This window comes from Erithacus rubecula (genome assembly GCF_903797595.1).
Source record: "Erithacus rubecula genome assembly, chromosome: 21".
Lineage (NCBI taxonomy): Eukaryota > Metazoa > Chordata > Aves > Passeriformes > Muscicapidae > Erithacus > Erithacus rubecula.
Genome location: NC_136673.1, coordinates 2,301,006 through 2,370,658, shown reverse-complemented (window position 1 = coordinate 2,370,658; position 69,653 = coordinate 2,301,006). Strand labels below are relative to the sequence as shown.

Here is a 69,653-nt window from a genome sequence, read left to right as displayed (position 1 = left end):
TGTTATAAATGAGAAACAAAAGTATCGATATTCAGCAAAATATAGATTGGTTTGTTTTATATAGACAGAGCAAGCAGCGCTGGGGAAAGTGAGGGGTCACCGCCCGCTCCACGCTTCCACCCAGCCTGGTTTGCAGCTCCCTTTTTATAGTATAGTTTTCCTTGTAATAATCAATAATTGCTATTTTTTCGTTGTTGTAATTCTGCAAGGTAAGCAGTGGTGGTCAAAGAAACTTCCAAAGTTCCGTGGGACAGCTCTTGGGACAATTGGTCATGGAGCCATCTGGTCTTGGGACATAAAAAACAGAAGAATTGGACAGATAGTTTGTGATTGATCACACAAAGGCAGGAAATCTGATTCTGCAAAAAATCCTTTCAGACTATGGAAAACTGCTTTTTTTAAAAATCTTTTACAAACTGTTATCCACAATATTCATAAGAGGGGGATTTAAACAGAGTGGGTTTAATCATATATTTCCCTTTATCTAGGTCCACGTTCTTTTCTTATTTTAAGTATTCTGGTTTATACAAACTCCAAAACTTCTCTGATTAACATGAATCCACCTCCCTCCCAGGGCAGGATCTGCTATTCCATACTCAGTTTGGAAAGTCTGTGCTCCCTTCATCGTGTTTCATGTGCCCCAGAACAGTCTGTGGCAGGAGAAGGTGACCAGCACCAGCTGCTTGTGATTTTCTGTCCGGGCACTGAACAGCAGCTCACTGATTTTCCCAGCTGGAATCCATGTATTGCTGAGTGTTGGATTCTTTTTAGAGTCTTCATGGGCTTAAAGATTCATTCTTGAGGATAATTGTGAGCATTTTCATGCACAAAATCAGCTAATGGAAAATTACTGTGTCATTTTGTCTTTTAGGTCAGCTGCTGTGCAGAGAGCTGTGAGTTTATGAAGCACCTCAGCAGTTTCTGTTGCTCTTCCTAGAAGGTGTCACAGGAAAACTTCACTCTTTGTTCCAAGAATTCACAACAGCAGCGGAGCCCCGACCTGCTGAGTGGACAGCAGCACCCCTAAAATGTAATAATTCAGAGTTTATTTTCTCCTCCCCACATTCCAGTCTTGATATTTCAGTTCATCCAAAAAATCATGAACCCACCAGAGGCTGTTTGTTCCCGTGGTAGGCACAGTTACTGTGCAAGAGTTTGCTGGAAAACTTTGTATCCTGATAAAGGAAGTTGCAGGGAGAGGCTGCCTTGTCAGGAGTTGAATGCTCTGAATCCCCAGCATGTGATTTTTGACCTGTCTTGCTTTAGTCCTCCAAAAATATCTCTGGGAGCAAATGCTGAGCAGTTCATACCCATCATGTGGGAAGTGTGTGGGGTCACATGCTCCAGGCACAGAACTGGGTTGGGTTTAGGCACTGCTGGTTCAGTGTCTGAGCAATTCCTGTGCCTTGCAAAAGCCACACCACATTTCTGATTGGCATTTCCTGGCTCCAGACAGGAAACAGGGCAAGGGGCACCTAAAATTATGAGTGTGTGTGTGATGATTGAGGAGAGCCTTTGGTTTCCTAAATTCTTCAAATCATAATTTAGCCCCTACTCCTTTTTTGGTAGTCCCTGATCCATATAGAGCTAATACTGCCTCACATTTCTGTGAGGAATTACAGAATCCCAAAAGGAATTGGAACGTGGGGCTGAGCAGAAATGGAGTTTCCATTTCCATGGAATTTTGAGGCAGGAAGTAGGGCAGAGACTTCCCCACTCATATACATTATATCAGAGAAGGATTTTGATATCAAAAGTACAATTTCCTGCAGCTTTATAATTTGCTCTGTGGTTAGTTCTGTTAGTAATGAAACAAAAGGATTATTATTGAAGTAACTCTTGAATTAGTTTTAAGAGCAGTCAGATTTTTGGTTCAACAAAGGAAAGATCAGCCTGGATCTGAACACTTGGGTGTGCAAGGAGTCTGGGGAAGTCCCTGTTGTTTCCCAGCATTATCTGATGAGATCATTGTCATTTCATAATTCCCGGAATTTGGCACATCAGGAGCCTGGGGTGAAGCAGAGAGCAGCTCAGAGGCTCCTGCTCATCACTCACACCACAACAATGGCTCTGTGGAAGGATGTTAAGATTATAAATCCTAAACACTGCAGAAGATCAAGATAATTTCACTTATCTCTGCAGGTCCCCAAGGGGAGAAATAAACTGGTGGGTGCCTTTGAAAGGCTGCCTGGCCTTGCCTTGCAGTGACAGTGAGAGCACAAGGCTGGCCTGAGCCAGGGGAGGTACATCCTGTGGAGTGTGAAAAACATGATTGCCTCATTGTTCTTCCAAGACCTTCCATTATTTTCAGTTTGTTTATTTGGTGAAGCTTTGCCAAGTTTGGAAATGAGCACAGATCTGGAATCCACTTGTGAAAGTACTCTGAGAACTCTTTTTTTTTTTTTCCTTTTAAAGGAAATATGACCCAGTGCAAACACATACATTAGTATTACTGCTCTCACATGAATATTGTTGCTCAGGTGGGTGGGGTCTTGCAGGGTGCCTTAGATTAGGAAAGATTTATGAATTAGGATGATTTCAGACCAAACCTCTTTATCCAATGTTAACACAGCAAACTTTTTAATGGGCTGGAGAATTTATTTGGAATGTGGCGTGGAAGTTGTTTGTTTGTGTGGGGAATAGGAAGCAAAGAGGAAGAAAAGGGAAGAAGGGAAGGTTTAAGGGAAGAAGGGGAGGTTTAAGGGAAGGTTTAATGGAAGAAGGGGAGGTTTAAGGGAAGAAGGGGAGGTTTAATGGAAGAAGGGGAGGTTTAATGGATGAAGTTGAGGTTTAAGGGAAGGTTTAAGGGAAGAAGGGAATGTTTAAGGGAAGAAGGGGAGGTTTAATGGAAGAAGGGGAGGTTTAAGGGAAGAAGGGGAGGTTTAAGGGAAGAAGGGGAGGTTTAAGGGAAGAAGGGGAGGTTTAATGGATGAAGTTGAGGTTTAAGGGAAGGTTTAAGGGAAGAAGGGAATGTTTAAGGGAATAAGGGGATGTTTAAGGGAAGGTTTAAGGGAAGAAGGGAAGGTTTAACGGAAGAAGGGAATGTTTAAGGGAAGAAGGGGAGGTTTAACGGAAGAAGGGAATGTTTAAGGGAAGAAGGGGAGGTTTAAGGGAAGAAGGGAATGTTTAAGGGAAGAAGGGGAGGTTTAACGGAAGAAGGGAATGTTTAAGGGAAGAAGAGGAGGTTTAAGGGAAGAAGGGAATGTTTAACGGAAGAAGGGAAGGTTTAAGGGAAGAAGTTGAGGTTGAAGTAAACGCTGATACTGAAATTGGCCAAGTCCCTCTATTCAGCAGAACTGAAACTTTCCATTGGCTGTGTTATTTAGAGAAAATGTTTGTTGCCCGTGTTATTTAGCAGCAGCAAACCCGAGTCTGCTCCCTGTGCCTCCCTGCAGGTGTCTCCCCGCGCCGCCATCCCGCCCAGCCGCAGCCGCTCTCCGGCCGCGCGTCGCTGCCGCCGCCTGATATGCGCGGTGCTGGTGGGCTGGGGCGGGCTGCGCGGGGCGGGGCCCGATGCCGGTGATCCCCATCCCGCGGCGGGTGCGCTCGTTCCACGGCCCGCACACCACCTGCCTGCACTCCGCCTGCGGCCCCGTGCGCAGCGCGCACCTGGTGCGCACCAAGTACAACAACTTCGACATCTATCTGAAATCGCGCTGGATGTACGGCTTCATCCGCTTCCTGCTCTACTTCAGCTGCAGCCTCTTCACCTCCATCCTCTGGGTGGCTCTGTCGATCTTGTTTTGCCTTCAGTACCTCGGCATCCGCATCTTCCTGCGTTTCCAGTACAAACTGTCCATCATCCTGCTGCTGCTGGGGCGGCGGCGGGTGGACTTCAGCCTGATGAATGAACTGCTCATCTACGGGATCCATGTCACCATGCTGCTGGTGGGGGGGCTGGGCTGGTGTTTCATGGTTTTTGTGGATATGTAAATAAAACCAAGAGCATGTGGGATCAGCAGGTGATTTTTCTTCTACCCCCCCCTCCTCTGAAATGTGTCAATATCCTCTTTTTTTTTTTTTTTTTTTTTCTAATATAAATTAATTTATTTCACAGTGCTAAATTTTTGTGGATAAATGAACGTGCTTGTCTCTGGAATTTGTATCTCTTTGAAGGTCAAGGTGCTGTTTTGATTAGCAAAGTAAAACACTGGATTGGGTGGTTTATTCTTTGCACAGTGCTGGTTAGTATAAGTTAGTTATAGTTATTCTTTTAATCCATAAGGGCCTATTTTGCTGCTGTTCCTGTATTCCTGTGGTCATGAAAAAGACAGTGATTTATCTGGAGGACAGAAGCCACATAATTTTGCATTCCACACTCCTAATCCACCTTCACCATTTTCCTAAAAATGTTCCTTAATGTCTCAGGCACGTGAAAAGTATCTTTCTTGTAGGTTTTCATTTTGTATATTGCCAATAAGAATCTGGGCCTAAAATTCCACTAACTGTAGGGCTTTGGGGTTTTTTTTCCCCCCTCTTTTATTTTTAGATTTATACAAGACATACATTTCCCCCACTCTCCTGTTTCATCCACTTTAAGGTGATTATGTAGCTTTCAGTGGCTTTGTCCTTTCCAGGCATTTAGTGCTGAGTAATTGAGTCTTTGCCTTATAGCACAAATCCACAGGAGGGATGGGAGCAGAGCTTGCCATCATGTGCTCCTGAAATTCCCAGTCATGGCAAATATGTTCTCATTTTGCAGTGATTAAGGGGGACCCATTGCAATGATCCTCAGTGTTCATTTGGTTCTACTTTTCCCTCAATTGATTCATTCCAGCTTTCTCACAGAGATGCTTCTGTCTCACAGAGCACAGTGAGGTGAGACTGGCTTACCTAGGAGAGATTAGAAGCTGAGTGCAGTCTGAGCTGGCAATAATTGTGAAATGACACAAATTGTTTTACCTCTGCAGCAGGGATGGGGGGGGTCACTGCAGAGCCTCACCAACAGCTCAAAAAGGCAGCTGAATTTTAAGCTCAGTTCTACTGGTCTTAATCTAAGATGTCACTGTACAGTCAGTCAAGTAACTATTTATGGAGCCCAGAAACTGCCCTAAAGTTTATTTTTATTCTGCTTTTGTTTGTTTGTTTTGCCTTATGATGGAATATTGCCTTTTTCCCTGCATTCTTTAAGGAGCTCTTTGAAAACAAGTCGGTAAAAATTATGCAGAACTTTTTCCCTCTCTGCACAAAATCTTTGGGGTCAATCTTAGGGAAATAAGCAAGAGTGAAATTATGTGACTGGTTTTTTATCATCTCCTTAGTCAGAGCTGTGAGTTCCAAAGATCCTTCCCATTTCATCTTGTGAGTGGTGCAGTCTTTTTCTCTCACACCTTGATTTGGAGGCTTGTGGATAGAAAATAGAGAAGCTTCTGTGTGGAGCCCAAAGCTGAAGCACCCCTCGAAATTCTCTCATTATGGAGTGTTACAAATAATGCAGCTGAACAGCAGAGCTGAATAAATAATGACCACGGTGGTGTGAACTTTAGATTAGCCCCGAGAGAGCCAGAGGCTCTTTCTGCAGCAAAGATGTCGCATCAGCATCACATCTGTCACTGGTGTCTGGAACTTTCCTCCCGACAGAGAGCTCCCCAGAGCCTTTTCTGGGATTGTTCTGTGGACCCCATGTCCTGTAGGTCTGAGCTGCAGCTTGCTCTGTGTGCAGAGAGCTCCCAGTAATCCCCAGCCCCCAGCACAGTAATCCCCAGTACAGCTGCCAGCCCGGAGCAGTGCAGGCTGGGGAGGCTCAGAATTCCTCCAGAATTCCTGAAAACCTGTCACAGCTCACAGCAAACAGCCCTGCTGTGGCTGGGACAGCAGCCGGGATCCTCCTTGGGCAGTGGGACCTTGTTTCACCCGGCAGTGTCTGAACTTCTGCATTTCTTGGGTGAAAAAAGGTGATTTATGGTGATTTATGGTCTGCGTGTCCTCTCTGATGGACAACTCACCTGCTTGGCCAAACCTGCGGTGGTTTGGTTCTGGTTCCAGAGGAAATAAAGGTCTGGGCTGTGGGCAGGTCGTGAACTTCTCCGGTTTCACGGTGTTCTTTGAAACCCCCAGGAACAGGGTGACACCGGCGGCTTTGATGTGTGCAGCCTGTGAGGCAGAGCAGCGATCATGCGATTAACACATGAATAGCAGGTGGTTCTTCCAGCGCTAATTTGGTCAAGGAACAAAGGAGCTCGTGGGTACAAGGAGTCTCACAACCTTTTTCATCACTTGTAATTTGACTGCGAGCCAAGTGCTTTATTCCATAAATATGACAGCCTCCAGTGAGCCTTTTTTGAGCTGTCCCTGCTGAGCAGCTGCTGGGATGGGGGATCTGCCCTGGAGTTGGAGCCTCACAAGGTCACTGCTGGAGGCTGAGCCCCCTTTGCCAAGTGCAGATGTGGAGAAGTGACTGATGTTGAGCAGAACCTCATTAAAATCTCATCTTGGGAGCCTTGGGTCATTATCACGTCCTTGGTGCAGGGAGAAGGAGATTGAGCCTCACTTTTACACCTTCAGCAAACTCACGTTGTGTTCTGAGGGAGAAGGACGTGTCCTTGTTAAATAACAAAAAATAACCTTTGCCAAATGCCCAGATGTTCCCCCAGAGAGACCCTGGGGCTGAGCTGCTTTAGCTCAGAGACTCACCAGCATCTTCTGCAGAGGTGGCCAAGTACCTGCACTGAGAATTCCCTGAGTATCAGGGCTCCTGTGGAAAAGTGAGTCAGGCAATCCCAAAATTAAGTAATTCAAGTGGCCTCAAAGGCACCATGATGCTCAAAAATCTCTGATCACCAGCACTTGGACAATTTGGTGGTGTGATCCTACCAGCACATTGGGGAAGTGAATTCCCTGTGAAGTCATGCTGGCAAGGAAGAGGAGTTAATTTTCAAATTATTTGTTTTATGATGTAATAATTTAGACATTTTAGCTCTACCTGAGTGGAGCAATATTTGGCACTTTTCCTCTTCAAAGCGTTTTCCAACTGGAGCTAATTAAACCTCACAACATCCCCGGGAGGTTGCACAGTGAGTAAGGTCTTGGGAATGGTTCAGAATGTAAAATTATTGGTTTTAATTTTTAAAAAAAAGCTTTTAGGATTATTTTGCCAAAGTATTTTTTTCTTGCAGAATTTAGATATCTAAACTTTCTTAGAAGCTGTAAGGGAGCCAAGCCACAACTGAGAGAGGGAGAAAGAGGCAGGCTAAATGTTGTATTACATTTATCCAAAGATTAAGTTGAGCTTTCTCCCCCTTTAATTTAATTGGAAAACCTGACATTTTTAATAAAGGGACACACAAAACGTTGTAAAATACAAGTAAGGAAACAGGGGAAGTTGAACTTTCTGCTTTTCAGGAGTGGTTTGTAATGATATTTGCCAGAAATATTTCATGGTGAGCAGGTTCTTGCAAACTGCCTCACTGGGAAGTTTTATGTTCTTTTTGGTATTTCACTCTTCCCAAATTCAGTGTTGGGAGGAATGGATTAGACTCCAAAATATATAAAGTCTATTAAAGATATAAATGGCTTTAACTCTAAAATTACTGCAATTTCATTTCAGCATTCCTTCATGCAGATTCCATCTTGAACAGCAAGAGCAGATGGTTTGTTTGGATTTTTCCTCTTTCCACGTTTGCTCTTTAAACATTGCTATCCTACATCGCGGGTTAAACAAGCCTTTAATTAATTCAGATAAATATTAGAAATATTGATCTGGGGGAGTGTGTCCATTGCAGAGCTACTCCAAACCCTCTGGAGAATGAGTCCTGCTGGCTCCAGGGATTTCCAGGGGTTTGGGTGACAGGGGGATCCCTGAGGAGCCACGCCTGTTGTTCAGCCTGGCAGTGCTGGAAGGAGACTGAAATGTTGGATTTCACCTCGTTAGCTCCTCAGAACATGGCACCAGCTGGTGTTTTGGGTGCCTGTAAGATTCTGTATGAAACATGCCACCTACATTAAACTTGGCTTGTTAACATGTTGGTGGATGGGCTGGGAAGGAAGGGAAGGATTTCCTCCTCTCACTCAGCGTGGGGATGTCCTGCTGGTTGGGTGGCAGGGTGACAGCACAGTTTAGGCTGAAGGCTGGACTTGATCTTGGAGGTCTTTTCCAAAATTGATGGTTTTGTGATTCTCTAAGCCAGGGAAGTGCAGGGTAGAGGGGAAGGAAGGAGCTGTCACTTCCCACTGAGGGGGAAAACAATGAATTCCTGGCAGGTGCTGTCTTTCCTCTTTCCCTGTGCAGAGCTGAAGTTTCAGGACACATTTGTGATGCTTCCTATGGAATAGAAGAATATTCCTGCTATGGTGGACTCTGTCATTCCTATTATTCTTGTGTGGAAAATACTACAGTGATATTCAACAGCATGAAACCCTAAAATAGATGCAGGGCAGGACTTTTCTCCAGTGTCTGGTGAAGCTGGAGTCCATGGAGCACAGGTTTTTGGAGAATCAGCAGGGACAGGACCATTACAGACCAAAGTGGAGACATTTGTGTGGACAGAGCAGCCCACCACCCCATGTGTGTAGGAGATGCTCCTTTCTGCTCTCCAAGAGCTGAAGAGTCACAGGGGAGAACTGGAAGGGCAAGGAGGTTTCTGAGAGAGAGGAGGGTTTGGACAAGTGGGTGTAATTTCACCTTCAGTAATATGTGGATTTTTTTTGACAGCTCCTGAGGAAGAACTTGTTTGCCCAGTTCCTGGAGGGAGCTTCAGGGCCAAGTTTTGTCCCAGTTTGTAGCTACAAGTCTCAAAAAGTCACTGGGGACAGACTGGAGAAGAAACCAGCCCCTCACCTGCCTCACTGCAATTCCTCCCAGGGTTCTCCTACATCACTGACTCGATTCCCCTCCCTCCTGGGGAGGTAGGAGACAGAATTTACTGCCAGCTGTGGAGAACAGCACAGCACATTTCCCTTCAGGAACAGCTTTGGCTGTTCTGGAGCCTCCAGCACACACAGATAGAACGCTGTTCCAGCGAGCACGTTCCTGGAAAATATGAAGCCTTGTTATCTTTCTGCGTTTTTATTTAGCCAAACAAGGTTTCCATAGCTCCTGGACAGCTCTGCTGCTGGGGGAAAATAAGAAAAAAACCACCCTGTCATTTCTTCACCTGCCAACTCTCTGCACTAATTTTGTCTCCCTGCTTCAAAGCGCTCGTCGTGCCCAGAAAATGTCAGTTCAAAGCGAAGTTTTGTCCAGTAATGAGGCAGTGAAAATTGTTTGGTGTAAGATCTCCTTGTGCAGCTCTCAGAGCTGTGCTGAGCTGGGAGCAGAGTGGGGTCTTGCTCAGAGCTGATGTTCCACAGGAGCAGCTGTAAGGGAGCAGATGAAAGGAGCATCCCTGCTCTTCCTGCATCTTCCCAAGTGATAAATTCATCAGCTGAGGGAAAAAAACCACCCCTGGCTGTAGGAACAGGAGATTTCTCTGTGCCTGTTGGGCTCTTGAGCCTCTTCCCCTGCTGACCTCCACCCCACAGCCTGCTCCCAAAATGTGGGATGTTCCCTGGGCTGGGGAAGTGTGTGAAAGGGAACTGCTGCTGCCAGGGCTCAGCCTTGTGACATTGCCTGCAAGGGCCACATCCTGACCTTGGATGCTCAGAGCTGTAGTAAATCAGAGCCTCCAGTGCAGCCAAAAGCTAACTATTCCCTGCAAGGAAAACACTCTATGTAACACCAAGAGACAAATACCAAAGTCCTTAGCTGATTCTTGAAAAAAAAAAAAAAAAATCTCCCATTGGCCCTGGTAAGAGTTTTGCCTGAGTAAGGACATCCAGATTATGCATGCTAATTAAGTGAACGACCCATCCCTTCAGAGTCTGCTCTCTGCTGGGAATTCCCCTCTGAGTAACTTGCTCCCAGTGAGGAAAGGAGTTGCATGAAAATTTCCCAGATGGTGAATCTGTTAGAGAAAATCACAATCTGTTTGTGGCTTTTTTCAAACAAAAAAAGAGCACAGGAGCCGCTGCGGAATAAATTTGTTGTTGCAAACCATTTGCTTGGTAATGGGGAGAATTTAGATGGGCAAAGAGATTTTTTTTTTTTTTTTTTTTTTAAGGAATCTTATCTCCCTGCCTCAAAAAACGAGCAGTGGTTTAAAGAATAAATCCCAGAGTTGTATATTTGAAAAGCCCAACGTGGTTACTTTAATGCTGCCTGCTCGTTCTTTGTGACATCAAGGGGGTCTGAAGGGACAGCAGCTCGTCCATGCAAAGCTCCCGAGGAACAATTGCTGCTGTGTGCAGCACAAAGGGGCTGTTTCACAGCACTGTGTCCTGCTGGGTGCCCTGCCAGCATCCCTGGGCACAGGCAGCCACACAGCTCCAGCCCTGCTGGCTCCAGCCCAGCCCTGGGCAGTGCCAGGGGAGCTGGGCAGGATCAGCACAGGGCAGCTGTGGGGTGCCCCAAGGGGTCACTGCCTTTCCTGGGGAGCAGGGGATAACACCCAGGGAAAGGCTGGCACAGGGAGGACTCAGATCTGTCTGTGCTGCCCCACTGCTGCTGCCTGGCCACGTTTCGCTTCGAATCTGAATTTCATAAAAAGCTCCGAGCCAAGAAAAATCATTCCAAGTTTGTCTTTTTTTTTTTTTTTTTTTTTTTTTTTTTTTTTGGTTTAAACTTCAAATGAGCACTGCTTAATAGTTTCTTGGAAAGGCGTTTGCTTGCAGTTCTGTGCAATGTAGGCACTGTTACTTCCTTCTTTTCCATGTGAGGCTGACTGCAAACTGTCTGGTGGCAAACATGAAACCAGCGTTGTGCAACGGGGATGGGGATGAAGGGAGGGAGGAGGGGAGCAGCACAGGCAGTGAAAAGGGCCAGAATTTTCAATGTGGAGCTTTCCCAGAGAAATTGATGGGGAATTCTTGTGCATGCAGTGCTTTAATCAGCCCTTTTAATAACATCAGAAGTGCTGGGAATTACATAACCGTGCTCTGTCTGGGTTTTTGCTGGGTTGTTGAGGAGAGATTTATGTGCCTTCAGGACTTGCTGAGCCTCAAGGACTGAGGGTCCAGCACGAGGCACGACAGGGACTTGCCCAGAGTTCTGTGCTCCAGCCTTTCCTTATAAACCAAGCTGGTAGTGCTGATTTGCCAACAAATTTCCTATTTACTGCTCACCAGAGCATCAGTTGTGACAAATAGACAGAAGAAGGCAGCATTTCACTGAAAGCATTTTATGTACTGATTAAGACACTGTACAAAGAGCTCCTCTGGGTACACGGAGAGTCTGGGTTGCAAAGTCGCTATTGCAGCATTTGGGAGGGGGTCAAAAATCACCCAAAATTGATGCATTTCTGCACTCTGGCTGCCCAGAGCCAGGGGAGTGCACTGAGTGCTCCTTGCAAGAGCAGGGGGTGGTTTCCACAGAGATTGATTGTTCGAGTTGTGCCCGTGCTCACACATTGTGAACGCCCTCGGAAAGGGGCTGGATGCAGAGAAAACACAGGAGGATTTTTCTCATCATGATAGCCATGTGCTACAGTAAGGACAGGAAAATTTCATATTTCAAGGGCTGTAACTGCTTCCAGAGAGGGCAAATTGTGGGCATGCAGGGAAGGGCTGGAGGATTTTTGGTCTCTTCCTTTAAAGGATCAAGCACCAAAGCAGCAAGAGCTGAACCCCTGGTTATAACTCTCTGTAAATGTCTAATTCTGCTGCAATCAATGGCAAACTCTCAGTGCTTTCAGCAAGGTCAGGGTTTCACCTTGTTTCCTCTCAAACAAACCTGCCTCTTCTTGGGGAAATAAATAAACCAGTTGAAAGCAAAGCCCAGAAGGTCAGGTTGCAACACCCAAACCTACAGAAGATGTACATTGTTTGTGTCCTGTGTCACACAAGAAATATGAGGCCAAACCCTGAATTTCAGGCTGCTGCAGTGGGATTTTTCCCAGGCTGACTCTGCTGTAATTCCTGGGTTGCTGCTCCTTTCTGGCTGGTGCAAGGGAGCAGCCCATGGATGGGAGGAAGGGGAATTTGCTTTTCCAATGTGTAGGGCAGGCTCAGAGGGGTTGAATTCAGCCCAGGTGTACAAGCTGCACCTCCCTGGGAGTCCTAAAGCCCCCAGCATGATAAGAGAGTAGCTTGGAGAAGCCACCCCTCTCCTGCAGGTCCTGCTGGGCCAAGGTCCCCAACACCCATGGCTTGAGCTCCACGTTGGTGACAGAGTGCAGTGAGACCACCGAGGACAGAGATGAGCAAGGAACAGGTTTGTCCAGCAAGAATTTCTTCACAGAAAGGGTGGTGAGACCTTGGAAGGGTTGTCCCACCCCTGGAGGTGTCCAGGGGAGGGGTGGAAGTGGTGACAAGACAGGGATCAGTCACAGGCTGGGCTCGACGGTCTGGGAGGGCTTTCCCAGCCTCGGTGCTTCTGGGGTTCTGCCATTCTGTTCCACAGCACGCCCATGACCTTGAGCATCTTTTCCATCCTTCCAGCACATGATTCGGGGGAGAAAGCAGGGGCGGGGGCGGCGGCACAAGTATCGAAACGTTTGTTCAGCAATTGCTGCAGAAAGAAAAACTCGCTTCAATCCGCAGAGATGCCAAGTGAATTTTTTGTTTTGTTTTGGTGCTTTGGAGGCGAGCCAGAAGCGGGATGTTGTGAAGTCTTGGGCAGCTACTGCCTGCTTGTTCCATACCAAGCATAACTCCGGCTGTATTTTTATCGGCAAACTCAGTCCCACGCGCGGGGATGTGCGAACGGGAGCCGCGGCTGCGCTCCGGGCTCTGGAAATGCCCCCGAAGGTTAAAACCTCTTCCCCTGCCAGCTCCAGCACGGGCAGAGGGTGGTTGGAAGGGAGAAGGGGAGAAAAAGCAGCTCTGTGCTTATTAAAGTCCGCAATCTCCGGTGTCTTGCAGCTCCGCGGGCTTGCGGGAATTTCGGGGATTGCTTTTTGGCGTTTGTGCTGTGTCAGCGCAAGGGCCCCGCTCTCTCCCGCACGATGGATCGCCGCTGGGTATAAATAGCCTCTCGTGCCTGTCACCTCGGGGAATTTAATGACGATGCCCTGATTTATTTATCCCTGTTCCAGAGGATGCTTCAGGTGCGCGCTCTCCCCCCGGCACCGAAGCCGAATTTAAATAAATGCTTTTTAAGAGGCTCTAAGCCGGGGGTTTCAGTGTTCCCAAAGCTGGGATGGCACGAGGGGGAGAACCGAGGCTGCTGTCGCTGTTTAAGCATTACGAGTGTTGCCTTCACAAAGGATCAGTGCTCGGAACGAGGAGACATCTTAAGAATGTCTGACAAATAGATGTACATTCCACAAATAGATGTACATTGGACAAATATATGTACATTCGGGGACCACCAGCCTGGCAGCCGTGCTCAGATGAAGGGAATTGAACATGACAGAGCTCCACGGGGGGATGGAGCCGGGGCTTCACCTGCCTCCAGCCAGCCCCCCGGCATCTCTGGGCGGGACACGGGCACAGGAGAACGGGGCTCTCTCCTGTCCCTCCTGCCTCTTTGTCCAGCTCCACATCTCGCTCTCGTCGCTGTTTTCCACCCCACAGCCCCAGCATGGCCTGGGATCAGCCGGTGTTATCAATATATGATTTATTTCAGAGCATTGCAGAATCCCAGTGAGAGTGACAGGAGATCCGTGGTGAGATGTGACCGGTCCATCCCTTACCCCTTTGCCTTGCCTGCACCCTGTTTGCCCCTTTGTTCCCAAAAAAAGCCCCCGAGGTGACTATGGATGCCTTTTTAAATGCTCATTGTCACATTATCCATCAGATACATATTTACAATCATTCATTAAATTAGGATGTACGTTTCATTCTTCTTTCTTAGAATATTAATGCCTACTCCTGGCTGAAATGCCATATGAATATTCATTAAAAAATCAATCAATTCCTTTGCCAGGAATGATGTCATTCGAGCAATAACTGAAGCAGTAATCGAGCATGCTATGAAAAAAACGATGAATGCCATCAGATCTAATGTTTATTGAACTCTGTGTGGGTAAATCACAGCAGGTTTTTTCCCAGGCTTTTGTGTGAAGTCACTGGTGCTCCAGTTCCTTCTCCTGCCTGGTGCCAGGAGCCCAGCCCAGCCCCAGCAGGAGCAGGAGCACCTTGGAACAGGTGGAAACATCCCACAGGGATGGATGGGTCTGGACATCACATCCCTGCCCAGCTCCTCCTGAAGAGTGGCTTGGAAATTTGTCTTATAACAATGGGAAACAAAAGCTCCAAAAATAGTTGTGGGAAACCTGGAAAATTCATCAGCTGAAGGTTTCTTTCCAACAGATCTTTGGCTGGCAAAGCTCTCTCCCCTCTCTTGGAGTGTTGTCCTGGGTGGGCTGACGCAGTGACTTTTCTTGGAGTGTCCTCTCTGCTTTGAAGGTGCAGCTACCAGGGCAAACATAGAATAAAGAATAACAATACGCTTCAGGAGGGATCATTATTACCCTAAATTTTCTCAGACCAAGACTTTCTCAACAATAGCAAAAGAGCTGTGCCAATGCACAGGCCCTACTGCAGCTCCTGTGATAAGATCACACCCGAGTTCTGTGGGAAACATGAAAAGATTTGGCTTCACTTCAGCACCAAGAGTCACTCAATCCCTCACAACAAAACCCAGACCATCTCGTGTCCAGCAGCAACATTTCAGGAGACATCTGGGCTGCTCTATGCCCCTGCCTGGCCCCTTGTCAGTGGCCAAGAGCCCAGCTTTGCTGGTTTTGCTGTCCCCATGCTGTCATGGGCAGGGAAATCCCTCCCTGTGGGTGTCAGCCCATCTCCAGCAGGGACAGAGCAGCTCCTGGCAGCACCTGCAGGTGACACTGGCTCCCAGCAGAGGAGGAGGAGGAGGAGCAGGAGCCAAGGTTACCTGCTCCCACCCCCAGCACTGCAGCACCAACTCGTGAATCAGGCTCTGACAGAGCTGACTTGCTGCATCAGTCACATCACAGACACTTCAACCCAAAATATTCCTCTACAGAAAGGAAGGGGAAACACAGACCGATTATGCCAGGCTCATTTACATGCTTAGCTTAGAGAAATCAGATGCCTGACTCTGTCTCTGGCACTTTCAGGCTCTCATCCAGGGTATCATCATCTCCTGCACAGCAGACACGTGGCCACCTCCTCCCCTTTTCACCAGGCCACAGTTATTTGCCCTCCAAGGGTGACCTGAGCATCTTGATTTAAAGGCATCTTGATTGTGTTTCTGAGCACCCACATCAGAAACAGTGAGAGGTGTGAGAGGATCTGTAAGGAGAGCCTGAACACCATTTATTTGGCTCAGTGGTCAGCTTTAAATGAATTAAAATTATGAACCAAGAAAGACTTGGTTGTATTAAAGAAATGAGCCACACTCTGTGAGAGGCCTGAGAGAGTCTGCAGGGAGTTTGGGTTGAGACACATCATGAAACTTGGTGTCCCCAAATCCCCCAGGCTGGTCACAGACACCCAGACATCTCAGGGGTGCCCAGGGAGCAGCTTCACCTCCTCTGCCAGACCCAGAAGAGAAGCTCCTTCCCAACTTTCCAAACTCCCTAAAGCCAGCCCTGCCTCCAGTGCAGAGCTGCAGGTGCCAGATGGTTCATGTGGGGAGCAGAAACCATGGGCAGAGCTCAGGGAGGCAGCACAACAAGGCTGGGGGTGTCCTGTGAATTGCACCAGCTCGACTTAAATGCCATTTCTGAGCTTTAGAGGCAATTAAATATCAACATTGTTTACTGGACAAGCTTCCATCCACCAGCATGTGGAATCTTTAATGAAAGCAGATGATTTTATGGAAGTTTATTTTAATGCTGCTCCTGGGAAAACAGTGTCCAGGGAGGTCAGGGGCTCCCAGGCTGGCAGCCTCAGCTGAGCCAGGCTGTGAGTACCTGCCACGAATTAGCACAGCCAGAAAATGCCTCCCAGGGCTGGGCTTTCCCTTCTCCCACTTGCACAGCATTATATAATAAATAATTACTCAAAACAGGCCAATGGTACATGGTTTTCTGTTGTTGTCCTGCTCTCACCTCGGGGGACCCAGCTGGAAACAAGCAGTGCCTTGAGCTTCTGGAGCAATTCTCCCTGCAGGATCTGAAGGATTTCTCTATTTACTAACAAGCAAAGCCTTTTTACACACAGCCTTGTGCCAGTTTGGTCAGGACAAAGCAGCTGCCTTGGAGACATCTCATTTCTGTTTGTTTTAACTTATTCCTAATCATTTTAATGTAAATCAAATAAGCCTGGCTGGAGTCAAAGTAATCCACATCTGCACCGTGTCAGCTGTGTGGCACAGGGAGATGCTGGAGCTTCATGTAAAGAACTCAGAGGTTTATTTATGTTATTCATAAAATATAACAACTTTAACTTCACCCCATCCCTGGAAGTGTCCAAGGCCAGGTTGGGAAGGGCTTGGAGCAAACTGGGATAGTGGAAGATGGAGGGCTGGGACAGCTGGAGCCACCACACCCCTGGAAAAGCTGGGAAGGAGAAAAACCCCACGGAGAAAAAATGACAGAGCTGAAAAGGCACCAAAGACAACAAACAAAAAGCTTTATTAGGTAAGGAATCATCTCCCTGGGTGCTGTGGCTTTGGCTGAGCAAAGATTTCAGGGGATTGTCCCAAAATGTGGTGTTAACACCCCATGCCTCCCACTGTCTGGCACTGGAGGTGGGGGATGTTCCTGTCCCAGCTGCAGTGGCTCTTGTCACTGAGACTGAGACCTTGCAGGGTCATGGCCAGGCTCAGAGAGCTCCAGTGCCATCAAAATGCCAATTCTGAGCCCCAGGGGAGCTCTGGGGGCTGACAGGAAAACACTGCTGGGCTGGAATGAGACCCCCTGACCCAGGAGAGAGTTAGTGCAGCAGGGTTAGAGCTTTCCCAGTGAAATCCCAGCCAGCAGAGAGAAACCCTGGAGCAGGGATATGGAGACACCACAACAGGAGAGGCAGGGCCAGCAGATGGAGACCAGGATGGTCACACATTGTTACCAAACCCCTTTATCCCATTTTCCAGGAGGAGGGGCGGTGTCAGAGCTGCTTCAGCCCCGATCTGAGCCCTGTGGCTGAGAGGGCTCAGCCTGGAGAGTCGCTGCTCCCCATGGCCACAGCCTTGCCCTGCTGCTTGCCACAAATCCCCTGCCCCGGCTCTGCCCTCACTCACAATACTCTCATTTTGTTTTAAAGATTGTCTCTATTCCTGCGGGAGGGAGCACAACAAGCTGAACCCATCACCTGGCAAAGTTCACTGTGAACAGGAGAGGAGAAGGAAGATCTCAAAAACAGAGGGTCTGATACATTTTGTTTTGTTATTTGACACCGTTCACAGTGTTATGCTAATCCAAATGAATTTTGCTCGGCTGTGTCCTCTCCTCCCTCCAAGAATATCAATTGTGCTGCAGTGGTGGCATCAAAGGGGAAATTTCTGGAGATTTTTTCCACCAATCACAAATCCTTGTAGTTCACAGCCCAGCACAAATATTGGGGAGATAAAACTTATTCTACCTACAAAACAAACTACAAAAAATTCTTCCTAACGTGACAACTGATGTGCTTTACAAAGTATTGCTGCAGGATAAGGAGTTTCCCAGCAGATTCCTGAATTTTTGGAATTTTTCCAGCATCCCTTCCAGCCTGATGATTCAGGGTGATCCCCACCAACACAAAGATCACTCCCAGCCATGTCCAGGGACAATCCCACTGCAGCATCTCTGAGGGCAGCAAGATTAGGAACACCTTGAAGGTCTTGATCATTGCCAAGTTTGTTGGAAAGTCACAAAATAAATCAGACATTGGTGCAGCAATTGATGCTTTGCCATGGGTTGGTCCCCAGCCAGACATCCAAAAATACACCTGGAAATCAAGATGCAAACTTCATTTTAGCCACCTTCAGTGGCCTTAAAGCCCAGAATTTGGAGGAGGAACAAAATCCCCAAAGCTTTGCAGGGAACAGCAAAAGTTCAGCTGCAGCCAGAAAGGGTTAAAGGGATGTGGGGATGCTGCAGGATTGTTTCTTCTGCTTCACTAAACCACTGTTCAGATGGAAAAAAAATAAAAAAAGTTAGCTTTTCTCCTGCAAGAATGTAAATGTTGGGTATTTTATCAAGTGATTTCTTCAGCCCTCAAGCCATTCTTCAATTTGAAATGCTAGATTGAAAAAAAAAAAAACGCAGGCAGGAGAGAGAGAGAGAGAGAGAAAGAAAGAAACTATTTCCGCAGCCCAAGAACACTTTGCAGACATTATGGAAAATGTTGCCTGGTTTGTTTCCTCTACTCACTGAACCAATCTTTCGCATTAAAATCAGCAGAGTAGTAAATAAACATGTTTTCTCCAGCCCTGGAGCCATTCTGAGACATCAAATGGTACTTAAGAAATGTTTCTTTCTCCATCACAGAAGGTTTTTAAAAGGTCCATGGCTGAAGGGAGGGAGGGATGCTCCTGGGCTGGAGCTTTACCAGGCTCTGCTGCCTCTCAAAGCTGGGGAGGCCCTGGGTGAGTCACAGAGCTCAGATTTTCTCTCCTGCTGGAGTTTCCTAGCTCTTGTCTGGATTTTCTGAGGTGCTCAAGGAGGTTTCCAGACCCCAAATCCCTGCGTGGAGCTGCTCAGGGAGGTTTCCAAACCCCAAATCCCTGCGTGGAGCTGCTCAGGGAGGTTTCCAGACCCCAAATCCCTGCGTGGAGCTGCTCAGGGAACCCCCCATGGGACATCAGGGGGTCCCTGAGTGGTGTCCCCAGGTGTCTGTGACACAGGGGTGGGCTCTGTGCTCAGGGGGACACTGCTGGTCACCCCACAGGGGTGTTTGTCCCAAGGAGAGGGTTTGGGACATCTCCTGTGCCAGGGGAGTTCTTGCAGGATGTATTTTTCACATTTCACCTTTCCCTATCCCAGCTGGCTCCAAGCCCCATCCTGGGATATTTCCAGGGATGGAGCAGACACAGATTCTCTGGGCACCCTGTACCAGGGCATTCTCATCCTCACAGGGAAAGATTTCTTCCCAAAATCCCTTCCAGCCCTGCCCTCTCTCCACTGGAAATCATTCCTTCTTTTCCTATCACTTCAGGGTGTTGAGAAGCTTCAATGAAAACCAAGAAAAGGGAGCTGGGATTGTCACACTGGAAGGATTTGGGCTGCTCTGCCTCAGAATAGGGACAGATTTCTCATACATCATTTCTAAAAAAAAAAAAACCCTAAAAAACCCACGAATTTATCTTGAGCAGAAAAGCAAATGTGTTTGTCCTGACCTGACACTGTTTTTTTAAAGTGTCAAGTGCTAATGAAATTCCTCAGCCTTGAGCAGTTCTAGGCATTGGATGCTGATTTTTAAAATATGGGGATATTTTGCTGCAGATTTTAAGGCAGCCTCGAAATGATGAATGTTTGTGAGTGTGAGAGGAAAGAAACTTCCAGATTCACAGAAGTTCTGACACAATCTCGCATGCAAAGCAGACAGCAAGAGGCTCCTGCTTTCAAGAGGTTTTTTGTTACTCCTTTGAAATTCCTTTAGCAGACGTAGGGCCAACGCTGCACACTTTCATCATGCAAATTTGCTGATTTTAATATTTTGGGCTTAGGGATGCAACAAAGCAAAAGGAGGATTTTTAATTTTTTTCAGGCTATAGGATGAAATTTGGAATGGAAATGTGCCCACAAGGCTCGAGCGGTCTCAACTCAGATTATTCTGCTTTTTGTGATGCTTGAAAGGATTTTTGTGCAGAAGGGAATGGAAGAGCTGTGGGTCAGCACAGGGCATCTGAGATATGACAGTGGAAAAAGACCAAAACTCCAGTGGGTTTTTCTGGGTGGAAGTTCATTATATAAAAATAAATTATTTTTAAATAATTAAAAGAAAAAAAAAAAGAAATGAAAAGGAAAATTGGAAGGAAAGAATGAAATTAAATGAAAACAAAAATATATAAACAGGCAAAAGAAATGGAATTTAAAAACTGAAAGAGCAAAAGGGAATTCAAAATATAAACAGCAAAAAAGAAATGAAATAAAAGAAAAGTATAAAATGAGATGGAATATTAAGTGACAATAAAAGGAAATAAAAATAAAATAGACTAAACAAATAGACAAAAGTAAAATAAAACTATAATATTTTTTTCAAATAGAAAAAATAAAATAAAATATTGAATAAATAGAATAGTTTCAAATATAATAATGTTTAAAATAAATAAATAATATTTAAAAAATAAAATAAGAAAGAAATATAATTAAATAAATGACATAATATTTAAAGTAAAAAATAATCTAAAAAATTAAATTAAATTAAATTAACTAGAATTAAAGTAAATAAAAGAAAATAATAAATAGAATAGAATAGAATAGAATAGAATGGAATAGAATGGAATAGAATAATATAAGTAAAATAAAATAAAATAATAAATTAGAATAGAATAGACTAGAATAGAATAGAATAGAATAGAATAGAATAGAAAAGAATAGAATAGAATAGAATAGAATAGAATAGAATAGAATAGAATAGAATAGAATAGAATAGAATAGAATAGAATAGAATAGAATAGAATAGAATAGAATAGAATAGAATAGAATAGAATAGAATAGAATAGAATAGAATAGAATAGAACAGATAAAATGCAAGGAGCAGAGCGCGTCGGGAGCCGCAGGAGCAGCCCCAGCCCGCGGTGCCCGCCCCGCTCGGGGCCGTGCCCGCCCCCCGGGCCCGGGGCTGCGGGAGCGGGCCCGGGGCGGTTCGGGCTGTCGGGGCCGGTGCCGCCCCCGCTCCTCCCGCGGGTCCCCCCGGCCGGTGCCGCCCCCGCGGCCGCCCCCGCCCCGGGCGGCCCTGGCGCGGAGCCGCTGCCGGTGCCGGTCCCGCCGGGCCGGTCTGAGCGGCGGCTGCCGGCGCTGCTGGGCGAGGTCAGGGAAAGTCCATGTGAGGAGCGGCTGGAATCACTTCCTGCCGCCGCCCGGCCCCCGCCGCGCCAGGCCCAGGGCAGCCTCGGGGGCCGGCGCCCCTCAGGTGAGCGCGGCCCCGCGACCCCCGCCCGGCCCCGAGCCGCGGCCCGGCCCCGCAGCGCCGGGACAGCGCCGGGACAGCGCCGGGACAGCGCCGAGCCCGCATCGCCCCCGGCCGGGCCGAGCCGCGCCGGGCCGGGCCGGGCTGGCTTTGGGGGACACGCACATCGCGCCCTTCACCCTCAGCGCGGGGGGAAAGGGGGGACCCGGCGGGGCCGTGCCCCCGGTACCGCCGCGGGGAGCGGGTTCGGGCGGTTCGGGCGGTTCGGCGGTTCGGGGGGTTCGGGAGCCGCTGCGGCTCCGGCGGGGAGCGGGGCGGTGTGACCGGGTCGCGCTGGAGGGATAAATGCAAACGCAGCCTCGGACTTTTCGCTGCCGGCGCTGCGGAAAGGGAGAGATTGAAATCCAAACCGCGGCCGAACCCCGAAATCGGGGTTTGGGGATGGAGCCCCGAGCCGCGTGTGCCCCGGGATGCGCCCCCATCCCGGTGGGATGTGCGGGGGGCTCCGGCAGCCCCAGCGCTGCAGAAATGCGGGGTTTAGGAGTTGGGCTGGGCTGGGGGAGCGCTGCCTGCCCGCCGCAGCCCTGCTGTAGTTACAGCGCTCAAGGACTTCTCCAAACATCTTCCCTGCCCTAGGAAAATCCAGCGCCAGCGGTACATCGCGTGCTGCTCCGCCGGCGAAGTGCAGGATCGCTTCCAGCCAAGTCTCCATTACCCGCCGGCTCATTAATTTGAATATTTTTTTTTTTCTCTCTCTCTCTCCCCCTTCTTCCTTTCCGGAGGCATTTGCGAGGCTTGCGGGCAGCTTGATGTGCTCGCTGCCTGCCAAGTGTTTGCCTCTCGCCCTGCGTAATTGAGGGGCTGGCGTGCCGGCTCACCTTCTCCAGCTGAAATATTAAACAGCAGGAGAAGCCGGGATCGGTAAACAAACCGGGATGTTTGCTGCTGCTGCTCCGTGGGGACACTGCCCAGTGGGGTCCTCGGGAGGACTCCAAAGTGCAGCATCCCAGCACGCCTCACCCTAAATTTTCCCTGCCAGTTTCACAGCCTGCTCTGAAATTCAGAAAGCTTTTAAGTAAAAAGAGCAAAGCTGAGCTGTTCCTTCTGAGCTGGCTTGCTGTGGTTTGCCCAGCTGAGGACAGGAGGTCTGTGACCCCAAGGTGAGGATGATGGAGGTGGCAATGCTTGGATTTGAATTAAGTGGCAAGTAGAAAGAAATTAGGGGTGTCATCCTCTCCCTCTGAGAGCAAATGTCCTTCTGTGGCTGTAACTGCTGCGTTTTGGGGTTTTTCCTCCTGCAGAGGCCTTTTAATTAAGGCTTCACTGGGTGAAGCTGTCGTCTTGGGACACTGGAGGGTGGGGATGGATTTCTGAAACTTAACATTTGTCAGAAAATCCTCCCGAGGCGGCTGGAATTACAGAGAGCTGGGTAAAGCCAGGCATCAGGGCAGGAGCAGGGGGTCTCACTGGGGCCAGAGGTGGGGTTTGTGCGTTGGTTGGGCTGTGGCTCTGCAGGACAGTGTTCCCAAAACCTTGTCCAGGGCTCCCCAAGCTTTTCCCAGAGCCCCCCTTTGTTCTGAGAGATGGATGCCATTAGCGTTGATGCCGGATCACTTTGGAAGTGATATTTTTGGAGCCCTCTGGCAATATAAAAGCCTTTTAGCTCCCCCCAGCCATGACTATGCTTTCCTGAGGGAGCCTGCTGGAATTGGAGGCAGATTTTTCAGCTGGTGCTTGTGACAGGGCAGCATCCCCACGCTCGGGGGGACCTGGAGCATCCTCACTGCTTGTAAGTCCAGGAAGGAAAAATCCCTTCTCCTTGAACTTGGGCCTGGCTGGAGCATGCAGGTGAGTCCCTCTGGACTGGACTTTGGCTCAGATCCCAGTTGGAGGTGTCAGGAGGAGCCAGGCCACTTTGCAGCATTGCTGGCCAGGGAAGGAACACCAACAGAGCTCCTGCCAGAGCCTGATCCACCCAGGGAGCTCTGGGCTGGCTTGGGAGAAACCTCCAGACTGTGCTTTCTCAGCTGGGGACACAACCCAGCTCACCTTGGAATGGAAATATTTATTTCAGGCTGTCTTGTTGCACATCCCCTGGTCCCTGCCGGGCTGTGGGATGGGCAGGGATGGGAGCAGAGCTGGCACAGCAGCACTGGGGTGACAAGGATTGGGGACAAACATCGTGGAACAGCCTGGGAAAGAGTGCTGAGACTCAGCTCCTGCTTTGCTCGGTGTTTAAAAATACTCCAGCCTGACAAAATGGGGTTAGAAGGAGGATACAGCCATGGCTTTGAATTTTTCCAGGGTTTCTGAGCCAGCAGCTTTTCAGGTGGGGAAATAGGGTGGGATGTGCTGGGCTGAAGGGAACTGCTCCAAGACAGCTCCAGGGATGCTGAGGAGCAGGGGGGCTGCACTTTTCCCCCTTTTCTAACCTGTCTCAGAGTTTACTTGAATGTAATGAAAGAAATAAACCCCAGGCATTCAGCTGGAGGAAATTAAAGGGAATTGTGAGTTCCCTGCCATACCTAATGGCCAGAGCAAGCATCATATCTTGCTGCAATTAGGCTTCAAATCGAGCTGAGCCTGTGTTTGGCATCCAAAGAGCATCTTCCCATCCCATTTATTCCTCATCCAGGGAAGTGGCAGCGGATCCCAAAGCCCTCAGCAGCCCCTGGGATGGGCACACCTACAGGAGGGCGTGTGGGGCTTTTTTTATTTTATTAAATCAAGCCTGTAAAGCAATTGAGAAATAGGTGAAGCGTGCTTAAAAGAGGGTGAGGCTGTTGGTTTTCTCTACCTGACTTTATTTGCGGAGTGACAGGAATTTTGACAGGCTTTGTGTCTTTTTTAGCAAATCAAGTGTCATGCCAGGTTTGCCTGTGGATGAGATCATTTGCAAAATATGTTTCCCAGCTTGCTTCAGGCATAATTCATTGTGTCAACTGCAATTGCTCATTTGCTAGGAACTGTGATTCATTAGCGGTTTATTTTTTGTTGGGGTTTTTGTTTTTTTGTTGGTTTTTTTTTTTTTTTAAGTTCAACTTGTTTTTAAGCAAATGTTTGGAGGCAGAACAGGAATCTGGAAAAAAAAAAAAAAGAAAAGAAATCTTAACATTCTTTGTAGTCACAAATTCTGCTGTGAAGGGAAAACTTGCTAAAATGCTGTGTTCCAGGGGAGGGAGAGGCAATCCCAGGCGAGCTCCCCGGGCAGGATTGCACTCGGGTTTGTCATGTGCTTACTCCTAAATGGGGACGGAGGTAATAAAAATCGGACTGCTGGGACAGAGGATGGAGCAGCAGCTTCCTCCTGCTCCCTGCTGGGGGGTTCAGCCTGTTGGAGGATCCAGGAGGGATGGGGGATGCTGTTGGGACAGCGGTGATGAGAGCAGTTCTTTGGTACAGTGACCAAGACCCCCTGAAAGCTGCTGGCTCAATGGGATAAAATGAAGATAAATAGCCCTTGGCACAGGTTTTGTGCTGTGTGTGTTCCCTGGGCTGCTCACAGCCAGCACAGTTTGGCCTCAGGCTTTTCAGAGGTCCTCACGTCAGACTTTTCACAGAGTTTTGCGTGTCAAGTACATTTTTTGGTGTTGCGTTTCCTATGAATTCAAATATTTCAGTGCATTTTTTTTTTCCCCTAGGTGGGTGGATGGAGGAGAAGGGGGGGGGGACAGGAATCACAACCACAAACTACCCTGCACTAAAAAACCAGCCTGTGTGGGCTGAATAAATTGATACACTTTCCACCAAAAAAATAGATTTTATTTTTCCCCCTAAAACTTCTAAGTGATTATGAAATGTACATTTAACCATAAGCAACTTGACAGGTTGTTGTTTTTTTTTTATTTTCCCCCCGGTGCAACAATCCTCTATAAAACACTCTTAAAATGTTTTAGGCTTTTTTTTTTTTTTTAAACTTGAGTTTTTGCTCGTTCTCTCTGGTTTTTTAACTGATAAAAAAAAATTGTGAAAGGGGTAGGGAGAGCAGAGGAACGTGGGGAGTCTGCTGACTTGTGGCGCGCCGGCGCCGTGCCCGGGCGCTGCCAGTTTGCAGTGCCAGGAGCCAAGGGCAGCAGAGCGTGAGCAGAGGGAGGTGGCTCCATCCCAGTGACCATATATAGGCACTGGGACCAGATTAAACACTTCACCTCCCCAGTGTCATCCCCAGGGCCATAAAGCCACCAGCAGGATCTGTTCATCGTTCGTTGAAACAGCAGGAGAAAATTCCTCTTTTTTTTTTTTTTTTTTTTTTCCCCCCACCCTGCAGTATCTCCATCAGGGCTGCTCCAGGGGAGAGCAGCCAGGTGTTTTTCATCCCTGGGGGTGGATTTGTCAGCACAGCCTGGGCAAGGAGCTGGGAGTTCAGTGGGGCTGGGATTGAGGTGGAGAAGGGGTCTTTGATATGGGTGCCAGCACTGGCTGCACCCCTGCAGTGCTATCCACTGGGAAGCATATGGCAGCCTGGCATATAGATATTTATATATATATATTTATATATATTTTGTGTGGGGGGACATGTTTTACATGCCAGTTCTCCCTGTCATAGGACAAACATTTACTCTGGGATTATGTGAAGCATTAGGGAAGCAGGAGAGAACATCAATCCTTGCAGGGAGGCTGGGCAGTGGTGACAGCACAAGGGTGATGATGTTTTGGCCCTCCTGAGCTTTATGGGGTTATGCTCCACATAAGACATAAATAAAGGGTTGGTGTTTCGTGCTGTGCCATGCAGAAGGCAATGGCCAGGTGCCCAAAGGAGATGGGGAGTGAGGATTTCTGCATTTGAAGGTGGATAAAAGGATTTGATTTCCAAGGGAAGAGGCAGATGGGGCTTGCTGGGAGACTTCCAGTGGGATGCATGAGCCTGGCTGCCCTGTGGGAATACAGACCCCTCCTGGCACAGGCACTGCTCCATGGCTGAGATCCTGTGGGATGGAATTCCCACAAACAGGAGTAACCTCTCTCCATAGGTGCCCCTTCACTGGAAACCTCCCTCTGCACCAGCTGCAGCAACCTTAAAGGACTAAAGCTGAGCAGGGTAATTGCATTTTGGTTATTCTCTTGTGGCTGGAATCATCACATCCTCATGGCAAACTGAGGGGTTATGGTTTCCTGATGGGCATAAAGAGGCTTTGAATCCCTCTAACTGGATCTTCTCCCTTTTAAGAAGTTCTGATGGGCTGGGAAGGAAAACTCTGTGGTTTTTGCATCACCCTTGCAGCTGCAGCTTGGCCTCAGGGCAGGTGGCAGAAGCATCTCTCTCTCATTTCTACAAACCAGAGTTGAGGCTTCATCTGTCTGCTCCCCAATTATCTGCTCCTTCTGTGCCTCCGTTTATCCATGCTAACATCATCAATACATGCCCATGCTTAATGAAACATTATTGCTTAGGTTTAATTGTCTTCTAATTAAGTAAAATAAAATTTTGCACAGCGGTTGCAACAGCATCTTTCCTGTCTGGGAGTTCTGCTGTGCTTGAAGTACCTGAGCCCAGGGAGTGGTGACAACCACAGCAGTGCCATTCCTGAACCTGCTGCTCCTCTCTGTCACCCTGCTTAAATTAGATTAATTGTGGCAACAGCTTTTTTTTATTTGTTTTTATTTTTATTAACCTCTGCATTTGGTAAATCTGCTGGGCTTGTTGCTTCAGCACATTCCCCCTCTAAGACAACCTGGGAAAAGGTGCCATGCAAGTGTAGTGCTGAATTTTGACTCTTGTCTGAGCACAGTTTCTACTCTTAATGCATCATTAACATGGTTTTCTGCATTTCATTCAGTTCCCATTACAGCACTCAGTTCCGTCTGTTAATTTTGGTATGTTGATATTTTTGTTGTCAGCATTTTTTTTTTTTTTTGCCTTTTTTTTGAAGCATATAAAAACCATTAGTGTGAAAGAAGATGAAAAAGATACATTACAATTAAAATGTTAATGAAATCGGCATCATACAACTTTTGAAACCATTTAGGCATTAATCTTTCTTGGTCTCATGTCCATTAACTCGGGCGATTCTTATTCCACACTGACCCCTGCTGAGAGAGTCGTGCTATAATTGGATTTTAAGAACTGGGGGGAAGAAAAGGAGGGAGAGAGAAAAGCCTTGGAAAAAAGGGGAAGTTGGGATGGTCGCCTTCATTTTCTGTGTGCTGTCCATGGAAATGAAGCCAACAAAACCTAGCCCTGCTCTTCCATCACTCCCCAGCCGTGTGTCCCCCCAGGTGACCCCTGGGAATTTGGGAATGCCGGGGTCAGAGGTGGGGCAGAGCCCTGGGGAGCTCCAGGCTGGGCTCTGGCTGTCCCTGTGACCTTGGGCAGGACATGAGCACCAGGCTCAGCTTTGGTTGATCCCAGTGTAACGTGAGCAGGGCCAGAGCAGGATGGTGAGAAGCCTTTTTAGGGCTCTGGGAGGAAGGGAATGGGAGAGCAGCAAGGAATCGTTTGTCATTATTGCTCCAGCTTTCCCCAGTTCCTTCAAAATAGCATTTCTGTGTTTTATCTGTTTGGGTTTGTTTTTTTGTTTGTTTTATTAAGAGGCTCTTTTTCAGCTTACACAATATTTGAATTGGGACCAGCCGCCCTCCCCAGGCAAGAGAGGAGGATTGACTAATTCCCAGGCTGTGCAGTGAATCCAGCATCAGGGTTTCCTGAGTCACCCTCAGCTGCAGGATCCGTGCCATGGCTGCATCAGGGCCGTGCCTGTGCTCAGCCCATCCACAACACTGCCAGCCTGCCTCACTCCTGGACACCTTCTCCACAGCTTTGCCTGTGCTGCCCAAAGGCTTTACACCTCCTGTGGGATGCTGGATCAGTGGGGAAGGGCAGGGAACAATCAGTTTAGGGAAAAGCACTGTCCTTGCCAGCATGGGGATGGAGTTTGGGATTTTTGGGCGTGCTGCTGTCCAGGCAGTGATGCACCTCAGGACTGGCTGAGCTGGAAGTCAAGGGATGAGCACATCCCTCTGAGGGAGGAGTGAAGTACCAGCCCAGCTTGTGTTTATGCTGCAAGCATGAATTTTTATTTATATATATATATATTTCATTTTTTTTTAACAAAGCAAAAAGCCGAACAGATCCGTGAAAGCCACAGAGCTGCTGCCTCCCAACCCCTCCACTCTCCCTGCTCAAGGCAGGCAGGAGAGGAGGGATGGGTGGTGCTGGGCTGGCCAGGGAGCCCAGTGGAGCTGAAACATCTGCAGGGCTCTGGAGAACACGCTGGCAGTTTCCTGGGGCTGGGCTCATGCCGTGGGAAGTGAGGCGTGAAGCACAGAGCGTGCTGCTGGCACTGCATCACAGGGACCTGGGAGCTGGGCAGCCCAGCCCTGCAAGGGCTTCCTTGCAGCTCTGGAGTGTCTCTGCACACACAGCAGAGCCTGGGGTTTAATTGTTTTACTCCCTTTTAATGTGGGGGGAAAAAAAATATAATAATTTATAGTGATGTTGTTTTGTGTCGAGGCACGACGTGAATTTATAACCTGGGAGAATTGGGGATTGGGATCCAAAATTTGTCAAAAATGGCAGGAATGGGGGAGGCCTTGCCAGAGTGTGACCCATTCTTGTCCCAGCCCAGCTGGTCAGATAAACTGGAGGTGTGTTCTGGCACAGGGGGATGGTTTGTGCCTTTGGGTGAAGCCCAAAGCTTTTGTGCCAGTCAAGTTAAATGTGCTTAGGGGAAGGGAAAGTTCTAGGCCCAGGAAGAGGGAGCAAGGAAAAGCAACTCTGGACATTCCCAGTGAATTTTCCCAGCACACAGGTGGGATTTGTGGCAGGGTGAATTTCTGTGCTGCAGGCTGAGAGAAAGGCACAGCAGAATCAATATCTCAGTAGTCCAGTAAAACCTGTGGGAATTTCATTTCAACTCGTTTTCAGCTGGCCTTTCAGATGACTGCTGGGTGTTTGGTTTCTTTGTGCAACTGTAAAAATGTAGATTGAGCCCGGGGTACTTGCAGTGCTCTGGTTTGGCAGTGGGAGCCTCCATCCCAAGGTTTGCTCTGGGTCAGGCAGTGAGGGCTGTGGCACCAAATTGAGGGTTTGGCTCTGGCTGCTTTTCACATCCACTGGTGAGTTCTAATTCCAGCTTGCAGCACTGATTTAGTGTCCATCACATCTCTGCATTCCCTTGGGAGTCAGGGGAGGCTTCAGCAGAGCAGCTGGAGGTACCTGAGCCACAGGGTACCTTCATGAATATTTTTGCAATCAAATTTAGGAAGTTTCCTCATTTACTTTGCCTTTAAGATCCCAAACTGGCTGTTGCTTTGTTTGTGAGTGCCTTAGGAGAGGTGCATCCTGCAGTAGTTGCTGACTAATCTGCATTTGGCAGGAGAAATGATGCAGGAGGGAGGACTTAACTCTTTGCAGGGGGACAGGAGGGCAGCACAACTTGGGAAGGGTGGAGAAACCAGGAAAACCTGCAGCCTGTGTGTGTCTGGTCTGGGCTGTCACCCCAGCACAGCTTGGCAGAGCATTGAGCTTAATTTTTTTTTACTTGACCATCATCAAAACACAGAGAACTCCAGTGGCACATTGGTGATGTCCACAGTGCAAAGTGTTGCAAGTGATTTTAAGCAAAAATATTCCAGAGGCTTTTACAGCTTTTCTGTACAGTTCTATAAAGTGACAGTCATGATTTCTTGATTCCTTTTCAGAACTCCCAGCTGGAATTTCCCCCCAAAAAAATCCTTGAAGCAGTGTAGATACAGTTCAGTTGCAGTGTATTTATGGAGCATCACAAGTCCCAGCCCCACCAGAGCTGTGCTCCTGCAGCCTCCCCTGGCTGTGCCTGGGGGATTTGTGCTGTCTGGGTGCTCTGGTGTGCACTCCCCACCCTGCAGCCTGCTGCTGACCTCTCCTGTGTGCCTCAGGAATGTTGTGTGAGACCCAAGGTGCAGCATTAGCAATGGAAATATTTGGTTCAGGCACGCCCTGCTGCCCGCCCCGTGCACGTGCCTGTGGCTGCTCTGTTTGCTGGGACAAGTTTTCCCTCCTGGTGTCCTGGTGACAGTTTGGGAGCTTAAGATTTGTGTCTGGTGGTACCACCCACCAGTATTGATGGGTATGTCAGTTTGGGGGAAAAAAGGGAGAGATTTGCTGGCAGATTTTGAAGAAAAACCCAACTTCCCAATGCTCACGAACCCGTTTGCAGAAGCCTGGGATGAGGCGTAGCAAGGAGCTGCTTGGAACTTGTTTCAAAAGGTATGAAAAGGGGAGATGGGGTGGGCTGAAGGATTGTTCTCCTGCCCATCACTTGATGTAGTTGGACAAACTCTCCAAGTTACCAGAAGTTGTTGAGGGGAGGAATAATCTCACGAGTCTGGGATGGTTGCATGCCCAGGGCAGTGGCTGAGCTGCCTCAGTGAGCTCAGACTGACATCCCAGGGGCTCTTTTCTCCTTGCCTTGGCTGCTCAGCCTTGGTATTTGAATTTCAGCCTTCATTTTGTAGGTGGGACAAGAACCACCCACCATGCAGGCTGAATGATGCCCTGTTGTGAGTGTCACAGGCGTGGGTGGCACTGGCTGCTGAGGTTGGGGACAGTGGCTCTCTGGGACACACTCTGGTGTTGCCACTGCCCTTAGCATCCTGCTCCATGCTTCACCCCAAATCTGAGTCACACCATTTGTGTGGTTGGTCCCAAAGGATCTTTGTTTGCTGCTTGTCCCACTCCTGATTCCATCTCCAGGGCTCTTCCCTCAGTTCTGTGGAGTTTCAGGGAAGGTTAGCTCAGGTTTAAACCAGGGGAGGTTAGCTCAGGTTTAAACCAGGGAAAGTTAGCTCAGGTTTAAACCAGGAAAGGTTAGCTCAGGTTTAAACCAGGGAAAGTTAGCTCAGGTTTAAACCAGGAGAGGTTAGCTCAGGTTTAAACCACTTGGCTGTGGCTGTTAAGGACTAATGACATATTAAGTATTTAATATCCAAGTGCATTAGCTTCCCACCCACATCCCCCTTTGGAGGTGGGCTGAGGGAAATCACTGGTGCCCACATCTAATAGGAGCTGCCCAGCAGAGTTGTACAAATGGTTTCCTCCTGGACTTCTGCTTTGGTGTTTAATTCCTGACCTAATTAGCCATGAGTGACAGTGTGAGCAGAGATCTCGTGGCTGCACCTCATCCCTCACAGAGATTTTGGGAGGATCCCTGGCTGGGGAAGGGACACCTGTCCCAGTGGGGTCACAGTCTGAATTCCCAATGCTCCATCTGTGGAATCACCCTGAATCAGTGTCACCAGGAATCAGCTAAACCAGTGTCCCCAGCACCTGGGGGCAGGCAGGGCATGCCCTGGTGCTGTCACCTCTGCCTGGTGGCAGTGTGAGATGGGAGAATCCACCTCAATCCCCATCTCTGCTTGGGTTACAGCTTCATTTCTGGGCCCTTGCTTAACCCCTGCAGTACATCAGAGGCTCTTGTGAAATGTAATGTGCTGGAGCAGCAGCACAGGAAAAAGCTCTGCCTTCTGTGAAGCCAGACTGTTGCAGCGTAATTTGTTTTGTAAGATTTTGAAAGGCAGTGTTGCAATCTGTAACAGTAGAATAGTGGGAAGATGGTCAGGTGGTTCTTGGGACTTCAACAGACAGATTTCATGTCTGTGTGTTTTTGCAACACCTTTCTATAAAGGGAAACATAATTTAAAATATGATTACTTAGTGTTGTAACAGTCTTCTCAAACGTTTTTGCATTATGCAGAGATCATTATCAGAGGCTGATATTAACTTGCAAAGAATATTATGCAAATCATTCTCCTGTTCTTCTAAAAAGAAATTTCCTTCATAATGCAAAGCGTGACAAAAAAAAATTGTGCAGAGGCTTTTGGCAAAATTACATTCAGAAGATGTAACAGTTTTTCTGCTTACTAGCACAATCCGTTTCTGCCTTTTGACTGGATTTGCTCAACTCAAGCTGATAAAAGCTGAATTTTAAAACCAGGGCTGGGGTTGGGGGCAGTGCATTGAACCTCGTGGGTTCAGGGATGGTCAGGGAGGGTTTTTGTGATTTGATTGTCGTTTCAAACCCATCCTGGTGCTGATTGCAGCCTCTGATATTCTCAGTTTTTTGGTGCTCTCTGAAATGACGAGGGGGTGCCTCGTATCCCGTGGGGTGGGGATGCTCAGCATCACCCTCAGCACCAGCAGCAGTGCCAGGGAGCAGGACTGGGATGGATTTCACAGGGACAGACTCCCCAGGGCTCCAGTATCACCAGTTCCAGCCTCTGGATCACTGAATGGGGGCACTGCAGGGAGGTTGCCCCCTCCTCACTGAGTGCCACGTCCAGACCTTCCTTGGACACCTCCAGGGATGGGCAAACCCTTCCATGCCTGCCCTCCCTTTCCATGGAGAAATTCCTGCTGATGTCCAACCTGCCCAACCCTGGAACAGCTCAGGGCTGGTTTTTCTCATCCTGTCCCTGTTCCCTGACCTGCCCTGGCTGCTCCCTCCTGTCAGGGAGTTGTGCAGAGCAGGAAAATCTTCCCTGAGCTTCCTTTTCTCCAGCCTTGGCATCTTCCTCGTGTTTCTCCAAGCATCAGCACGTTCCTGGAGATAATCCTGGCCCAGCTGAAGCCATTGAGGATTTTGCCACTGACTTCATCCCTCCTCCATGGATTTTTTTTTGTGTGTTACAAACTGGTTGTATCAGTTCAGAGCTGCCCCTCTCTCACACACAGAAACCAGCCCCTGCTGAAATCGAGTGGATTGTTTTATAGGTATTGGCTGTTCTGCTCTTCTTATGGATTGATTGACAAAAATAGAGCCTGATAAATATTGTAAATGACTAAAATACTTGCAAGCTGTGCATCACAGTCAGCTTTGGAGAGGCTCATTTGCTGCAGAACCCCGTTTTCCAGGCACTTTAAACCATTTTGAGAAAATGAGGTCCTGAATTTTTTTAGGCATTTCTCAATACAAATGTGATTGAGAAAAGTCAGTAATATTCAGACATGCAGATTGAATTACAGCAGCAGGGAGAGTTTTCACTAACACGGGAAATTTTCAGGCTCTCTTTTTGTGTCTGGTTAGATAACTCAATATTTAAAAATCAAGCCAAATTAGATAAATAAGCTGGAAGTCATAGTTAGCATTCGTCAAGCAACTTAGGCTGGATGTGCTGGCACTGCCTGACTCCACCTCTAGCTGCAGGGTTTCCCTGTTATGAAGGGGTGAATACTAATCCTTGTTTATTCCCTGCTGCAGAAAATGCATTTATCTGGAATTTTGTGCCTTGAAAAGGAGCCCTGGGTGCGAGTTCCACCCTTCACACCTTCCACCAACACCAAATCCTTCCTTTCTGTGACACTTCCAGCACCCCAAAAGTGGCCCCAGGGGTGTGGCTGTGACCTGAAAATCAGAGCAGTGAGGGGTTGCATGAGTTTATTTTGCTTTTCTGGGGTCAGGATGGGAGCTGCTGGTTGAGCCTGGGGATGGATCCGTGCTGGAACCCACGGGGTGAATTACAGGGAAAAGCTGATTTTTATTTTTCAAACATTGCAAGGAAGGCTGGTTCAAAGTAGGGAGGTGTTTTATTCTAAACAGTGTGGTGGAAAGGAATCTTTTTATCTTCTGGGTTTCTTTGTTTCTGGAATGTTTTGTAGCGTGGACTTGTAGCAGAGTGGTGTTAAGCACATTCCTGCAAATCTCTTTCTGGTAGCCTCTGGAAAAGGGTGATGCTGCCAAAATCAAATCAAATATTTAGCTCTAAACTTTTTTTTTTTTCTTCAAAGGATGCCTCTTTGTCATTATTTTTTTGTTGTTGTTTTGTTTTGCTGTATTTCTTAGAAGAGCATTTCCAGTGTTCATCGAGCTCCTTCCAGAGAAGCTGTGGCTGCCCCATCCCTGGAAATGTTCAAGGCCAGTTTGGGCAGGGCTTGGAGAACCCTGGGATAGTGAAAGGTGTCCCTGCCTGTGGGACTGGATGGGCTTGAAACTCCCTTCCAACCCAAACTACTCCAGGATTCTGTGATTCCCTTTGTTTTCCCCCTTTTCCCAATTTTAGGCTGTGGCTTTCACCCTCTGCTGCAGGTTTTACATCCCCACTGCTCCACTCCAGCCACGCTCTTACCACCAGGTAATAAATTAATAAAACCAAGCAGAGACCAGTGTGATCATCCCCTTCCTCTGTCTGCTGCAGGGAAACTCTTCCCAACAGAGGGAAAATTGCAAGTGGATATGGAAATTAGGGGGCAGGGAAGAAATAGCATTGCAACCTGGTTTAATTTGTGAGTGGATGTCCTGGCAATAAGTTATAGCAATGCACAGCACAGGTTGTTCTAACGTGGATGATGGGCTTGCCCTTGTGTGAGCATGATGTGAGAGCAGATATTCTAACCTTGAACAATCTTGTAGGACATAAAAGTTTTAATTAAAAATCCAGCTTGGTTGAGGGTATTTTGGTTTAGTATGAATGTCTTCATTTCTTTTGAAAAAAAAGAATTAAATGAAACCCTTAGTATTCCTTTTTTTTTTTGATTCCTGCATATTTATTCTTGAAGTTGAAGCATTAGAAAATAATTGAGTAAAACAAAATCCACAAGGCTTCAAATTACCTCTAGCTTAATGTTTTATTTAAAAGGTTTGCTAACTGACATTCTTTATAATGAATTAGGTCACGAGGCTCCGAAGAGTGTTGTCGGTTTTCTTTTTTACATTTAAATTTGAGGCTGCTTCCCTTGAAACTTGGGCTCTGCTGCCAGAGCTGTGACTCCCTGGCTCAGGGAATCTCACTCTAATTATTCTCAATCACACCAGTGCAAATGAAAATATCCATGTTTGGAGGATGGAAGCAGTGTTGTCATGGCAATCTCCGTAAGGTCATGAGAAACTCGTGGATTTTGTTCACTGCCTCTCCTGGGAGGTTTCTCCTACCTTTGCAGGGCTCTGGGTTTGGGGAATAACTTTGAAGGACGAGTTTGTTGGGGTTTGGTTGAAAGAATTTGCTGTTTTCTGCTGGAGGTTTAAGTGGAGGTGGTGGCTCATTGCTCATCCTCCTCTGGGTACCACATCCCAAGTCAGGATGGGACCAGCCTTGCCCTGGAATTTGGGATCCTTCTAAATCTCAAAGGCAGCAGAGCTTTAATGGGGTTCAGTTTGCTGGGATGAGCTTTGACTTGGGTTTTGTTCTTTGGTTTTTGTTGCATGCAACTTAAAAAAAACCAACCCAAACCCCAAATAATAACCCCTAAAACAACAACAAAATACCCATCTTTTTTTTCTTTAAGGCCATGTTGGGTGGAGCAACCTGATCTAGTGGAAACTCCATGGCAGCTCTGATGATTTTACCAATACCTGGTGTGGAAGGACAAAGGAATTCACTGAAATTGGAGTTCACTGAAATTGGAGTTTACTAAAATTGGTGTTTTGCAAGTCTTGGTTGAGGCGATCCATGTGGTTGTGGTTTTATGGTTTTGTGTTTCTAAATTCTTTTTGTTTTTGAAAAAACCAAGAGAAAACATAACCAAAATTAAATGTTATTGATAGAGAGCCATCAAAGCATTTTAATTTGCAGCTGTTAAATGCATGTTAAAATTATTTTGTTAACCCAAGACATAAATATATATATATATATATATATATATATATATATATATATACTCTCCTATCTCTTTGAGCCTTCAGACAGCTCTAGCACATCCCTGTGCCATTTTTTTTCATGCAGGTGGCTTGGTCTAAAAGATCTGCCATTATTCAATGATTGATACCAATATTCTACAGAAACACAGAAAACTAAAAGGAAATCTTGCACTTTATTGGCTGTAGAGGAGCTGTGGCTGTGCCTGCAGGGTGTCAGGTGAGTCTCTTGCATTATTTGTGTTATCTGCACTTAATTGTTTCTGGTTGCTGAGTCTTTGGAGATGTTGAGCCTCTGTGATCTTGTCCTCTCACACCCAGCATGTTCTCACGCAGCAGGGGAAGAAAACAGGTTTTCACAGGGTTTTTCAGCTGGCAGGTGTGTCCTGCTGCCCATCCCTGCAGGACCTGGGCACACAGGACACCCTGGGCTGCCACCTCTGCCCACCCCAGGTCTGGTTTGAGCTGAGTTTCTCTGGAGCTTGGCACACAGGCTGGATTCAAGGGTTTGAAGTTGGAATTTTGGGTAGGTAGAGTCGAGGTGTAGAGATGAGTTGGTGTTGAAACCCTCAACAAAACACTAAGTAAGTGGAATTTACAATTCAAACTTATTTGCATTTTAAAATCATTTCAGTTGACCTTCTGGCCCACGGGCTTTCTCATTGCCTGTGGGATATCCATGAACACTTCCAGATCTCCAAAAACTTGCCAAAAATCCTCTGAGCAACTTCTGATCCATTCTACCTTGCCCACCCGACACCTGGAGGAGTGGCCAGTGAGCTGTGAGAGGGAAAAAACGTGCCTGATGAGGTTACAAAAGGCACAGGGGAGCCTTTAAAGCTGGGAAAACAATTAACTGCAGCTTCTGCAGTATTTAACAGGGCTTCAAACCCCTCTGATTATCCCTGGCATTGCCTTTTGTCAATCGTTTGGTTGACTAACGTGTCCCTTTCAGCTTTGGTGACAATAAAATGTGAGTAAGCAGAAAACTCAAATTTCTGAACGATGGCTCGTGGCAATTTCCTAATTTCCTGAGTGAGCACAGGCTTCTTGGTGTTTCATTCCTGTGCCAGAAAGACTATTTGCTCATACAAAGTTCTTCATTGTAATAGGAAAAAATCAATTTGATTACTTTCATGTCAGCATGCATGTCTAATGGCTTAGAAGTTATTGCAGCCATAAAATATACAGTATCATTTCTCTCTCGCTCTGAAATTTGACAGGATTAATATAGTCAGCATGAAATCTTAGTCATAAAGTCGACCATAAGTGATGGTAAAATTAGCTGCTGAAATCGTCTGCTTATGGAAAGCATCTTCTGTTTTTCCTTCAGGGAAAAAAATATCAAGGGGCTGGCGTGTGGATGGGAAGGAAGTGTTTGTTCTGATGGGAAGATGTGCTTGGTGCTGGTGGATTTGGGGTTTCATCCCCATCCATCCCTGCTGGGCTGGGGTTGGTGTCTGAAAGCATCACCCCCTGCACAGGCTGGATTTGGGATGGGAGTCAGGGCTTGTGGGGTGCCCATTGGTGCTGTGTTCCCCACAGAGTGCTGCTCTCATTTATCTTGTTCAGAGCAGGCCTTGCCAGGGTTGAAAGCTGTTTTTTTTTTCTTTGGGGCAGTGAATTGGAGAGGTGCAGGTGAGGCAGGTTTCACCCATGGGCTTTAATGGATGCTCTTCCTCCTGTGCCACCTTTTTGGCCACCCACTGTCCTCCCTGCACAATGCCCTTGAGAAGTGTCTGAGCACCTTCAGGGGGGCACAGAGGGAAGCTCTGAGCTGAGATTGAGAAAGCTTTGCTTGAAGTTGAGTTTCCTTCTGTGTGAGTGCCCTGGCAGGCAGTGGATGGCAGGGCAGCCTCTCCTTCCCACCTCCAAACCTGCCCCTGGAAGTGGAAGGAAGTGCTGGCTTAGGCAGGTGTGTGATCCTGCACCAGCCCAGCCTCTGAGCTCCTCCTTAATGGTTTTATTTCATGATGTCTCATTTCAGCTGCATTGGGTAAAGGTGCCCGTGCTGCTTTTTTTGCTTATGAAGATGTTTCCAGAAAGAATTAAGGAGCTTGGTATCTTTAATAGCAACGAGCTGCTATCTTTAATATCAACTTTGAAATTAAACCAAGGGAAGGCATCATCTTGCTTATGGACATTAATTACCCATTCCAGAGGTCCCAGAGCTGGTTTTGCTGCCAGCCCTTTGCCTGCTTGGCTTTGCAAGGGGAAATTTCTCCTGTTTTCCTTGAGCAAAGACACAAAGTTTTACTCCTGTGGGAGGAGTCAGGGGTCCCTGTTGTTGCATCCGGATGTTCCAGCTTGGCTGGGAGCTGTGTCCTGCTGGTTTCACATGTTCTGCCTGCCTTGGCAGCCCGTGGTGAAAAGTTAATATCTGGTCATTGGTTTTGGCTGCATCTCCAAGGCAACTTCATTCATAGGCAGCTCCCATCCGGACATGCCTGGGTGACTAACTGCAGCTCCTGTTACATCCCAGAGGAGCTGTTAACTCCTTCAACCCAGGTGGGGAATGCAGAGCACCCAGCAAACCTCACCTGCTCTGTTTTGGTTTCCTTCCCAGTGCCTTAGAGAGAGCAAAGAGCTCGTCGCTGTTTAAGATCCTTCTCAGTGCAGAGAGGTCTCAGCCTAAGTTTGTTTCTCCTGGAATTATTATGCTTCATTATCCTCTGGTTTGGGCAGAACATTGCCTTCAGGATCTGCACTTACTGCAGAATTTCATTTGGGGAAAAGGAGCGTGGCTGCACACTGCAACACGCTCTGAAACGCAGGGAAAATGTAATTTTGTGTTTCTGCAAAACCAAGGGAGGGTTTTCCTCTGGGGGGCAGGTGATGAGGTGAGACCACCACGTTCCCATGTGTGTTCAGGATCCATGGGCCCTGTGGGGTGGGAGGTGTACAGATTAAACATGGAGATGCCCTGGTCCCTCCCTGATGTGCCTATTTTTGTGTGAGTTCTCCAGCCTCCAGAGACTGCTGTGATTCTCACCAAAAGATGTAGGAAGGAGGAAAGTGAGCCAAACTCTGGGATTTTTGCTGTTTGTTTCTCTCACAGCAGTGCAGAGAGGTGCTGTTCCAGGAGGTGATGATTTGTCCTTAAAATCTCTCTGGGATGGATCCTGCAGCAGCAGTGCCCAAGAAAGGATCATCTCCAGGAGGGAATGGGGCTGGGAGAGGGGCAGAACAAACCCAGCTCAAACCAGCACCAAGCTTGGCTTGAACCTGCTGAGCATTGTAAAACCATGGAATGGTTTGGTTTGGAAGAGACCTTGAAGCCCATCTTGTTCCAACCCTGTTCCAAGGGCAGTGCTGGGATGGCAGGAGGGGACAGGTAGGAAAAGCTGCCTGGTTTTCTCTGGGCACATCCCTGCCCTGTGTGCAGCCCAGGAATCAAGGGTCAGGCTGGTTCTGGGGGTGGCTGAGGTGTACAAACCTGAGACCCTGATAATTTTTTAATGCATTTTGGGAGATCTGTTACACTCAGGTGGAGAATGAAACACTCTGGGAATATGAACCTGCTGTAGCTCAGGGTGGTGCCTGTGCAGTGCTACCTGTGGAAGAGTTAATGAGACATGGGACACATTATCCCAAAGACCTGGGGTGCAGTTTGGGTCCCCTAAAACCTGTCTGGCCAACCTTCCTGCTCCAGGGAGGAAAAACCTGCTCTTGGACTCGTATGGAGCTGCTATAACTCTCAAATTTTAATAATAGATTACCATTAGTATCAGCCTTATATAATGCACAGCTCATTATTGCTTACTCAGAATAATTTTGCAGCCTCCTTATAGAACCTTGGAACTTTATTTGCTGAGTATAAAATATGCAGAAATGCATGAATAGTTTTAAGACTTGGTACCCTAAACTAATACAGTGTGCTGCTTTTTTTTTTTTTCCCCTGCACCATGATTGAAGTCAAATTAACATATTTACCTTCAGTGCTCCCAGGAGTAGCATTAAAAAATTCAAGAGGTGATTCAGAATAGTCTCTGTTTTACTGTGTTTAAAGCTGGATTTCATTTCCCAGTAAAACCATGCAAACACTTGACTCCTTTTCAGCTTTTCAGCCTCTTTGCTCCCTGTGCAACTCCTTGGACTTATCAACAGATGGGAGCATTATTATTACCACTGTGTTCCCAAAAGGAAGCTTTTTATTTTATTTTATTGGCTTTTTTGGGATGGTGGAGAAAGCAGGGACAGAGAGTGTGGGAGGAAATGAGTTCTAACAAACAGCACAGAAGGGTTGCTGCTCTTTTAATCTGGAGTAAGAAGGATGCAGTGTGGTCTCTGTCTTTCCTAGGGCAAATCATGGAGTCTAATTGTGGCTCTATATTCCCATTTTCCAAGGGAAAAAAAAAGCTGTGTAAAGGCCAGGGTAGGAAATGGAAACTTATTTTATTGCCCAGTAGTTTATTTATTCTTACAGATGACACCTGTGCCATCCTGCTGTGCTTTAATTCATCCTTAGTTTAGGGTGCAGCTCCTATAACTCCAGGGATTTCAGAGCCCATAACATTTGGGTTGAGGGATGCAAATCCTGCTCCAAATCTCCCAGGCTGCTCCATCATCATCTCTGTCTTTAAAACATGGAAGTGATGCAGGAAAACCTTTGACCTGAACACTTTTCCTGCCCCAGGGAATAAATATTTCAGGGAGAGGGTCTGGTCAGTACCCTCTGAGCAGGACAAATCCACCTGCTAATTCTCTTTACCATGCACTAGAGGTATTGCAGTGGGTTTTTTCCATGCCTGCTGCTAGATTAGGAAGTTGTTTCAGCAGATGTTGTTTCCTAAGAAAATGGGTTAATGCTTGGTGGTTAGAATGGTGTGGCAAAAAAGCTTATTTGTGTGAGGTTTTGGCTAATTGCCTTGCAAGAGTTACAGAGTGTTGCAGCAAATTTCCTGGATTTCGCAATCGCCATGGTTCTGGTTTAACTGGCCAGAAAGAGCTGCAAAAATACACAAATAAATGGAAATGCAGAGGCAAAAATCACTGGCTGGCTTGGTGCAAAAAGCTGGAGGACCTTGTGAAGATGTCTCCAGGTCTGAGGCTTGGGAATGAGTGGATCTCAGGGTTTTTATAGAATTCCAGAATGATTTTTATTGAAGGGATCTTAAAGCTCATCCCATGGGCAGGAACATCTTCCACTGGTCCAGGTTTCTCCAAGCCCTGTCCAGCCTGGCCTTGGACACTTGCAGGGATGGGACAGGACTTCTGCCCACTGCTGCCTCAGCTCCTGGGACTGGTCCCAGCAGCACTGATGGAGCTGGGAGCTGCTCTGAGCTGGGAGCACAGGCAGGAATTTCCATCTGGAGGCAGGGATTCAGTAAAATGGGCCAGGAAAATGCAAATCAGGTGTTGCTGTTTCTAAGGGTGAAAAGACTTTTACTGCATCAAGCAAAACTGTAATTAGCTGGTGGGGCTGGGAGGGACCTGGAGGGTTCTCCTGGATATCTTGGGATGCTCCAGGGATGGGTGGCCAAACTTCAGCCACTGCTGTGCCATGGATAAAACCAGAATTCCCAGAGCCACGTGCCAGCACAGCTCCAGGCTGGGGGCTCAGGCACTGGCCAGCACTGCATCCCCCAGTGCTGCTTAAATCACTAATTAGATTCTGTCTGAGCAGCAGCATAAACCAGCAATAAATGGACTTGGCTCCATAAACTTAGCACTTAAATATTTTCCCAGGCAGGGGAAAAAAAAAAAACAACAAAAAACCACCAACATTTGCTTTCCATGCAAAACATATAAATCTTGGAAAAGTTCCCAAAGTCATGTGTTTAACTGTTCATGTCTGTGTGTTTGTAGGAGAGAAGTGGTTATTCCCCTGCATAATTATTTTCCTTTTTTTAAAAGGAAGCTGGAAGGTCTGTGAGGAGGACATTTTAAGCCAGTGGTGGGGATGAAGGAGAGTGAGGTTGGATGAGGAAAGGAAGCACCTTCCCCTTATTCCCTGCCTGCCAGGACTAACCACAAATGCTGCTTTGACTTGCTGTGTTTTGGGGCTGTTTCTGCTTGTCTGATGAGTTTTAGTGAAACATGAATCTGGTTGTTGGTTTCTTTTTAATCCTGCCCTAGTACAAGCACTGTTAGTGCTTGTATTTAAAGTCTTTGTGTAGTTAAAATTGTGGATGCTGAATAAACACAGCTCTTCCCTCCTTCCCCAATGCCCTGCTGCAGGTGGATGCTCCTTTTTTTCTGAGAGACCTCACTATAATTATTCAAAAAGAGATGCAGAGATGGATTAATTTTTTGTATAAAACCACAGAAAATCCCCAAGGAGATTCTTCCCTGGGGCTGGGGTGATGCTCAGCCCACATTGGCACCACCCTGTGCCCATCCTGGGGGACTGGGCATGGAGGAGAGGCTTGTGCTGACTGTCCTGCCTGCAGCAGGGCAGCTTGGAAATTCTCCAGCACACTGACCCTTCCTGAGCACTGTCAACACACAGCTGGATAACAGCTGGCAGATAAACCCACCCAAGTCTCCTCTGCAGAGGGGAAAAATCCCAATAACCACCCTGCAGCTTCTCCCCACAGCACTCTGTGCCTTGCTGTCACTGCATTCCCCTTTCTAGGGCTGGAGATAAATTTAATTTATTTGTGTTCTAACACCTCTGTGTTTCATAACAGGAATCACTCCCGGGTTTGGCCGGGAGGCAGTGGAGCTCCCTGTAATCCAGGAGTGAATCAAAGCAACTTTTTACAAAACAAGATTCTCTCTCACTGTTGCAAAAGAGCTTTGGGGAAATCTGGTTTTTGTGGTTAAGGATCTTACTCTTGATGCACAAGGAAAATTATGTGTAGCTTTTATTTGGCCCAAAGGATTCTTACAACATTATCCGTATTTCCTTTAATTTGTGGGATTTCTAGTAAATGGGCTTAAAAATAGGTCTGGGCAAGATGCCAGGGTACATATGAAGAGCAGAAAGGCTTTGCAGGCTGTGAGCTGCTTGCTTTCACTTCTCTCTGGGTGCAGGCTGGGGGCACGGGCTGGTTGCTCCCCCTTTGGGGTTAAATTTAATGATGTCTCTGGAATTCTTTGGAAGTCAATATGGCAGGAAAAAAATGGTTTAACTCCTTCTTAGAGCTGGTGCAATGTAGTTGCTGAGCTGGGCTGGAGGGTGGAAAGGAGCAGGATGAGCTGCAGCACCAGGGCAGGGCAAGAATGGGGGGATGGAAGGGGAGCTCTGGAGCCATTCACTGATGGGATTTAGGGGCAGAAGTAGGAGCAGAAGATGGCAGAGATAATATGTTGAGTTTTTTTATTTTCTTCCACTTTTCATTCTCTTTAAGCCTTCTGTTAAGTGGGAGAAATCTCAGGAGGGAGATTGAAGCAGAGGTGGCCACTGGGTGCACGGCTCACTGTGGTGGTGTTTGGCTGATTTCTTCAAAATTAATCCAGGTTCAAGTGACTTAAAAATGCCTTTTTCCCTGGGGACAGCCTTCCAGTGAGATGTGGTGGGTTTCTGCAGCTGGAGCCCCAGTGGGAAGGGGAAGGTAAGTGGGAAAAGATCTGTGTGCCAGGCCAGGGCACCTCATGCCTTCCCAAAGAGTGGGATTTTTGTTCTGCTTCTGTAAAATTCAGTTCATTTAACTTTAATTCAGTCTTTGGGCATGAAGCTGTGAAATGTTGAGTCTTGTGGATGCTGTGTGTCTGTTTTAAGTGCTTTATTGGGAGGTGAAGAGATTGTGGGGAGATAGATGAAGATTAGGAATGTTTTGAGCTTCCTGGGAGCAGCAGTGTGTTGGATCAGTGTGGTGGGCAAGGAGCAGGGTTGGGTTGAGGCTACAGTGCTCTTGAACTAAAAATGTGCATTTTCACATGGTGGTGGTGATGGACTTCCATAAAATTAAGGGGATTTCCATAAACACTCTCCATAAAATCAAGAGGGTTTTACAATGCCTGATGCAGAAGCATCAAGAAAATTATTTATGCCACTGTCAGGAATGTACTAATACCACTTTTTACCCAAGGATATTTAGTTGCTTTGCAGATACAAAGTCTCCTGGTGCCTCTGTGAGCTGGGGGCAATGGGGTCAGTTCCTGTGTGCAGGTGAGAACATCTCACCCCTCTTTCCCCAAGGGTGCAGCCTGCCACACATTCCCTTAAAAGCTGATAAATTGGGTTTTATTGTAGAACAATCCTCCAGGATTGTGGTGTTTGGAGGCTGAAGTCCCAGAGCCACACAGCACCACACACTTCCCCTTTTTGGGGGAGCCAGGTGGATTTGCTGCAGCTCCTATAAAAAGAGCTGATCTTTGGGATGAGTCTGGAGACAGCCAGGGCTGACTGACACAAACCTTCCCAAGGAGCAGCAGCTGAATGGGGTTCCTGAGTGCTCCCCAAAGGAGCAGTTGCTGCCTCTGAGGGCTCTTCCAGGAGAAAACACAGCAGAGAACACCCTGTGCTGCCCCTGCATGCTTTTGGTACTCTGTGAGCAGAAATCATCTTTTCCCTTCTGCACACAGAGCTGCTGAGTGCCAGCACCCCAAAACTTTCCTTGTTGGGATTGAGCAGCTCCCAGCCCCTCTTTCCTTCCCTCTCCCAAATCCCAAGCCCTGACCTCCAGCCAGCCCAATGCTGTAACACAAGTTCAGATTCGAGCTGATGTTTCAAATTTACCTCCTTTGCTGGAGATCAGCTTTCCCAGGCACCCTGGAGCAAAAGGCTCCTGTTGTTCCTCCAAAAACCAAGGTTAAATGGGCAGCTGCAGCCCAGCCCCATAGGAAGGGCAGGTTTTAGGGCTGGTTTTTGGGGAGATGAGCTGGCACTGGGGGGTTGCAGCTGGGAATGCTGCTGGGACTGGGGCTGTCAACTCCTCTTTAAAAACAGACAACGTGAACCCCTTTGATTTTTATTTTTAAAAATAATTGGGTTTGCGAGCATGGTTTGGTGGGGGGGGCATTTAAAAGATTTTTAACTGAGAGCCAGCAAATTTAATATTTTCAGTGTCTCGGATGTGTTGTGATTTACATTTGATTTTAGGCATAATTAGAAATGCAAGTGGAGCGCTTTGTGTTTTACCTCTGCTCCAACTATTTATGGCACGGTATGCAAATGCGGCAAGCCATGAATATTAAAGATTAGAGCGCGTTACAAACTATCACTGTCTTTAATGAGTTGGGTAATGGGCACGGGGCTTTGGAATATGGAGGTATTCGCTGTTGTGCGCCGGCTTTGGTTGCATCCCAGGAGAGCAGGGCTGGGATTTAAATCCTCTCTAGGTAGGTGAGATTCCCCAGCGTTCCCATGACAAAGGCGGCTGCGGCTGGCGAGGGGTGGTGATGGATTATTTCACAGATCCTCTCGCAGCTCTTGTCTAGGTCAATCCTTCCCGTCTGCGGCAGCGCTGGAGATGGATCTGAGGATGTGAAAAGCGCTCGTCGACCTTTCAAGGTGCTTCTGCAGAGCTGGGAGGGAATCTTAAAACACGCTCCTGCCAAAATGGAGCTGCGGCTCCAGCGGCACACGAACCCCCAAAAATTCCTTTGGCTGCTCCTCCAGGTTCGGGATGGGTGGCAGGGAATTATTGGCGGGTCTGAAGGAGCATCTTATCCACTGGGAATGGGATGGGGCTCCTCGGATTAACCCCTTCTGGGTGTAGGAGTCAGCGCAGCATGGGTTTAGTCTGGATTGCTGGTTTTAGCTTTAAATCTGTGACTGGTTTTAATTCTAAACCAGCAGTCGGTTTTAGCCCTAAATCACTAACTGGTTTTAACCCTAAATCAGTATCTGGTTTTAATTCTAAATCAGCAGCCGGTTTTAGCCCTAAGTCAGTGACTGGTTTTAATTCTAAACCAGCAGCTGGTTTTAGCCCTAAATCACTAACTGGTTTTAGCCCTGAATCAGTACTTGATTTTAATTCTAAATCAGCAACTGATTTCAGCTTTAAATCAGTTACTGGTTTTAACCCAAATCAGTAATGGGTTTTAGCCCTAAATCACTAACTGGTTTTTGCTTTAAATCAGTTACTCGTTTTAACCCCAAATCAGTAATTGGTTTTGGCCCTAAATCACTAATTAATTTTAGCCCTAAATCCCTAAACTGATTTTAGCCCTAAATCACTAACTGGTTTTTGCTTTAAATCAGTCACTGATTTTAATTCTAAATCAGTGACTGGTTTTAGCCCTAAATCACTCACTGGACTTAGCTCTAAATCAGTGATTTTATCTCTAAACCACTGTCTGGTTTTATCTCTAAATCAGCCTCAAGAGCTCCAAAAGAGGAAGGTGGTTGTGTTTTGGGGTGCACACAGAATCTCCAGCACTGGGATCCCTGCAGGATGCAGCAGATGCTGGGGGGCTGCAGGAGGGGGGGAAAAACCCAGGCAGACATGGAAAACAAGGGATTTTATTCCAAATGGGGCTTGGGGAGGGAGAATGGAGCATGCCCCAGGGAGCGTGCTTTTCAGATTTGAGGTATTTAAATTACAAATTTTGATGAGGAAGATTGTCAGCAGTATTCAAAACAGTGCTTAAATTCTTTTGAAACACTGTCGAGCTGTGCTGTGGCAGTTGAAAAGTTTGGCACACAAGAACTTGGCCCAGAAGTTGCTGCTTGGGTTTTTTCCTTTAAAACTCAATTCATCTGTATTCAAGTATCCCACATGCTTAAGAAAAAAATAACCCCACCAGGCTCATACTGGTTTGAGACAGACCCTTGCCTGCAGGAGGGGCTGCAGAATTGATTGATCTCTAATATTAGGGGGTTCTGTGTTGGTTAATCAGCATTAATAAGTATTTATTCTTGGAAAAAAAGAAAGAGTTTTGCAGTGTTTGTGTCTACTCATGAAAATAATCAGCAAACTGAACTGGGGTTTGGCATTTCTTGTGTTCCACTGGATTGTGAATCCATATGAATTAGATGACCTATTTATGTTTTATATTTTTGAGGGTTGGTCAGTGTTTGTTGGTGTGGGAGCAGCTCAGGTCGTGAGCACTGGGGAGACTTTCCCACTCCAACCTTTGACCCTTCTCTGCTGCAGAGATTAAAAAAATCCCAGTTTTAAGGAATTTCTGTGTTGGGCTTCAGCAGGGTGTTCCCAGCAGCTCAGAACCTGTCAGGTGTTGATGAATGTAGTTCAGCATATAATATATATATATAAAAATAATATATTGATCATACATCATCTGTATTATAATATTTCATGTATATAGTCATCAGCAGTATATATATATAATACAACATTCTGGGCTGCAGTGTTGTCTGGGGGTGTTTTAGGGTGTGATACAGAAATAGTCACATTCTGAAGCTTTGGGCACAATTTTTTGCCCCCAGTGAAAGGTTTTGCTGCAGGAGGAGAGGAGGCAGAAATGAGAAGTCAGTGCTGAGGCTCCTGTACTCAATAATCCTGGGAGCAGGGCTCAGTCTGGAGGGGTTTTCCCCCCAGGAAAAGGGGAGACAGGGAATTCTTTGCAGGAGTACAGGCAGTAAATGCAATATATAAAAAATGCAGATTTTCAGCTTTGCCTCCATCTGCCTGGGCAAAGTGGGTGTCAGGCTGGGGTGGCCACCTCATGTCACCAATTTTAGGTTTCTCAGTTTTTTTGCTGAATGAGCAAGCCCCTCTTTTCTGAAGAGCCTCCTGTGCAGTCTCATATTTGCCTGTCTGGATCCAGAAGTGCAGAGTTAAATTTCTGCAGTCTCTAACTTCCCTTGTCTGCAAGCTTCTATTTCCATTAAGGATCAAGCTCAGATGCAATTGTAGCTTTGCTTTATAGAGTATTAAAAGTTTAATGTATAAATGTCTCCCTTCACCAGAACTTTTTGGCAGCCCTGAAATTCCTACAAAAACCTGATGATCCCAATTACTGCATGGGCTCAGCTGCCCTTGAAGGGTTAATTATATTATGTCTTTTTTTTTTTTTTTTAAGCAGGGAGAATAAGCTGTAGCCAAAAGTAAAAGTCATTAATTTTAAGACAGAGATGTAAGCAAAGTTTCCTTCCCCTCTGCAGGTTGGTCAGGGTAGGCTATGCAGTAATTGAAAAGTAAAGGCAATTGAATTACAGGCTCCTGTCCAAACCGAGTGCGATTTCTTCTTCTTCTTTTTTTTTTTCTTTTTTTTTTTTTTTTACAACCTCCATTGCATCAGAACTAGGCAGTATTCCTGATGTTCTCATGTGTGTTAATGCTGACTCACAGACTAACTTGCACAAGAAAAAAAAACACACAGGCAGCTCCACCATACTAGGTAATGAGCTCTAGCGAGAAGCAGCGTCTGATGTTTTGTAAGCTTTTTTTAATTGACCTTTTAAGATATTTACTTTATTTTAAAGCTTTCTGTTCCGTAGTGGCACGGTGCTAGGACTGAGTCATGCATGTTATATATTGCTAGCTCTGCTGTTGTGTACTAGGAGTGAGGAGAATAGGATTCAGCATGGCACTTGTCTTTTTTGATGTGTTACGGATGGGAATTAGTGCTTGTGATGGGATGCTGCAGGCAGGGTGATGGGGTGCTCTGTGCTTTCCTCTGGCAGTAACTTACTCGGGGTCTTGAGTTTTTATTAGATGGCAAAATACTCCGTTCTGCAGAGTAATTGTATTTTCTAGCCATGTCTCTCTCTTCTCCCTTCCCCTTGCAGCAGTCTGGAAAAAAAAAAAATTAAAATGTTGCATTTTCTATTTTTTGCTTCTCCTTGCTTTGAGAGCTCTTAAGATCAGTGTTAGGGAAGGGGGGAAGAAGGAAAAAAAAACTCTAATTAAATACTAATGGCAATAACACGCTGAATGACGGCACTTTTTGGAGCTGCCGGGTGGGTGACCTCGAGGAGCCGCGGTGCACCCGGGCTGCCGGTGACTCACCTTGCAGCAGGACAGAGCCCGGGCTGGGGGCAGGAGAGACCCCCGGGCTGGGCTGGGGACAGGAGAGACCCCCGGGACTGGCTGGGGACAGGAGAGACCCCCGGGGCTGGGCTGGGGACAGGAGAGACCCCCGGGGCTGGCTGGGGACAGGAGAGACCCCCGGGGCTGGGCTGGGGATAGGAGAGACCCCCGGGACTGGCTGGGGACAGGAGAGACCCCCGGGCTGGGCTGGGGACAGGAGAGACCCCCGGGACTGGGCTGGGGACAGGAGAGACCCCCGGGCTGGGCTGGGGACAGGAGAGACCCCCGGGACTGGGCTGGGGACAGGAGAGACTCCCGGGGCTGGTTAGGGACAGGAGAGACCCCCGGGGCTGGCTGGGGACAGGAGAGACCCCCGGGGCTGGTTAGGGACAGGAGAGACCCCCGGGGCTGGCTGGGGACAGGAGAGACGCCCGGGCTGGGCTGGGGGCAGGAGAGACCCCCGGGACTGTGCCAGGGATTGGGGACAGACCCTTGGGGTAGTGCTGGGATCTTTGGGACTGTGCTGAGGTCTCTATAAAGGGACCCCTGGTGCAGGGGGACAGGGAGAGACCCCTGGGACTGGGCTGGGGTCTTTGGGACTGTGCCAGGGTCCCCACAAAAAGACCCTCGAGGCAGTGCTGGGGGACAGGAGAGACCCTCGGGGCAGTGCCAGGAATTGGGGTGAAACCCCTTGGAACTGTGTTTGGGGTCCTTGGGACTGTGCCAGGGTCCCTATAAAGAGACCCCTTGGAACTGTGCAGGGGCATTAGGGAGAGACCCCTCGGGGCTGTGCCAGGGATTGGGGGGAGACCCCCAGGGCTGTGCTGGGGTCCCCAAAAAGCAGTGCCAGTCCCGTGCCAGGGTCCTTGGGCAGAGACCCCCAGGGCTGTGCTGGGGTCCCTGTGACCGTGCCAGGATCTTCAGACAGACCCCAAGGCAGTGCCAACATCCCAAACTGAGCACCCAGCACCCCATCCCCGGGCTGCCCACACCTCCTGAGCTGCACCATCATGATTTCAACTCACTTTTCCACCTTTCCCCCCCATTCCCTGCCCCAGACTCAGGTCTGTACTTTCTGTGTGAACTCGGAGGATTCTTGGTGGCTCCGTGCTGCATGTCTGCTGCGTGTGGGCTGCCCGTGTCTTCCTGAGTAATATTTGCAAATTCACTTTCTGCTCTTAATAAGGCAGAAATAATCTTCTTTCACCCATTGCCACTGGCTGCTACACTAAAAATAGGGTCCGTCCGCTCCGCTTGCCACTTGCAGCATTTCAAAAATAAATACTTTGGGGCTGCAGATACCAGTGCTGCAGGAGAGGAGGCTCACTGCCATTTGATTACTGAACTTAACCTTGTTTTCTTCCCCCTGCCAAACACTGTGCAGGAATCCAAACCTGTGCCCCAATCCCTCTCATTTCCTCTCCTGGGTTTTCTCATCTCGGGGAAGGGATGCTCAGTTTTTGGGGTGGGGGTGCAAAGATTTTTTTTTTTTTTTTGCATTTTGGCTTCTTGGCTCCCTGGCACAGCCTGTGATGCAGGGGTGGGGGGAATATGCTCAGCCTAGACCTGAAGTGCATTTTATTTGGCTTTATTTAGCTATTCATTTTATGTAACTCTTTAGTTTACTTAGCTCTATTTTATTTAACTCTTTATTTTATTTGAGGCATTACAGCATCTCCGGGCTCAGAGGATGATTCTTGGTCACTGAGTTTGCAGTGAGCTGTTGAATATTTTCCCCTGAGTTTATACATTTCATTTGCAATAAAAAAAATGGGGAAATAACCCCCAAACCCTGCAGTGAGAACAGGGCAGGTGCCACCCCTGTGCCTGGGGGTGGCTTTGGGGACCCTCTGCCCAGTTGGGTGACATCCCCCTGCCAGCCTCAAATCCAAGGCTGGGATTCTCTCCCCCTCTCTCCTCATTTACAGAAGAAAGGGAAATTTCCTTTGACCTTTTGGGGCCTTCAAGGGCAGGACTTTTCAGCTCTTTTCTTTCCAGGGGCTTTGCCTGGGGGGGGTGAAATCTTTTGGCTGCTTTGTCTCCCACCCCTGGAGGGTCCCTGTCCCTTTGTCCCTGTCCCAGCTGCTGCCCAGCTCACCTTCCTGGGGAGCTGGAGGACTTGGGGGATATTTGGGGGGGAATCTCTCTGTTGTTTGGCTAAGAAAAAAAGACAATTTAAATACATTATCTAATTATTTCTGATTACTCCTGGGGGAGCTCTGATGGCAGCATCTTATTCTAGGTCGATGCTTTTTTCCCTTTGTTGCTGTTGCCTTGCCCTGACCTTTCAGGCCTCAGAGCAGAGAATGGAAAAGAGCAAACCTGCTTTTTTCTTTCCCCCCCAAAGTAGATGAATGCAGAAACTGAGAATTCCCAAACTCTCCTGGAAGTTGTCTCAAATAACGGCTGCATTTTTTATGAACATCTTGTGACAAAGGCCATGACTGTACAAAAATCAGACAGAGATGTACAAATTATCCTCCTGTATCCACGAGCTGGAAAAAGAGACAGCCACCAGAAAACAAAATTATATTTTGCTTGGATGTCCACATATGTAAAATGATCAAGGTGGGGATGTTTGTCTGGTTTTAATCCAGTTTTATCCAGGTTTTCCCATTTGGAGATGTCCAGTTGATGTGTCACCTGTAGGACACTCCAGCCCAAAGGGGACTGGATTTATTTTGGGTGTGATGATCATGCTGGGGGCTCCTCCTTCACCTTGGGACACAGCTCAGCTTGGGAGATGAGATTGGAAAAGTGCAGCTTACATCTGTAATTGCAAAGGTCATTTCTCCTGCAGCACATCTTCCTGTGTCAGATGGGCTGAAGCCATTTCAAACCCTTCAGAAGGCACTTGGTGCTCTATTTAAAACAAAAAATGATCACATTTAATAAGGGAATTTTAAATTTTATGAATTATCAAGCTTTATTACATTTGCTGTCTAATCACAGTAGTTTTTTGTTGATTTTAGGGAATGTGAGGTTTGGTGGTGAGCAGGTTCTCCTGTGCTTTCAAGACTGTTTTATTTTGTTTCTTCATGGTTTGGGGTTGTTGGTGGTTTTGGACTGGGTTTTGGGAGGTTTGTTTTATATATTCTGGTCATAAAAAGGAAAAGGTAGAGGGAGAAAGGAAAAAATTCCAGCAGTCCTGGCTGATGGTTTATTTGGGTTATTTGGGATTTTGCAGCTTCCTTGTGTGGCTTTGCTCGTGTTCCTTGATTCTCTTTCTAAACTGAAACCTGCATTTGGGAGGGACCAATTGTGTGGAACATCTTGGTTCAAACTCTCCTGGAAGATTTTATCTGAGATTTGCCAAATATTTGGGATGCTGGGGTATTTTTGTTTATTTTCTCTGGCTTAGACATACCCTAAACCAGCACAGTTTGGTGTTTTTAGGGTGAGACAGGAGTTGCTCCTGACATGCCTGTTTGTTTCTAGATCAAATTCCAAGTAATATTAATAATTGATATTTATTTTAAGTTTGGCTTGTTCTGTGCTACTGAGCTGCCCTTGGCTGGTGCCACACATCCTGCTGGGTCCAAGGAGGTCCATCCTGGTGTCTCCAGTTTGGAGGGAGCCCTTCCTGGGAGAAAAGAGGAGGAAATCCTTCTCCACCCATGTTCTACCCATCACCATGGATGAGGTTTCCTTAGGTGCCTGAGCAGTGATGTTTTTTTTCTTTAATTTGGGTTTTTCTCAATAAGTTTCACAGATCCAGAGTGGATCTTTGTTTGCCAGGGCAGGTTCCATCCTTTCTCCAGCAGAGATGGATGATGTTGTGGTTGGGAGAGGTTTTGGGCTCTCAGGCTTGGTTGTTGTGGTGTCATCTCTGATCTCCTCATGGGATGTCACCTTGGTTCCCCCTCACCAGCACCAGGCAGAGACCCCAGTGACCTGCTGAGGGGTTTAAATTAAAATTAAGCATTCCCAAGGCAGGGAGCCCTGGTGTGGGAGCAGCATGGATCTGTGAGGCTGCAGGTGCTGAGGGATTCAGGGCAGTCCTGGCACAGGGTTTTGCTGGAGCACAGCACTTCCCTACCCTGGGCTTGAACTTAATGCACCAAACATCCCTTTGGATGTGGAAGTGGAGCTGTGAGCAGGATCAGGAGGGAAGGGTCAGGCTGGAGCATCACCAGCCATGTGCTCCCTGCAGTTATCCTGCTCTGGGGATGGCCTCACCTCTCATCCCTGGAATTTTAACTGTGTGTGACCCTCCCAGTGCAGCAATTGAACCAAATCCGAGACCAATGGCACAAGGAAAAAACGCTCTGGGCAAGGGAGAAATCAGCAATGGGAGGCCCCACCCTCTTTCCCAGAAAAAAGCACCAAACATGCTCAATAAATGCGAAGGTAATTTAAAATCTGAATCCAGGAGACAATGTGACTGGGATTTCATTACTTAAGCAAATGGATTTGCTTTTAGTGGATTCAGCCACAGACTGAAAGAAGCTTTCCCCAAGGGGTAAACATTTTTCCTGCATTTGAAAGGCTTTCTTGTATTGGGGGATGGGGGGGATCTGGGGGGGAAGGAAGCAGGACTGTGGCTGCCCAAGGAGCACCTTTATTTTGGGCAGATTTGGGCATTCCCAAAGCTGTGCTTTTGGGGAGCTCTTGGGGTGGGATGCTGGGCCGGGTGGGAGGATGCTGGATCAGGCAGGAGGATGCTGGGGGGGATGCAGGGGATGTTGGGGGGATGCAGAGGGTGCTTGGGGGGATGCAGGGGATGTTGGGGGGATGCAGAGGGTGCTGGGGGGGATGCAGGGGATGTTGGGGGGATGCAGAGGGTGCTGGGGGGGATGCAGGGGGTGTTGGGGGATGCAGAGGGTGCTGGGGGGGATGCAGGGGATGTTGGGGGGATGCAGAGGGTGCTGGGGGGGATGCAGGGGATGTTGGGGGGATGCAGAGGGTGCTGGGGGGGATGCAGGGGATGTTGGGGTGCATGCAGGGGACATGCTGAGGATGCAGGAGGGATGCAGGAGGATGCAGGGCACGTGTGGGGGTGATGCAGGAGAATGTTGAGGGCATGCAGGGCTGATGCAGGAGGATGCTCAGGATGCAGCAGGATGCTCGGGCATGCAGGAGGATACAGGGGATGGGATGGGATGCTGGGGGGTATGCAGGGGGTGCTGGGGGTACAGGAGGATGCTGGGGGGTATGCAGGGAGTGCTGGGGGTACAGGAGGATGCTGAGGGGATGGAGAAGATGCTGAGGGGATACAGGGGATGCAGGGGGTGCTGGGGGTACAGGAGGATGCTCAGGGGATACAGGGGATGCTGGGGGTACAGGAGGATGCTGAGGGGATGCAAGAGGTGCTGAGGGGATACAGGAGATGCTGGGGGTACAGGAGGGTGCTGGGGGGATGAAGGGGATGCTGGGGGGAAACAGGGGATACTGGGGGGATGCAGGGGATGCTGGGGGTACAGGAGGATGCTGGGGGGATACAGGGGATACTGGGGGGATACAGGGGATGCTGGGGGTACAGGAGGATGCTGGGGGGATACTGGGGGGATACAGGGGATGTTGGGGGTACAGGAGGATGCTGGGGGGATGCTGAAGGGATGCAGGGGATGCTGGGGGTACAGGAGGATGCTGAGGGGATGCAGGGCATGCTCACCACCCCCAGCTCGGTGCCTTCCCCTGGCCGCAGGAGTTAACCAGCAGCAGTGCCAGCTCTGCAGACTGTTTGGAATAGTTTAAATGCTTTGACACTCTGGATGTACTAGATGGCAGGGGAGGCAGTTTACAGCGTAATTCATATGCAAAACTGCACTATAAATTTAAAACCTGTCTCAGTTGCCGTGGCACCACTAAGCATTTCATCAGCATACAGTACAGTATTTCTGCCATCTTTGTTTGCATTGCAGTGACTCATCAAAAGTCTGTCTTGTACCAACACTGAGAGCATTCCTCTGGCACTGATATTTCTCTGTTTTTAAAGCTTCGGTTTGAAACTGGCATTTACTTCAGGTCCCTAATCAAAGGGCTCTATTCATTGCAGAGAGCAGCCTGAATGTTAATCTGCATCCGGCCTATTCATTTAGATGCTGTGCGCTGCCGGGGAGATTTGACTTGGTAAAAGCTTGAGCTCCAGCAGATACAAACCCAGGGCTTGATACTATATTTTATTTCCCCCCTCCCCTGAGCACTGGGGGGACAGGAGCCCCTCGGCAGCAGGAGCTGCTCAAGGTACGTTCGCTCCCGGCCAGGCGAAGGCACCGCGAACTTCCTCGCTTGGAAGAATTTTTTTTTTTTTTTAACCATGCAGATACAATTAAATTGGCTCCGAGTGTGTTCCCTTTTCTTCCTGTTACCCCGTGGCCTTGCAGATAGGACTTTTTTTTTTCTTCTTCTTTTTTTTTTTTCCCCTCGGCAATGGGAACAGAGCAGCTCTTTGTGGGTTATTATTTTCTTTCCAGAGATTTTTTTTTTTTTAATCTTTCTCAGATAAACTTCTAATTTTTTTTTTCCTTTTTGGAAAAAAAAAAAATCGTTCTTCTGAGCTTTCAGTATTAGTTAAACGTAGTTTTTCTTCAGTAGTATTAAAGGCAGACAGGATTTTAAATCTCCTGGACTCTTTGGGGAGGGAGCAGGGGGGGTCTGGGCTCGGTGAATCCGCAGTGATTTGCTCTGCTGGAGTTTCAGCGCTCAGCCTGCACCAGCGCTACCTGCTCCTGCTTTTGCTCAGCTCCCTTCCAACGCCTGCCTCTGGGTTTTTTTTGGGAGGTGGAAGCAGGAATTCTGCCCGTGGCCAAAAAGGTACAGCTGGCCCTGGAGAGAGGGATGCAAAGCTGGAGCCTCCAGGCTGGGGTGGCTCGCAGGGTCCTGGCTGGGGGGCACAGGGCTGGGGGCTCCTCCTGCCCCGGGGGCTGGGCTGGGGCTCCCCCTGCCCCGCCGGGATCTGGGGGAGGAAAAGCAGAAGACAACTTGGTAGGCGGCTCGCTGCGGCAGGCACGTTGGTTTGTTTTATTGGGGCTCAAATATCTGGCTTAATTTGGAGATAAGCCTCGTTTTGTTGGAGGATAAATCTGTTGAGAAGGGGTTTAACTGTTGAAATGCTCCCTCTTTCTGGTGCAAATGGGAAGATTGCTTTTCAAAGTGCTTTTTCCTGGGAGCTCTCGCTCCGGCAGAATCCTGTATTTATTTCGGGCAGAATGGCACATTGTTTTATAAATATCTTTTCTGTAGTTTCAACATAGCTGCTGGTTGTTGTGTTTCTTATATAATGCTACCGAGATCTGTCTGACTGCCTTTCGTTTGCTTTACTGTTCTCTCCCATTATCGTTCAGATTTTCCTGCATAAAGTAAAAACCCCCGGGGGAATAAATCAGTGGTGCTTATTTAAACAGACCACAACTTGAAGGGAAGTACTTGCATTTTTGGAATATCCCTTGCCATCCACCAATGCCTCTCGAAACCATCGATAAGTAATTTTTACGAGCGATCGCTTTTCCGTGTTGGCTCTCAGAGCTCGGCTCGGAGCCTTTGATGTCGGGTGAGGTGGGTTCCTGTGCTCCTGCCCGCCCTGCTGAACTGTCTAAAAACCTTGTTCCTCTCTCCCCTGCCTTCTCCGTTTTTCAGATGTGCCCTACTTTGGATATTCCTGCATTGAATGTCTGAGGAGCTCCAGCCGACCCTGAGCCATGTCGCAGATGTTGCACATAGAGATTCCCAACTTCGGGAACACCGTTCTGGGCTGCCTGAACGAGCAGCGGCTGCTGGGGCTGTACTGCGATGTCTCCATCGTGGTGAAGGGCCAAGCCTTCAAGGCTCACCGGGCAGTGCTGGCCGCCAGCAGCCTCTACTTCCGAGACTTGTTCAGCGGGAACAGCAAAAACGCCTTTGAGCTGCCGGGGACCGTCCCCCCTGCTTGCTTCCAGCAGATCCTGTCCTTCTGCTACACGGGCAAGCTGACCATGGCAGCCAGCGAGCAGCTGGTGGTGATGTACACGGCGGGCTTCCTGCAGATCCAGCACATCGTGGAGAAAGGCACGGACTTGATGTTCAAGGTCAGCTCCCCGCACTGTGACTCTCAGACCACCATGATCGAAGACCCCAGCTCGGAGCCTCAGAGCCCCTGCAACCAGCTGCAGTCGGCCTCCGCTCCTTACGTCATGTCGCCCTCCATGCCCATCCCGCTGCTGACGCGGGTCAAGCACGAGAACCTGGAGCTGCAGGCGCTGCCGGCGCTGCCCGGGAAGCGGCCGCTGGAGCCGGGGCCGCGGGACGGGCCGGGCGGCGCCGGCGGCTCCGGCGCGGCGCCCCTGAAGCTGTCGCGCGTCTCCTACTACGGCGTGCCCGGGCTGGCCACGCTGCTGCCCGGCGTGCAGCAGGTGCAGTACCCGCAGGGAGAGCGCACCAGCCCCGGCGCCAGCAGCATCCCCACCACCGACAGCCCCACCTCCTACCACAACGAGGAGGATGAGGAGGATGATGAAGCGTACGACACCATGGTGGAGGAGCAGTACGGGCAGATGTACATCAAGTCGTCGGGAGGGTATTCTGGTAATGGGTGTCTCTCTGCTTGGGTGTGCTGCTCCCTCTTAGGGGTCTCATTCAGCCATTGTGGGTGGTTTTGGGGTGTTGGTTGGGGTTTCGTTGTTGGTGTGGTGTTGGTTGCCAGGTCCCCCCGTGCCATCCCTCTGTATCGCCCACCAGGGATGGTGATCATGATCCATCAGCTCAGCCCTTTGCTGGCAGCTTCACCAAGGAGCTTGGTGTTGCATGAGCCCTGTGGGGTGACATCCATCCCCAGGTGGTGGCTGAGCTCACCTGCCTTGGGTCATCCCTGGCAGCACCAGCCCTTTGGCCCAGGGCGAGGTGGTCACTTGGGGAGTTGTCTTCTGTCTTGGCTTTTTAGAGTAAAAGTTCTCAAAAAAGTGGTGAAGCCGTGATATTTGGAGGAAGAGAGAAGAACATGAACTAAATGATTTTTATAGAACTTAATCAGGAATACCTGCAGGACTTTTCTCCCCACTGCCTGAAGTGCCCCTTTCTCCTTTGCCAGCCTTGTCCCACACATCACTGTCAGAAAAGGAAAAGCAGTTTGGGGGCTTGATGTTCTTTTATTACCCTATTAGAAACACAGTGCCCAGAACTAAGTAAAATCCCTCTCCTGCCCTTCCAGAATTTGGGATGTACAAATTCCCTGATGGGCCTCAGACAGAGGAGACAGCTTCACTTTGGTGGTGCTTGCCTGGGAGCTGCTGCTGCTGCCCCAAGGTGGGCACAGGGACACCAGAGATCCTTTCCCTCCCACTTCCTTGGACACACAGCCCCTTTCCCTGGGCACCTTGCAGGGCTCAGACTCTGCTGAGGAGCCAGGACAGGTGGGTGCAGACCCAGGGCTCAGTTCCAGAGGGGAGATGCCCCCTGAGTGCTGTCCTGTGTGCATCCCGTGTGGAAGCAGCTCCCAGCACCCCCACAGATGGAGCTGGCAGTGTCCCACATGGAAGCTCAGCCTTGCAGTGGCCTCCCCATGGGAGCTGCAGGTGTTTGTGGCAGCAGCTTTGATCCTCAGGAGCTCCCCAGGGAGGGACATCTTCCCTCTGGCTGCATGCAGCATCCCCTCTCTGGGAGCTGCTTCCCCTGTTCTGCCTCCTGGAGCTGCTGCACTAATGTTGCAAATATTTTAACTTTGGTTCATTGATGAGCTTTCCTCAAAGCCATTTGATTTTAGTCTTTACCTAGGAACAAGATTTGGCAAATAGGGCAATTTTTGTTACATAAAGCCAGGGTTTTTTAGTACTGAGAATGGGCTCACCTCCACTCACTGTCCCATCCCATCCCATCCCAGAACAGCTCAGCATCCTCGTGGCACATTTCCCTGTCAAACAGTGAGTAGATAAGTAGCATTTTCCAGGCTTTTTTCCACCAAGCCATATGAAAAAGGGGGAAAACATAGCAAAGTTGCTGTTTTAATATTTGAAATATTTACTAGGAAAAGGGGACAAGCAGTTCCAAGAAATGAACCTCAAAGGCCTGAGCTGCTCTCCCTGCTCTGCTTCAGGTGCCAGTGGTTGGGATGGGGCAGGAGAGGAGTGGGATCAGGGATGGGACAGGGTCAGGGTCTCCTCCATGGCTGCTGTTAGTCAGACTGAGCAGGAACTGTGCTGTCACCCTCTTGTTTTGGGTTTATTTTGCCTTTCCCCTCTGTAGAGCCTGTGGTGAGTAGTGTGGGTTTGCCCTCAGTGTTATTCTCAGAGCAGTGGGATGATGCCCTTGGACTGTGTTTTCCATCCCTGTCACAGGGCCAGTTCCTGCAGAAACAGAACAAAACCAGTTCAGAAGGAAAGGACAGGACCAGCCCCAGGATGGTGCAGGCAGCAGCTCTGAGCCTGTCCCTAATCCTTGTCAGGCAGGAGCCATCCCAGTTGGAAAGGTGAAAATCCAAGCAGCTTTCTCAGGTGGCACTGGAGGTGCTGCAGCCCTTTTTGCCAGAGCTGAGCATCCCACAGCCAAGTTTTCCTGCTTGTTTTCTGTAGGGAGAACCAGGTGGTGATGCTGAGGCCATGCAGAGAAGAGGCAGGTTGTAAAGCTCTAAATATCCCACATTTCTGCTGGAAATTCTTCTTCCTCACCTGCACCTTTCAAGGGAGTTTCCTGTTTGAAATAAGTCAGCTAGAGGTATCAGTCTTCCTGGAAAAGAGAGCATGCAAAAAAAGAGATTACAAAAAGTAAAACCTAAGCTGTTCCATTATGGTTTGGGCTTGCAGAGCTAACTGTGTTTTAATTACTCAGGATAAACTGTACCCTCTCAAAAGGTGCAGAATAATGAAACTGTAAGATGGAAGAGAGAAGGCAGCTAATCCTGCTCCTGGCATGGAGATCTCCACAGCCTCACAAAGGCCTGGGGGAGGGGGGAGCCCTTTAAAATAGGCATTGCCAAGGTTTCCAAGAGCCCTATTTGTGAAAACAAAAACAAAGCCAAAGAGGAGCAGAGCGGGCGAAGCTCTGAATTTCAGAGAGGGTTGATGGAGTTTTTTTTTTCCCCTTCTTTTTCTCTGCCTTTTTCCCCATCTGAAGTGGTGCTGGTGAGGGTGTGGTGGGACTCTGGTGGCTGGAGCTCTTCACCTGCCTTCAGCATCACCCACCACCCTTGGAGGAGTCACCAACCCTCTTCTTGCCCCAAGGCTGAGGGTTTTTTAATTTATTTTCTTCACCCCTTTTGTAGTCAGATCCATTCTGAATCTCCATAGTTGGATCAGAGCCTCGTCTCCAAATCATAGGATCCTTAAGTTTGGAAAAAGCCTCCAAGATCAAACTTTGACCAGGAGCACTGAGTCCCACATCCAGTCATTCCTTGGGCACCTCCAGCACTCCCTGGGTAGCTCTTTCCAATGCCTGAACACCTTTTCCATTGAGAAATTCCTCCTGATGTCCAACCTGAACCTTCTCTGGCACAGCCTGATGCAGTTTCCCCTTGGAGGAAACCTGGGAGAAGAATCTGGTGCCACCTGCAGTGGTGACACTGGTGCCAGGGACCAGGCGAGCGTTGGACCTGCAAAAGGAGCAGCAGGATGAGGCCAGGGTTAAACAGGAGGCTCAGAATGAGGTGTTGGCAGACAGAGCTGCCAGAGGGGGGGTGGAAAAGCTGCCTCAGTTTCCCCCCAGGCTGGCAGCACTGCGGTAAAATGGCTCCTCACTCCTTAACTAGGTCTGGTTGTGGAGAACATGTGGGCCTGGAGGACACGAGCAAGACTTAATGAGGTTTCCAGCATCTGATCTGAGGAATGCACAACTCCAGAAAAAAAATATTAAACAAAAGCAAAGTATTTTTATCCCTGTTAATTACAGCGTCGTGGGCCTGAGCTGAAGTGGGATTCAGCAGGACTTGCAGATGCTCGGCGCTTTTCTGCACTGAGCCACGTTCTTGTCAGTCAGCTCTCTGCTGAGCAGATGCAGTTAATTTAATTTTGACAGGCACCACTGAAGTTATGCGAGGGTCCATCCTCCTCCCCTGCTCCTGCTGCACCCGTTTGCAGGGAAAAGGGAAAAATCTTTATGCAGCAAATGGCTGGGATGTAAAAACTGGACTTGGAAAGTTATGAAATCCTGAACTGACAAGAGCACACTTCATTAAAAATTCATCTAAAATAGCCATTATAGAATAGTTGTGGTAATTAGCTGAGAGAATAGTTTTCTCTGCTGGCCTCTGATTCCTGACAGTAAGGAAAGAGGGCAGGGAACAGCCCAGAATCCCAAATGCTGCAGCCAGTGCAGCCCAGGCTGCAGCGACGTCAGTCATGGCTGTGACAGAGCTGAGTGCAGCTGGCTGGGACTGCAGGGACAGGGACATCATCCTGCAAGGTGCCACCCACCTGGGGTGGCCAGGCTGTGCTCAGGGAGGATGCTCAGCAGCAGAGAGCTGGTGGGTTTTTAGGAAATGAAGCTGGTGGAGCTGCTGGTTGTCTTTTTGCAGAGAGATTCCAACCCCTGGGAAGTGCTGAAAGCCAGGCTGTGTGTCTTTAATCCAAGGTGAGGATTGCTCACAGATTTGATGCTCTTGGAGGTCTTTTCCAGCCTGAGAGGCTGTGTGCTGAGCCCCACACTGGGGGCACTCAGCCTCTGGCCTTTTTTGGCATTAAACTTCCAGCCCCGTTTTCCTCACTCTGAACCACAGATGTTTAATTTTAGGCTGGCAGATGTTTCACTCCTGGCTGAGATCTGAGGAGAAGGCAAGATAGGGGTATTTATAAACCAGTAATATTTTTCCTATACTAATTCCAGATTACCTCCCTGTATAAATAGGTCACAAATCAAATGGCTACATTGCAGCACGTTGGTATAAATGTACTATTTGGGAAATGTAAACTCTCCCCTTTGGGACTCTGTGATGGATCCATCCCATGGTGCTTACGTGTGTCCTCTGCTGCAGGTTTACATCTGCTGCAGATGCTGGGTGATGCAGAGGCTGTGGAGGGAAGATATTTTTGGGGTGGTCCCATTGCCAGTGGAAAATAGGAGATGGGAGAGAAATGTTAAAGTATTGCTGTTTGAAAAGAGATTTCTGGCTGTGTAGGGAGCAGGGGAGAGCAGGTGGAGATGGGTTTTCAAACCTTTTCTTCAAGGCTTGAGATGTGTGGTTGCTTCTCTGTAAACACCAATTTTTGGGTGAGGCTCCATCACTCTGATCTTTCTGTATCTCCAAATCCCATTCCTAAACCAGAGACAGTTTGTTTCTTGCCCACAGGAGAGCCTTGATGTTTATGTGCAGTTTGGAGAGCCCAGACTGGTGGGAGTTGGGGGTTCACAGCTCATTTTGAAGCCCTGCTGTTTGGATTGTCAGGATTGAGGAGATCACTGAGTGCTGGGGCCAGGTGTGTGTCCAGCTATTCCCAGGCACTCACCTGAGCAGCCCAGCCCCAGCAAATCTGGCCCCAAATGCCTCAGGTGGGACAGGCAGAAATCCCAATGTCACCACACCATCATGGGCTCAGCACTAAGGTGCTGTAAGGGACCTCTGGAGGGGACAGTTTTAGGAATAAGGACCATTGAGTTAGTTTGAGGCTGTTTCTTCAGCCAAAAAAAATCCAGGAAAATGAGTATTTCCCATCCTGCACCACCTGCAGCATCCAGCTAAGTTTGGGATAAAAGCTTATATCCAAAGAAATAAAATATTCCAGTGTTTGGCTGGCAGCTCTCTCTGTAATGATTTCCTGCCCCTCTCTGCTGACTGGGAGCTCATTCCTTGTTCAGGAACAAATCTGTATTTAACAATACTTCCCATTGTTTGCCCTTGCATTCAAAGGGAAGGAGCTGCTGCCCTCTGAAGATACAAATTAATTAGAAGGGAATACTCTCCTGTTCTCTGGAGCAGAAAGGCCAAACACAGTGGCTCTCTTTGGAAACATGGGACCAAAGTGGCTCTTATGTCCTGCTCCTTTACATAACTGATTGCTATCTGCTCAGCTGAGGTGCTACTGAAAGCCCCAAACCTCTTTTTGTTTGGTGTTGGTGATTTTGTGGTAATGCTGGAAGGGAAACAGAATCCCCCAAAATGGTTCATGGTCATGTTTAATAAGAGATTTATAGACAATGAGCCAGCAGGGAAGATCTAACCAAGATCCAGCAGTGAATTGAGTTGTACTTGGTCTTTTTAGATGAATTTTAGTTTGGTTTATGAAAAATTCGATTTCACTGGAAGGAATAGAAACTTCTCCATGTCTTCTTGTGTAGAAAATTAAATGTCTTCAGAATCAAAGAATTTCTTGAAGCCAGGACTGTCCTCAACCTGCTGTTCTTTCAGGAAAGAGGTTTGATACCAAATCCTTCCAAATTTCTTCAGGGAGGGAGAATGAATGCAAAAAAAGAGAAATACCTGGAGGTCTCTAATCTCAGATCAATGCAGAATTCTGCTTCCCTTCAACAGCTCCACTGGTTTTGGGGTTCTGATGGATTCTGTTGGTGCTTTTGACCTGAGTTATTGGTTAAAGTAAAAATGAAATATTCAAAATTCAATGTTAATAACCTGGGCAGAGCCCTTTGCTGGGGTGGGATTGTGTAGGTCATGCACACAGCTCCTAGGGGGTGTGTATTAATTTTACCTCTGAGTAAAATTTGGCCTCTGGGAGATGACTGAGGTGTCATTTCCTCCCCTGGAGCTGCCCTGGTGGAGCTAAAAGACCAGGGAAGGACAGCAGAGCAGGGCTGGCTCCTCTATACTCACTGTCCCTCTGCTTTTGGTTTCCTTAAGCTGGAAAATATCAATATTTAATTTGCTATGGTTTGTTTAGCACTCTTTGAAAGCCTCCAAACAGAGCTGGTGTTTGAGATTCTCCTCACTGGGAGTTGACCCCATCTCCAGTGGGATCTTGGAGCTGAATGTTTGGGAATATTCCAGCTGGGAATGGCAGTGACACAGATTTTACACAGATAATGTGGCTGTGATGGCACAAAAAAGTTTAAAAACACCCTGTGAGTTGTTCTGCTGCTGTTGGGTCCTGTCTCCCTGAGCAGGGACCATCACTCTGGTATTCCAGAATCCCTGCAGGAGCTCCTCAGGGGCAGGGGGAGCTGTGAGGGTGGGGATGATCAGAGGCTGCCATAGGATGCCACAGCCCAGCACAGCATCACGGGCATGTCCTACTTAGAACACTGCTCCCTTTGTCCCTGAGCCATCACCCTGGGTTACTGCAGCAACAAGTCTGCAAAACTTGTTATTTTATCTGCAGAGAGGAAAAGTGGCCCCCAGAACTGCAGGATAATCACAGGAAAAGGCACCTCTGGAGCAGGAGGTGTTTGGAGTTCAGAAATGCTCCTTGCTGGGGGTTCTGCCTCTCTCAGGGCTCACAGATACTCAAGCACAGAGCTGGGTTTGGGTTTGTACATGGCACTTGCTATGTTATCCAACAGTTTTGGGGAAGAAAGATGGGTCATGGTAGAGCTGGGCTGCAGATCCTGCCCTGGAGCTGTTCCCACCATGTCCTGGAGTTGATGTGCATGGTCAGCCCTCGTTGCTGTCCAAAATTGTCATTTTAATCTGGTGGTCTTGGACTGTAAATGTGATTTAGAAACCAATCCTCTGTGTGCCCACAATCCCCAGATTTGCAGGTGCTGGCAGGCCAGCCCAGTATTTCCAGCTTTTCCATGTTCCTGGGCAGTGCTGGGCTCTGGAGATGGGGCATTGGGGCGAGTTGGGAAAATCTGCTGGTTTGGTATTGAAGCTACATTTAATAACATTTTTTGCCTTGTTGGTGGGGGCTGCTCTTGTTACTGAGAGGAAAATCTGGCCTGCAGAAGGCAGAGGAAGAGGAGGTGGGCTGGAGGTGACTGGTGGGGCTCTCAGGAGAGGCTCTGGTGACCTTCCTCAGAGCAGAGGTGTCTGGAGGGTCTGGATTTTGACTTCAGCAGGAAAAACCATCAAGTAATGATGGAACTGCTGCAGGTGCTCATCAAACTGGGGCAATTTCCTGCCTGTTTGGGGCACTTGCAGAGCAGTGCCAGCAGTGCAGAGCTGTCCATTTCCACAAATGATTAACTCAGGAGAAGTTAAAGCATAATTAGATTCTAAGAATCCCTCTTGCAGAACCTGAGACAGCCGCAGAGGGGCAGCCCCATGTCTAGGGGACAGGGGGAATATTTCTGCATGAAAAAATCAAAACCTGACCTTCTACCAACATCCTGCCTGCACAATAAACTATCCTAAAAGCCATTTTAACAGTTTTCCCTTTCCAATGTTGCAGTTGCCCAGGAGAAGGCAGAGCAGATCCCTCTGGAGAACCGCTCGTGCGTGCTGATCCGCCGCGACCTGGTGGCTCTGCCTGCCAGCCTCATCAGCCAGATTGGCTATCGCTGCCACCCAAAGCTCTACTCAGAGGGGGACCCCGGGGAGAAACTCGAGCTTGTTGCAGGTAATTTTCTGTAGAAAACCTTCAGAGTGCTGCTGGTTCCATTCTGGAGTTGTGTTCTCCATCGTGCATTTCGTGTGCCCTTGGTGCGTCTTTCTGGATTATTCATCGCCGATCTTTTTTTTTTTTTTTTTTTTTGAAAAGTTCCTTTAATTTGCTGATGGAAAAATGTGTCATTAACAGGATTTATTCAATTGAATTAATTTAGCATTTTAATTGAATTCTGCAGCTTGTGTTCTTCCTGCTCGGTGTGGCTGCAGCGAGTGTGTTTTCGTTTAGAATCGCAGATCTAAAAACCCAACAACCCCCCCAAAAAATTACCACATGATAAGATTTACAAAGCAAAGAAGATAGAATTTGTGTCAGTGAAGAAGCTTTGAAAAACCTGTAAAAGTTTCTTTGTAAATTTACTAAGTGGTCAAACACTGCAGCAAGAGGAGAAGGAATTGGGTTTGATCCTTTCTCCTGTCTTTATTCTCATTCTGGGGGGAATTTACAATATTTGGAGAATTTACTCTTTCTCTATAAAAGATTTCTGGCCAGTGTGAGGTGGAAAATGGTGCTGTTTAGACAGTGTAGACCTGGATGAAGAGTGAAATCAGTTGGCTGTGCCAGCCCAGGCACCCCCAACACTGCACAGAAAGTGTTTAACTGGAGTGAGCAGGTCAAATTCCAGGGGAAATAATCATAATATAATAATTCTGCCTTTAAAAGTTCTCCCCAGCTTTCCTTTGCAGTGGCCTGGCTGGGGGTCTTTCCCTTGGATGTGGCTGTGTGGGGATGACTGGGCAGGACATCCCAGACCTGCCCCCAGGTTTGGAGGTTGAATTAATCCCTGCAAAGCCCTTGGTGCAAAAAGGATGTGTGGCAGCACAGTCCATCCAAATCAGTTCTTCCCTTCCAGTCATTTCTCTCTTGGTGAAGTGATTTCATTCCCAGTCTGTAGAAGGAGTCAGGATTTCAGAAGATGCCCACAAAGGTTTGCAGCTGATGGAGGATGGGACTTTGATGGAAGGCAAAGCACAGAGTACAACCACAAGTATTTATTTTTTATCTGGAATATTCATTTTGTACCCATTTCCATTTAATGTGAGACTTCTTAAAACCATCAAGTGGTGCAGGTTATTTTCACAGTGAGAGCTGCAAATTGGCTTGAGGCAACTCTGCTTGATTTACATTTTTCAATCTGGAAAAAAAGTAGATTAATATCACTAACTGATAGTGGCTGCCTGGTTATTTTTCATTTATTAGAGTGAAGTTCCCCTCAGTGGTGGCTGGTGTTCACTCTGATGCTTTATCTCTTAAAATACAAAATAAACCCCCCTAATTCCTGTCTCAGTCCTAGAGGGGGGGCTTGATCCTGCTGTGAAAGTTTTCCTCAGCTCTCCAAGTGGGAGTGTTTTCCTTTTGTTTCTGGTTTTTCATGCCACAATTGATTCAGCAAATTTGAGCAGCCCTCTCTGAAAAAGGGTCTTTAACAAGGTTTGCAGTCACCACAGCACATCTGAGGGAGGGACTGAGGCTGTTACTCAAAAGAAACCAAAAAAAAACCTCATTAGATGGAAGAGAATGCAAGAAAATTCCTGGTGAGATGTGGCAGGGCTCAGATCCAGAGTGGTGCTGGACCCTGGGGCTGGGTGAGTGGCCTGGGGGTGCCTCTGGTGCCAGGAGAGGTGCAGAGGCTTCATCCAGAAGGTCAGGGACAATCATCTTCCCTGGAAATCCAGGAGGAGATATTGCTTCTCCAGCAGATGTTTTTATATCTTGAGAACAGAGTGTGTTCTGGATCCAACTATGACCCATTATTTAATCTTAATTAAAAGCAAATACCAAAACCTTCTCATGTAACAGAATGCTTGAAAAATAGGATAAGCTCTCCAGGAGTGGTTTGGTCTGTGAGCAGAGTAAAAAGGTTTGATATAAAACCTGCTGTAAAGCACTGCCAGACCTCTGGATGTGTCCAGCTGCTTTGCAGAGGGTTCCTTTTTCTTCCAGAAAACATCCTTAAAGGCAGCCTGTTCAAAGAAGTGCATTAGGAGGAAAATTCCCTGCTCACCAGAGGTATCAAGAGGTGGTGGAAGCAGTTAGATCTGTACCCAAGTACCTCTTTCTGTGCTAGATGGGTTCTTTTTCTTTCATTTCCAGCTCTGAGTTCTACAGTCTTGCACTGGGGGAAAAAAAAAAAAAAAAAGACAAAGCCAAATGGATTGAGGTTTTCTCACTTCAGAAAGAATAAACAATCTGATCTGTACGTGTAAAATCACAGTGTAAACCTTGCACTGTGTGCACTGGTGAGAAAATAAGAATCCTTTCATTTGATTCCCATAGACTTCCTGTCTGTACAGATAAAATTAGGAGTTGTTGTTGCCTGGGACTTGCCAAGCCCCAAGGACCTGTCAGGATTTTCCAGAAATCCTTGTTGCAGCAGGTGCAGAGCAGGTTCCCAGCAGCAAGGAGGAGCTGGGGGTGGCTCAGGGGCGTGTCAAGGGTTAATTTTGGGTTGTCCCTCTCCACCCTTGCAGGCTCAGGTGTTTACATCACCCGGGGGCAGCTGATGAATTGCCATTTGTGTGCTGGTGTCAAACACAAGGTGCTGCTCAGACGTCTCCTGGCCACCTTCTTCGATCGGTACGTGTGTGCTGCTGCTCCTTCCAGAGCATCCATCCCCTCACCCCAGGGCTGACCTGGGCCTCCCCTGCTTCACCCTCTGCATCTTCTTAATGATGCTTGAAAGCTTCATTCCATCTCCATGCACATTTCTAATTCCTCACCTTGAGATCTCAGTGGTGTCTCCAGCAGAGGTTGGAGGGAGGAGGGCAGGGCTGGCCCTGCTCCCTCTCCAAGAATCTCTCTCCCTTTTCCTTCCCCACAGGAACACACTTGCCAACAGCTGTGGAACTGGAATCAGGTCCTCCACCAGTGATCCCAGCAGGAAGCCCTTGGACAGCAGAGTCCTTAATGCAGTCAAATGTAAGGAGAGGGATGTTCTGCTGCGTTGTGTGGTAATGGTGGAATTGGGTTGTGGAAAAATCAGTTTATCTTTTAGTTTGCATTGTTTTTGGATTGCCCAGAGAAGCTGTGGGTGGGATCTGCTCTCCATCAGCCAATTCCCACCCAGTCAGGTGTGCAGACCTGGAGTGTTTTGGGACAGGAGATGCTGGAGAGGGCTGGAGGAAACCCTGAGGGGTGCAGAAAATCTGTTTGCCATGGGCTTCATGTGCTTTGGAAATCACTGTGTTCTCTCACCCTGGCTGAATTCTGAGGAGTAAACCTTTGTGTAAATATTACTGTGCTAGAAAACAAAACTCTTAGCAAATTTTTAAATTTAGTTTTTAAGATTTGGAAGAGAAATCTTTCTCCTCCCTAATTGTTGAATCCAGGGGGCTTCCAGCTTCCCTGGGAGATCTGGGGAACAGGGATAAGAAGGCAGATGTTCAATAATGTGCCAGGATATAGGATGGGTTCTGCTGCCTGGGTTTCACCCTGTGCAGGAGCTTTAGCTGACATTTATTCACCGTGGCAGTTCCTTGGATGCTGCTCTGTAACATCAGGTGCTTGGCTCCTGCAGAGGAGCAGCACACGAGGGACTGCAGGGCTCCTGCAGCTCCCAGCTCCTGCTGGGTGCCTCTGGGGTGGCACCAGGAGAGGGACAGGAGGGGACAATCCTTTGGGCAACCCCTCAGCTCTGACATTTCCTGCAGTGCTCTGGGTTTAGAGTGCTGCTCTGGCATCTTTTCTGTGTCCCCACCCGCTGTGGTTTTGGTCTCCCTTCTTCATTCCCACTCCCTCTGCCACCTGGGCAGAATCCAGCTATGACCCATTATTTAATCTTAATTAAGAGCAAATATAAATATAAAATACCATGTAGCAGAACGCTTGAAAAACGGGATAAGCCCTCCAGGAGCTCGTACCTTCTGCTTTTATCCCATCTCCATTTGGAGGAGCCCAGGTGCTCTGAACCCCTTTCGTGAGCCCCGTTCCCTCGCTGTCTTTGCAGTGTACTGCCAGAACTTCGCCCCGAGCTTTAAGGAGAGCGAGATGAACGTGATCGCGGCCGACATGTGCACCAACGCGCGGCGCGTCCGCAAGCGCTGGCTGCCCAAGATCAAATCCATGCTGCCCGAGGGCATGGAGATGTACCGCAGCGTCATGGGCTCCTCCACAAACACTGTCCCCCTGGAGCCCGAATTCCCGCCCGCCGCCGCCCAGGTCTTCGAGCAGCGCGTCTACGCCGAGAGGAGGAGCGAGGCGGGGACCATCGTAGCCTTGAGAACTAACACGGTGAACGTGGAGCTGAGCAACGGGTCCAGCCAGCCCTTCGAGCCGGGCGAGGACGCCGAGGGCGCCGGCTCCGTCATCCAGGAGGCGGCTGCCGCCGATGCGCTGCCGCCGGAATCCCAAAGCACTCCCCAGCCTTTCGAGCAAGGCTCGGGCTCCTCCAGCCGGCCCGAAACCCCCGCCAGAAGACAGGATGGTACTTACGGAGGGACTTTATAAAAGAGAGCAAACGTTTCGTCACCTATAAGGGATCTGTAATACTAAAGCTGCTTGCATGCGTTACTAATACAAAACAAAACAAACAAAAAAAAAAAAATGTGATCAAGCCACTTACCTACTGAACTGCTACTGTTGCCTGAAAAAAATGTGATTTTTATTCTGCTTGTATTTAAAATTTATGAAGGAAATAATCGCATTCGTTATACTGTAAACGACTAGGTCTGTGGCGACCTACTTAAAAAAATATTGGGCTCCTTTTTTGATATTCCTGAGGTTAGTCTATAAGATTGTAGCTTTTTCTTTTTTTTTTTTTTTTCCTTCCTTTTTTTTTTTTTTTTTTTTTTTTTTTTTTTTTCTTTGTTTCTTTGTTTTAAGAAGGGGAGGAGAAAAGCTAGCCACCCCCCCACCCACCACCACCCCGTCATCACCCCATCCATCACTCAGCTCAGAAGTAAAGCCATGGTTAACCTTGTCCTCTAAGGAGAGTTTTGTCACTGAACAGGAAAGCAAGGTGTGTTGGGGTGCAGGTGCTGTGACTG

General features: G+C 48.0%; 2 protein-coding genes across 4 annotated transcripts in view; both read left to right on the top strand.

Moving 5' to 3' along the window:
• TMEM250 (transmembrane protein 250) overlaps positions 1-3,958 on the top strand; it is a 4,379-nt gene extending 421 nt beyond the window's left edge. The window contains exons 2-3 of one of the 2 annotated variants that reach the window (XR_013776581.1): positions 872-1,030; positions 2,143-2,638. Coding sequence is in view for 1 of the 2 variants with exons in the window: in XM_079324161.1 (XP_079180287.1) it covers positions 3,514-3,933 (420 nt within the window). In the remaining variant the exon portion in view is untranslated. Of the gene's footprint in view, positions 1-871; positions 1,031-2,142; positions 2,639-3,395 lie in introns of those variants that run through there. The other variant, XM_079324161.1, reaches the window with a different exon arrangement.
• A 16,677-nt stretch (positions 3,959-20,635) lies between these two features.
• NACC2 (NACC family member 2) lies at positions 20,636-69,372 on the top strand. Of its 2 annotated transcripts, none has more exons than XM_079323874.1 (6): positions 20,636-20,901; positions 55,850-56,773; positions 64,453-64,620; positions 67,140-67,245; positions 67,490-67,587; positions 68,615-69,372. In XM_079323874.1, exons 2-6 carry the CDS (start codon positions 55,912-55,914, stop codon positions 69,112-69,114), a joined length of 1,734 nt encoding a protein of 577 aa, XP_079180000.1. In that variant the 5' UTR covers positions 20,636-20,901; positions 55,850-55,911; the 3' UTR covers positions 69,115-69,372. The 2 variants fall into 2 exon arrangements, with proteins under 2 accessions (XP_079180000.1, XP_079180001.1); XM_079323875.1 differs by lacking the exon at positions 20,636-20,901 and adding an exon at positions 47,611-47,676.
• The last annotated feature ends 281 nt before the right edge of the window (positions 69,373-69,653 follow it).

Bases quoted from the DNA above. Each gene is read 5' to 3' on its own strand.
- NACC2 (XM_079323874.1), top strand. From the start codon at position 55,912: ATGTCGCAGATGTTGCACATAGAGATTCCCAACTTCGGGAACACCGTT. The intron at 56,774-64,452 runs GTAATGGGTGTC...CCAATGTTGCAG, and splicing joins GTCGTCGGGAGGGTATTCTG to TTGCCCAGGAGAAGGCAGAG. The intron at 64,621-67,139 runs GTAATTTTCTGT...CCACCCTTGCAG, and splicing joins GAAACTCGAGCTTGTTGCAG to GCTCAGGTGTTTACATCACC.